Source organism: Triticum aestivum, chromosome 7D (genome assembly GCF_018294505.1).
Source record: "Triticum aestivum cultivar Chinese Spring chromosome 7D, IWGSC CS RefSeq v2.1, whole genome shotgun sequence".
NCBI classification, from domain to species: domain Eukaryota; kingdom Viridiplantae; phylum Streptophyta; class Magnoliopsida; order Poales; family Poaceae; genus Triticum; species Triticum aestivum.
Genome location: NC_057814.1, coordinates 101,749,202 through 101,821,290, shown reverse-complemented (window position 1 = coordinate 101,821,290; position 72,089 = coordinate 101,749,202).

Sequence of the window (72,089 nt, the reverse complement as noted above, 5' to 3'; positions counted from 1 at the left end):
AGTTGCTTGCCGTAACACGCTGCCACTTCCCGCGGCTCTATTGGCTCGAACTCGCCAGGGTGCACCGCCGTGACCACCGGTCTTCCGGTGCCGAGCTCATTTCGGCGTCGTATCCTCTTTTCCTTCTTTCCCTCACTGGCTTGGGAGGTCCCACCTTCCGTGCTGTAGTTAGGAACATCATCAGCGTCAGTCTCAGTGCCGGTGTCGTTGGTGGCATTAGTGTCGGCGCCGGCGCCACCACCGTCGTCATCTGTCATGACAAGGGGGTCCTGACACCCAGCTTGCTGTCTCTCCTGATCCGCCAGAAAGTTGAGGTAGCCGAGTGCTCGACCTAATTGGGGCTGAGAACCTCCGGCCTCATCGGTGTCGGTCATGTTTCCTAGGGTTCAATGTCGTAGTCGTTTAATTATCAAGCTTTATATAATAAAGTGAATAATGAAAAAAATTGACCTTTGTTTTGCCGGAAATGTCATTTCATTCCCGTCACGCCAAATCTCGAGCACTCGATATTTCCAACTTTCTAGCACAAGTCATGCCGAAATTCATGAAAAATTTCGGCATGACCTTTGCTAGAAAGTGCACATATAGAGCGCCTGAAATTTTCCGGAATGGAAATGAATCAACATTTCCAGCAAAACATAGGTCACTCGCAATCGGTTTCCATACAAATGACAATAAGCACTATGTGCTGAAGTAGCATTTCACTAACATACTCATCTGCATGTCAAGTGAGACATAACAACAGAGACCTTAAATGTTCAGGGTTATATATGAAGCATGTTGAGTACTGCTGTTGCTTATTCAGAGTAAAAAAGGTACCCCCCAGAAAACTTAAACAGATTGTGCTACATAGAAACATGAGCTGCCCATTTAACAAGAAGGGTACAGGAACAAACCATGAGCTTTCGGCTAGGTCTATCAGATTAATTGCCTTCTGGATAAGTGAACAGCATTGATAACCATTGATATTGGTGGCATATCACAAACACTACGTTTTTATGCAGTGAGGATGGCCTGATCTACTAGCTCTGCTTTGTGTAACACGAGACCACGGAATCAACACGAGAACATTCATAAAACTACTAAGTGACTGAGAGCAGAGCAAGCTGACTATACAAATTAAACATAAGCTAATTTTATGGTCTCTGCTAGTAGATCACCACACAACAAAGCTTATTTTCATTTTCAAAATGGACAACAACATAAGCTAATTTTCATTTTCATTTAAAAATTCTCATTTTCAAAATGGACATCAACTAAAAATAAAAAATCCTCAATTTCATTTTCATTTACTTTTTATTTTGCCACATGAACTACAAATGGAAATCAATTACAAATTTAAAAAACCTCAAATGGACATCAACTACAAATTTAAAAATCCTCAATTTCATTTTCATTTACTTTTTTTTTGCCACACGAACTACAGATGGACATAAACTACAAATTAAAAAAACTTCAAATGGACAGCAACATAAGCTAACAAATGCTACTGCTCATGAACACAATTTGGACACCCTACATAGAAAAAATTGGCCCAAACTAAAGAACGACAGGAAAGGAGGGGTGGCTCACCACGCGTCGGGGTCAGGGTCGCCGGGGCTGAGGAGGTGGCGTCCGGGTCAGGGATCGCCGGGGCTGAGGGTGTGGCGTCAGGGTTGAGACGTCGGCGTCGTGGTCGGGGTCGCCGGGGCTGAGGGCGTCCCGCTCCTCCTCGCTGAGCCCTGTCGATCTACAGAGACCAATCCTGGTTAGAGAGAGAGAGACCTGCCGTCAGAGAGAACATGGCGCTGGTGCTGGGGACTGCACGGGGGTATGACGAAACGGGGGGAGGGGCCGACACAGGGGGAGGGGCGGCCGATGGCACGGGGGAGGGGCGGCACGGGGGGAGGGATCGGCTGCGGCGCGCATCGACGGCTGCGTGGGCGGGTGCGGCGTCGGCGGTGGAGTGAGCTGAGAAAGGGGATCGGATCGAGTGAGAGTGAGAGAGAGGAAAGAGATGGGTGCAGTGGCTCTGTATAGGCAACTTAGCTATAGTGCGTCTTGGCAAAACGCGCTATAGCTAAGTTAGCTATAGCGCTTGCCAAGCCAAAACGCGCTACTGCTAACTTTTTCTTTTTCTTTTTTATTTTTCTTTTTATTTTTCTTTTTCTTAGCTATAGCCCTTCCCTAGCCAAAACGCGCTACTGCTAACTTTTTCTTTTTTCTTTTTCTTTTTCATATTCCACAAACTTCCTTCCTTTTTATTTTATTTTTATTTCCCTTTTTTACTTTTATTATTCTTTTTCTTTTTTTTCTTTTTCATATTCCACAAACTTACTTCCTTTTTATTTTATTTATATTTCTCTTTTTATTTTTATTATTCTTTTTCTTTTTCATATTCCACAAACTTCCTTCCTTTTTCTTTTTATTTTTCTTTCATTTCATTTTCCACAACTTATTAGTTCCTTTTTCTTTTTCTTTCATTTCATTTTGCAAAACTTCCTTTCTTTTTATTTTTCTTTTTCTTTTTCTTTCATTTGCACTTTTCTTTTTCTTATCTTTCTATTGCACTTTCCTTCCTTTAATTTGGTCCGTCGTTGGAGCAATACCACTGTTACCCTCCGGATAATAATTAGTATAATATATATTACATCATTTGACCACTAACGCCGGTATACAAAATAGACACACACAAAATTTGTGGATTAGTTTGTCAGCTTGGGCGACGACGACGCTTCAGAATGATCTTCTTCCCTCTTTTGTTTGTTGTCAAATAATTGAGCCCATGGTCGTGACTTTTCCTTCTCCAGGGATTACGATCTTTCGTAGGTAATGTAGTCTTCATTCTTATTTTGACGTATGTTTCATTGTCATCAGCATCATCTTCCCTCATCGAATCACCGTACTGGTTGTAGTCTTCCTCGTTGGCGACTCCATCTATTTCGGCGATGCTCCTTTTGCTTCTCCTCGCGACCACACGGATGGGATTGATCGGATCAGTTATGAAGAAACATTGTGTCACGTGTTTAGCGTGTACCCATGGCTCATTTTTGGCGATGGCGTTGATGGTACCACTATTGGAGTTGGGTATACACATGTTAGTGAAATGTCGGTTTTCGCTCTGTACATTCTTAGCCCATCTGACACGGAACATCGTCGCGCTATGCAATCCAGAGTAGTTAAGCTCCCACATCTCTTCGACCCTTCCGTAATATCTTTCAATTACATTCCCGGTCATGGCTTCCATCGTCACCCCTGAGTTTGTCATCACTGTTTATATCTTTCTCCTCCGTGTAGAACGTGTATCCATTGATATCGTATGCTTGATAAGTTACGAGGTTGGTCGAGGGGCCATGTACCAAGGCGTATCTGAGCATTCCGTTCGGACAACCCTCTTCCGGGGGATTAGCCAGAACTCGCTCTTTGAACCAACGCAAGAAAGTGGAGCTGTGCTCTCTAATAACTTCAACGTCTGTCCTGTGCACCCCATGGTCACGGTACTTCTTTGCGATGGTCTCTTTGTGCAGTGTCACGAAATCTCCTAGCACATCTAGGTGTTGTAGCACTACTAAGTTTGCCCTGTCAAGGTCGTTTTGTCGGCTTGAGCGTAACACATTCACATCCCTATGACCGTTGGTGTGACCTTCGCCTTCTAGCCTTCCACAGTGCTTGTTGACGGGCAAAGCAACAACAGGGTCTCCGGTGCCTACTAGATAACTCTCACAGAAAGAGATGCACTCTTTGGACAGATATACCTGGGCTATGCTTCCATCTGGACGGGACATGTTACGAACGAATCCTTTGATGACGCCATTCATCCTCTCGAATGTCATCATGCTGTGCAGGAATGTCGGCCCTAGGTCGATGGTGTCGTCGATGATGTGTACACATAGATGCACCACGACATCAAAGAATGCGGGCGGGAAGTTCATCTCTAGCTCATTCAGTATGACAATGATCTCTTCCTGTAGCCTATGCAGTTTCTTCACACTGATGGACTTTCGAGAGATAGCATAAAAAAAGTGGCATAGGTCAGTAAGCGTCTCACGCACATGTGCGTCCATAATCCCTCTAAGTGCAACCGGGAGTAACTGCGTCATCATCACATGATAGTCGTGAGACTTCATCCCACTGAACCTTTTTCTCTTAGTGTCCAGATATTTGCTTATCTTCCCACAGTATCCGGAACTAACTTTGATTCCGGCAAGGCACTTGAACAATTGATCGACCTCCTTCGGATCTAAGGTGAAGCAAGGGGGGAAATATTGTTCTTCCTTCTTGTTTACTTTTTTGCCCATATCTTCCGTCTCCGTCTCCGTCTCCGTCTCCTCTGACGACCTTTTACCGGGCAATTGGAGATCTTTCCTGATATTCCAAAATTCCAAGTCTTTTCTTGCCTTCGGCCCATCCGTAGTCCTCTCCGGCATGTTCATCAATGTTCCAAGCAAACTCTGAAGGATATTTTTTGTGATGTGCATTTGATCAAGGCTATGAGGTGTGTCGAGTATGGGCCAGTATTCCAAGTCCCAGAAAACAGATCTCGTCTTCCATACCTTCAGCAAGGGCTCCGGTGCCTTTTTCTTCGTCTTTCCTGGCGAGGGGCACTCTTCCCAGTTCTCCAATAACTTATATATTTCTGCACCGCTACGCTTACGTGGAGGACCTCGATGCTCAGCCTTACCATTGAATTGATCTGCACGCTTTCTCCACGGGTCATCCTTCTCAAGCCATCTTCGATGCCCCATGTACACGATTTTTGAAGACCCGCCATCTTTTGATAGCTGCAGAGAAGTTGTATCATCCAGGCACCTCGTGCATCCGCAATATCTGTGGCACACCTGGCCAGAGAGATGGCCGTAACCGAGATAGTCCTGCACCGTCGTGATCAACGCGGCTCTCATGTAGAAATACTCTCCTTTGCTTGCATCCCATGTCTTGGCCGGCGTTGTCCATAAGGTTTGTAGCTCCTCTTTCCGTAACCCGAGATACATATTTATATCATTTCCCAGTTGTCTCGGCCCTTGAATAAGCATAGCCATGTGTATGTATTTTTCCTTCATGCACAACCACGGGGGAGATTGTACATCCATACAAACACGGTCCATGTGCTATGATTGGTGTTCTGGTTGCCAAATGGATTCATGCCATCACTACTAGCGCTAAGCACGATGTTCCTTGGATCATTTGCGAAAAAAATCAAATTCAGCATTTAATGCTCTCCACTGGCTAGCATCTGCGAGGTGTCTTAGCTTTGGCTCATCTCCGTCATCTGGCTTCACCCTCTCCGCGTGCCAGTGCATAATCTTTGCTTCCTTAGGATCTACGAAATACCGCTGCAGACGCGGGGTAATCGGAAAGTACCATACAACTTTCTGTGGAGCTTTCTGTCCGGCCTTTTTATACCGTGAAGCATTGCACTTTGGACAGATGGTTTTTTCCGCGTGCTCGTTCCGATATATGATGCAATCATATATGCTTGTGTGATATCTAATGTGTGGCAGATCAAGTGGGCACACGATTTTCTTTGCCTCCTCGACACTAGTAGGACACAGGCTTCCCGCGGGAAGAACCTTCTTTAGATACTTCAGAAGCACATCCAGGCTTGTATCTGTCCATTTGTTTTTTGCATTCGTCTTTAGAAGTTCTAGTGTGAAACTCAAGCGGGTCACCTCGGGATTGCAACCATCATACAAAGGAGTCATCGAGTCTACCTCCGGTTGCGCCAGTTTGGCCTCATCTCTAGAAGCAGCTCTGTCGCTAGTCGTCTTCTTGCGAAGCAGGTCTCGAACATGCGGGTCCCGCATGGCTCAACCTAGTAGCGACGAAGACGGCGGCATGTCCGCGTCTTCTCCGCCTTGAACTGCCTCTTCGCCATCGACTTCCTCTTCGGGCACATAATCGGTCATCTCTTCGTCTGGTGGCCCCATGTCGTTATTTCCTGCCCCGTCGAGATCCTCATCATCATCATCTTCACTTATCCACCGAGTATGGCCATGCATGAAACCATGCATGAGCAGGTGCGCCTTGAATGTGCCACCCTCAAAGGGGTCGAGCCTGACTATTCCTTTGCATTTTCGACACAGACATAAAACATCCTTCAGTCTTTTTTCAAACATTTCGTCCACAGAGGATTGCCAGTATCTTTCCACCATCCTTCCATTGACCTTCATGATCACTTGCGCGCGGAGCAAATATTATAACCACGTATATATGCATGCATGGATCAAATTCATACAAAAATTTGGCATGACCTTCCCTAAACATAGGACATATTGAGTTTGCCCGAAATTCACTGAAACAGAATTGAATCGACATTTCGGCAAAACATAGGCAACTCATGTCACCCACATTATTTCATCAAATACACAATGTAGGCAACTCAAATTATGCCACAGACAATTCGGTATATATATTCTCATATCGCCCATATATATATAGTTTCGGTCCTATCCACACAAACACCTTTTTTTGCTCACCTATGTGTCGAGAGGGATATCGAGCACCTTTCTTCTTAATTACCTAGTAGCTCTCTATATATAGCTCTAACTAGCTAGCTAGCTACGGAGAGAGAGAGCTAGGGAGATAGTGGGAGAGGAGAGGGAGAGAAGAGGGAAGGCAATAATGGAAGGGGGAGGAGGGCAAAGAAGAGTGGGGAGGGAGGGTATTAATGGAGGGGGTGGTGGTGGAGGGCACAAAGAAAAGGGGGGTGGTGGAGGGCAAAGAAGAGTGGGACGGAGGGGGCTCTAATGGAGGGGTGGTGCAGGGGCAAAGAAGAGGGGGAGGGAGGGGCCTCTAATGGAGGGGTGGTGGAGGGGCAAAGAAGAGGGGGAGGGAGGGCTCTAATGGAGGGGTGGTGGAGGGGGAGCATTGAAAGGAACAAGCAAGGTGCAAGGAAAGGGGGAGAAAGGAAGGGGGAAGAAGAGAGGGGAGGAAGAAGGGGAAAGGTGGTAGGTGGCCGGTGGGCGGGTCACCTATACGCGCTACTGCTATGGCAGCTTGCAAAATATCTACGGCTAGTGTTGCACTAGCTATAGCGCGGGCCAGAAACACACGCTACTGGTAAAATGTTATACATAGAAAAATTAGCAGTAGCGCGTTTAGATAAACAGGTGCTATAGATCCTAAACTAGCAATAGCGCAGGTTGGACGACAGGCACTGCTGCTATTTTTTGACCAGGGGGTGTGGTGTGTTACACTTAGCAGTAGCGTGGGGCTAGGTAACAAGCGCTGCTGCTAATTGATACCAATAGCGCTTTTTATAGCCAGCGCTACTACTAACTACTAGTAGCGTGGGGTTATAAACAAACGTTGCTGGTAAACTTCTATCTATAAGCATTTTCCTAGTAGTGATCAGTACTGTTTGAAGTAATGTTCGGGAAAAATAATGATTTGAGGGGGAATATAACAGCATAGAAGGTCAGATGTGGGTCCCTGGTGTCAACGGTCAAACAAAATGTGTTGGTTTAAGCTGCCTCGTCAGCATGGTAGTGTGGGCCAACCCTGTCATAAACGGGTTTAAACGAGCCTAATCGCCACTAGGTAGTTGTTTTTGGCACGGATTAAGAAATTTGGGGTATGTTTTTGCTATTTTTTGTACAATAGTTTCTTCCAAGGGCTGGTTGAAAGTGGTAGTTTTTTGTTAAATACTCTACATATTGTAAGTAGGAGTGAAAGTTAAGCTTTGGAAGCCAATAAGCAAGGCTAGTTACATAGTGCATATGTGTACGTGATTGAAAGTAAATATCAACCATGAGTGACTAATATCTTGATGGAAAACTCAAAACTATGGAAATACTAGCATTTTTTGGAATGGTTGTAAATACTAGCAATGTTCACGTGCGTTGCAACGGATCATAATTAGAATAATACTTATTCACAAACTTGATACAAAACACTCTAATTTTGATATACATATATCACTAGAGATATATTATGTTTCCATCAGAAAATATTCCTTGGGCTGTTTTGGTGAGGTGAGGGAGGGTGTGGTTGGTTTTAAGATACTAATTACGGGTTTTTCTGCAAATTGGTAGATAAGTGGGATGTTGGTGAGAAAAGGCAACAACTTACCTCACAGTCGCTACATGTAGATCTAATGGTCAGAAATGACGGATGGCAGACACACCATCATCACCAACTTAGTCTTCTGTGGGAGTACTAGCAAGATGTCCGTGCATTGCACGGAACATCAAGATGCATTTTTTATAAAACACTTGTTGTGATTGACCCATGCAGGAGTAATCCCATGTGTACAAACTAATGATATCTTGAGAAACAGGAGATAAGGTGAAGAGGAGTGGGGCATGGTAGTGATTGGTGATCGGACTGAGCGGAGGCAAGGGGATGGACGACGCCGGCAGCGGCCACCAGACCAGTTTGTTCGAGAGGCTTCCTTTTTTAATTGCTCAACAATGAGGTTGTTGGAGATAAGGATGAACGAGGGAAGGCCTTGTCTACAAATGTGGAGAGAGGTGCGGGTATCTTTTAGTTTAGTTTCCATCCGTCAGATATAGATCGAACGGTCTATTGCAAGATGGCACACATACCATCATCACCAACTCGTTTTTTTATAAGAGAAGAAATATAAGTATGGAGATACAAACGTATTATCGATACTTGTTTCCGTAAACTTGGATCTTCATTCTATTCAACGGCTCAGCATGTGGGGCCTTAGCACAATGACTTCTCGACTGTGTAAAACAAAGGTTTTCCCGTCACCGATAAGGAGGGGCTGATGGCGGCGCGCTTTCGGCTTGCTCTAGTCCTAGTAGTCATACTAGGTGGTCTACGCACGTGTAGATTTATTCTTTTTCACATCTCGTGTTCGCTGTACTACCACGACTGCTGATGAATAGACGGTAAGTTATTCACGGGGAAACCCTTGTTGAGCATGTTTGCGAGACACACACACAGAGAGAGAGAGAGAGAGACTGTGCGCGTGTGTGATATGTCTAGAGACTGAGGCAATGATAAGAGATTCTTTGTTTCTATGTGTGTGGAGGATAGAGAGAGACATGTACATGGGGCTTTGTGTTGTGTAACATGGAGACACATAGACATAATCAAAGAGTGACTGTGTGAGATACACATGCGGACATGGGGAGAGATGTGTGAGTTAGAGAGATGGAAAATTTTGGTGTGCATCTGAGCTAGAGAGGCGGGATATATACATATCTAGAGCTGTAGAGAATATGCAAGCGTGTGTGTCTTAAAAGAAGGATCCAGATAGCTAGATGGGTGTTTGTGCGTGTCTGTGTGTGTTTATGCACGTGTTTGTGTGAGAGAGGGAGTGTGTCTATGTGGAGTAGAGAGACCACTAATGATGTAAACCTAGTATAAGGGAAGGGGGAATGGTGTGACATGTGTGTCAAAGAGAGACAAAGGCGGGTGTAGTAGCGGGATAGCATGGGTGCGGGCGGGGAGCAGACTATTTGGAAGAGACATCGAGTGTGTGTGGGAGAGGGGTGTGAGAGCGAGAGAGAGAGAGAGAGAGAGAGAGAGAGAGAGAGAGAGCTAGCGACTGAGAGAGAGGAAAAGAGGGGGAGAGAGGGGTCGTTTGTGTCCATAAGTGGCGTATAGATAGGGAGACAATGTTTATGTTGTTCAAAATTGGCCTATGTGCGGAGGCGCAAGGGAAGCGAGTCATCGTGTGTGTGATAGGGACTTCATGAGAGATCTAGAATAGATGGTGTAGAGAACAACGTGTGAAATTGAGAACAATGATACATTAGGGAGCTATGGAAAGAGTCACGACATATATCTATACAGGGAAGGAGCTGGGGCGGGTCCGCATGTGGGAGAGATAGAAAGAGGAGAGTGGTGCACAAGGAGACAAAGTGTGCTTGTTTGCAGTGGGGGTGGTGTGTGTGGTGAGTGTGCGAGAACCACATAACTAGGGAGATAGACGTCTGGGGCGACGTTTTGTGTGTATGGGAAAGATACACTCTACATAGTGCATGTGCTTGGGAAAGAGAGATGCCGGGAGACCTGGTGAGTGGGGGAAGAGATGTGTGCATGCCCGAGAGACAAAGTGATAAGAGACCTATATTGGGGTCCGGACTTTAGAAGACAGGGGGTGTTAATGTGCTCGTTTGTTAGTGTCTGGGGGAGAGAACGGCGTGTGTGTGTGGGGGCGGGGTGGTGGGTGGGGGGACAGAGGGGGGTTGGCTTCAGATAATGAGTTAGGTGTCTATATTTGAGGGACTTTAGCGTAATTGAGATATATATGGTCAATAGTGTGAGAACTCATGGTTGATCAATTTGTTTCACAGTTTGGACTATGAGATAACGATACTTTTGAACATGCGTGACATACCTTGATGTACCAGAATTACAAACCTAAGATTGGAATTTTGGAATTCGACTCCATCATTAGCTTTTGTAATTCATTTAAAGGGAGGTACATTTTTTAAGTCGGGATTTCATGATTTCAAATTCATATATCAAACCTAGATATATACACATATGGGCATGTTCAAACTTTATAATCATCCACTTTATTCATACACATACACATGTTTGCTTTTGTCATCATATTTAGGATAAACACATTTGGAATTTCATTTGAATTAGACCGTCTGATGGTATTTGCTTGTACTAGCTCAATGATCCATATTTGAATTGAATGGACAATCTAAGTTTCGAGTTGGAGACAATGATTTTCAAAACTTGCACTTTTTTGCATGCAAAACAAATAAATTCTCGGCCATGATATCATAGTCGGCCGTACAAGAGCAGAACACTTATAATTCCAGGCGCCAAAAGCTTTCAAACTTCCCGCTCACATCAAAATATCTCGCGCCCGAAAGTTTAGCCCTGCGATATTCCTGTTTTACCCCCGCCACATGAACGGAAAAGGGCTGATTTGGTAACTCCATTGTTTTCCCCTCTTTGCCCCCAACATTCTTCCCAGAGCCCCTCCCCTTCCCCTCCCCGACCCTACCCCCCAACCACGGCAAGCCGCCGAATCTAGTCCTCCGCCGCAGCGGTGGACCTCACACCCCGCCGGATCTACCTTCTGCACCTTAACCCCAACTGCCAACTCACCACTTCAGCGGAGCCGCTTCACCGACTGGCTTGTCCACCGCTCCAGATCTCCTTGACCGCCATCATGGTCCACCGCACCGGATCTGGTTAACCGGCGCCCTCGTCCACCACAGTGTAGGCCCTCCATTGACTCCCTCGTCTGCCCCATCGTTGGCCCTTCATACAAGCCCTCGTACGCAGCAACAGATCTGCCTCTCCGAAAGTACTGTAACCGCGCCCGCCGAAGCCTTCGTCCACTGCACCGGATCTGCTCCACGGACGCCATATTCAACTCCACCGACCCTGCTTTACTGACGCTGCAGCCTCATCAGGTTATTTTGATTTGTACTCCTTCGGTTTTTCTCTTCTTTATCATGCAACTGTTCACTTACCACAGATGAGCTTTCTTGTATGTCGACATGAGCCGCAACCGAAGCACCGGAGCCGCTTTAGCGACAGCGACATCCGGCCCAAACTCGAACGCAACACGAGCACCATCGACGATCCTTAGCTATCAAGTATGACAACGATACCCATACGCCGCCGAGAATCAGGTACTATTATCCAATGGCCGGCGCCTACGTTCACTTTCTTAGCATAAGCATCGCACCTTTGAATTTCTTCAGGGCATCATTCAATTTTTCATGAGACGCGCTTTTCTGCTTGCACCTGTAGGGCCATACTTCTGGCAGTGAACATGTTACATGTGCTAAATTACATACCAGTGCACATATAGTTAATATGCTTTAGTTTTGTCCTAAGTATTACTGTACTTCCTAGATATCGCTGCCTACTATTTTACTTCTTGCATGCTATATTTATGATAATGGTGTTGTTCTGATGCCACCTGTTGGTTCCATCAGACTGCTTCATGTTCTCTATGCTTAATTACACATCAGCAAACTAGCATGTGGTTCCGCTGCTTTTTGTTCGTTTTACCCTACATTTTCTGATGCTAGCTATTACATCACTGCTCCGAGCCTCTGTTCATTACTTTTTTGTGTGTTCTTGATCTTCCCAAGTTGCATGACTAATTTGATGCTTCTATTAATTATGGAGCTGCCAACCCCATCAAGCAAAATATTTGTTCTTTTGGGGCTGGCACCTCAAACAAGCATAAAAATAGAGGGAAGCAGATATATTGTCGTGTATGCACACACCCTTCTTTCATTAGTTTAGATGAACCATTGATGATCAATTCGAACCAGTGCATGCGATTAAAATTAATTTTACCTAATAGAGGGTCAAGAATAAACTACAACAACTAGATTTGCAACCACGGGATACTGATGATATCTTCAAAGAACATTGCAACAGCAGCGAGGCTTCACAGCAACATATGGTAAGCCAGTGTGTTTTAGTACATGTGAAATGTAATGTGTGTGGGCTGCTTTCTTGGCTTGTGCCCTCAACCTGTAATCCTACAGAATTACAAATAGTTATGTTGTCTGCTTTGATGTATTGCTTGATTCGAATGCTTGTTTGTTACTTGTTAGGCTATACCTGAGTTGGCCAATATGTCAGTAGTGTCTGCTGTACTATCGTAAAGAAATGCATGCCTAGTTCATTTGAGTCCTCAACTTTTCCTCCGAACTTCATCACAAGACTGTCTTCGTTGTTTATATGAGGCCACACTGTTAAGTGCTTTCTCAGATTATTTCAACTGCCTAGATACCTTGGCAACTTAAATATAGCGGTGGTACACTCCCTTTCAACTAGGAATGTCAACTGGGTCCCGTTTAATCCCGATTAAAGTCCACTAATGGTATGATAGTTCAAAAGAGTTTTTGTTTTTTGAGGAAAATGAACTAGGGAGCTAGCAAAAACTAACTAGATGGGACTGGCGGATGTCGTTTATTTGCCACTTACATCCCTAGTTTCATCTTACCATTTTAATTTCTTTTCGGCTGATGCTGCTTCGAACCATTTAAATATAGCTTGCCATGCTCGGCAATAATTCGTATGTCGTTTACCATGTAAGCTTACTGCGTGGATCATGCGATAACTACCTCTTACTTATGTCTAGTGGAAACCTTTCAGGATGTCGTTCACACTAGGACACAATGTACAACCCCAGAATCTATTTGTGGAAGCAGTGCACCATCCATGTTACTAGATGGTAGTAGTTTAGAGGCAACACCGCCGGAGAGCAGTCCGAGCACAGATATTATAGTTCTTGAGGCTCTACTAGAGGCAGAAAGAGATGGTGTGACTGCCATGAATGAGGTAATCTTGATCTTGAGGCTGGAAATTATGCAATTAGCTGCACACATTATGCAAGCAACCTAAGAATTGGAGGAAGTAAGAATGCTGCATTTGAAGACGGAGGAGGTCCTACAGTTTCTGCTATCTGAAGCCCAGGGTAATCCCAGTTCTTCTCTAGATACCAGTTGAAATTGTCAATAGATTATTGTACTTGCATGTTGTGTCATGTCTCTGAATGGATTATGTTGTAAGACCCCCTATGTTGTCCATGTGTTGTAATGATCCGAATTTTTTAGGCGAGGTAATCCTCAGTACTTGTATGATTGACATAAGGTGAACTGTTTTTCGTGTCAGCATATTGTATTGGATGAAATAACTATTTGACTCAAAGTGTATCCAACCTACTGAATTCGAAGATCACGACATTTCTAAATCATAATCATATATAAAGGTGGAATAAATCTTTGTTGTGGTTTTGAAGAAATAAATAACAAAATGTAGAATTATCGGTGGATATTCGTAATTGAATACAAATTGGATTTGAATTTAGTTGTCAGGGCCCAGGGCAAACGTGAATGCTAATTCTCCCAAGTTTTGAACGAAGCGGCTAAACACCCACTATCATTTGTGGGCTGCCCAAAGCAATTGTTTGCGAGATGCAAATTACAGTCTACCCCTGACACTTTGACATCCTTATCGACCGGATTTACACTGCTGTCGATAGGGGTAGACTAGTAACTTCAATCAGACGTGACACGACCGCCTCTGAGCCCATTCAGACACGGTGGGCGGCAAAACACATTTGATTCAAGCGTCCGAAAGACATCTGTCTCTCCCTCCATTTCCCCATTCATACACGGTGGGCGGCAAAACAAACTCTCCTCGCCAGAAATCGATGTAGGCAAATATTTTAAATAGGGCAGATGTCTAACTTCCCTCAGACGTGACACAACCGCCCTACCTGTCAGCCCCGTTCATACACCGTGGGAGCCAACCGTGGGCGGCAAAACACCCTCTCCTCACCCGAAATCTCTACCGGCAAATATTTGGGAGATCCGAGATTACCGTCCTATCCCCAATCGACGTGATTTCATCAAATTTTAAACGCGGGATAAGTTCGTAACTTTCTCACATTTCAGACAAGCGCGTCCCAAAGTTTGAGATCCCCCCTCCATTTCCCCATTCATACACCGTCGGCGCCACAACAACCTCCCCACTGCGGCCAGCCTCCTCCGTCTGCCACCCCATCCTCCACCTTGCCGGAGCTGCTACCCCATCGTCCACTGCAAGTGATGGATGTCTCTCATCTATGGCACCGGACCAGGATCCTTTCATCGCGTCCTCTCGCTTCATCTGCGAGTTGTCCACCTTGCCGTTGCCGCTCCTACGACCGCCTCGTCGACGGCAACAGGATTTATTCCCCGGCCCGGCCGTCTGCCGTCTAAAGTCTTGTTCCCCGACCCGGCCGTCTGCCGTCTAAAGTCTTCTTCCCCACCGCCGACAGCCATCGCACCTGCAGCACCCTCAACGTATCAGCAGGGGCCTACACGGCGTTGCAAGAGAGGTGGTACTCTTCCATATGTGCTTAAGAATTGATCTCACCCGGAAAATAGATCATAAATTGTTTACTGTACTTTTCTTGTCCGTACCAAATCGTAGTGGCTAGTTGAAAGCAAACATTGGTTGCGAAGTAGCTTTGTCCGGTTTGCACTTTCAGATCCACCATGGCACGGTCACTATACTCATAAAGCTTATGGGTTCCCCCCTTTATATTCACTACCATCATCGTAGGTGCTTCGTGTTGTGCTAGCACAGCTCCTCAAGACCTCAACCCATCAAGCGAAACAACATGCCACTCATAATTCCAAAGCTTAGGTGTTGAAATACGAATCTGATATGATGCTCATATTACTAAAACAAAGAACGTTTAATTGGTCACCTAATTTTCTTATATTCGTTTCGAAAAGCATGTGCGCCACACACTGGTCCAGCTAGTTCCACTTTCCTGATTTTACTCTTGATGCTTAGGGTTTCCCCCTTTTATCTACTCTACTATGATCTACGTTGGTGCTTTTTGTCGTACTAGCATTATTCCACCCTTCAAGCTAAACAACACAACACTCAAAATTCCAAAGCTTAGTTGTTCAAATATGATTGTGATATGATGCCGATATTAGTTAACAGACACATTTAATTGGTTAGCTAAAGGTCGCACTTGAGTTTTTCCAAATGCATGTCGCGACATATAGAGAGACAGCAGAATTGCATTTCTTTGTCACTTGTTGACTGTACTTTCTTGTCCATACCAAATCTTAGTTGTTATTTCAAAGCAAACAACGGTTGCTAACTACCCTTTGCGCGGTTTGCAGCTTCAGATCTGCCATCCCACTGCCTTGGTCAACACTATACTCATCACGCTTATGGTTTCCCCATTTTATGATGACCACGATCAGCCTACGTGGTCCCTGTCGTAATAGCACTTCTCCACCCATCGACCTAAACAAGCTTAGTTGTACAAATTCAAATATGATATTATGCTGATATTAGTAAAACTGAGAGATGTTTAATTGGTGAGCTAAATGTTCCTACTTTAGTTTCGAAATGCATGTGAGCCACATATGGAGAGACCGGAAGGAATACTATTTCTCTGTGCGCTCTGGTTCATCATGGGTGGGCAACCGACATTGTATAGAAAGACTTGTAATATCTTCAATCTGCTTGCCCTTCTGCTCTTCTTTAAGATGATCCTCTCCTCTTCTTTAATAAGTATGTTCCTTGTTGGGAGAAGTAGCAGAGACATTTGCGGTCGACTGGTCAGGTCGAGTTGTTCTCCCTTAGTATATTTTGAATCTGTAAGGTCAGGTCAACTTGTTCTTCTTTACTATATGTTGAAGCTGTCATCTGCGAAGTATCATCACTTCTGGAGCTCTCATATTTTCAGTAGTAGGCCACATTATATTAATGGACACACCAAATTACAGCATGCATGGCATCTCTCAGAAGAATTGCAGAGATAGCAAAAAGGGGTTTACAGGGAGGCAGTATTGGATTAGAATCACTTCTGCATTACAAAGATAATCTCACTTGTTTTCATGTTTTCATGCATGTCAGGTATTGAACATTATCAAAATGAATATGAGAATGGGCGCATCAGAGGAATATTGCGGAACAATCCACTGGCTAACAAACCTGGCATGGTGGAGGATGGCCTATCTTATTCACCCATCAAGGTGCTTGCTCTAACATGGCAAGGTTGTATTGGTCGCACATATTTTGCATCTGACCTCTTGCATTACTTCTACTTTGTTACACCATCTGCTTTGTTTAAGCATCATATATGAGAATATGCCATACCTATCCATTTTCTGTACCTATTCCATGTGTCTTCATACTATGTTTTTCAGTCAAATGTTGTTCTTTCGTAATAGATGTCCAAAAGGAAGAGGGTGAGTGTAGATCCTCAAGGAGTACAAACTAGGTATTTGGAAAACGTAGTGATACCTGATAAATCAGAAAGATCAGCAGCCATAGAAAACACAGGCCCAACTGTACCACACTTTACCCCTACTCCACTAGCCAAACCCCTATTAGAACTGCTGAGAGCCCAGCGTCAGCTACTGTCTATGATATCAATTCAAAATTTGAACTCCTAAATTTCTGCATGTGCCTTACCTTCTCTCTTGTATGAAAACTAATTTCAGATGAATCTCCTTGCTCGAAGGATCATAGGATCTCACAACAATACTGGGCTCGGCATTGCTCTTGTCAGTACCTCTTGCCCTTTGTCAGCATACTTACACTCATTGTTGTTTGATTATGTAGCATCACGTAAATGTTTGCTTCTTTATCCTCCCTTTGCTTGAAATTATAAGATCTATATTTACTCTTAGATAAATGTAGAATTAACACAATGGTTATGAAGTTTTGGATTGCTCATGTAAGGACCTGTTGTCATGTACTCCCTTTGTATCGAATTAATTGTTGATCAATTGGATGTATTTAGAACTTAATAGTGTTAGATACATCCATTTGAGCGACAAGTAATAACGGACGATGGTGGTATTATTGTACTTGCATCGCGAGATAGTTGATTGTCTAGCATTACTCTGCATCTTATCTGCCCTGCCCTCCACTTTCTCCAAATTATCATATCTACATTTACTTTTACCAAAATGTTGAATAAAGCCAATGCCACTGCACATGTTGATGTCTGCATTCCTCTTGTCTGTACCTTTTGCCTTGTAACCCTTGATTATGTATCATTAGTCTGCACCTGAGCTTAATTATCCTCTGTTTCTTCCAATATTATTTGATTTTTATATTTACTCTTTGCAAAATGTAAAATAATGGCAACGCTTATAAAGAATTTTCTTTGGGGAATTTATTGAATTATCCTTCCATCAACATGGAGAAGGGCTTTGTCCAGCCCGTGTTGACATGTAATGTAAGTTCATCCTTCTCAAGCCTTCAAACTTTGTTGTAGTATAGAGTTGGATAGGCATTATTTCCTCCACTGCTGTTTACTTTGCTGTTTACATCTGATTGGATGTTTGCAACAACTACCAGTTTTAAATTTTAGTTGTAAAAACATGTTCCTTATGCAGAACAGATCCATTTATTTGCTTATATAATTGTGAAACCTGTTACGTGTCTCCTTGTTTCTCTTTCAGAGTCGTATCTCTTATGCCAGGCAAAACTTTAGGGAAGATAGGGAGCCAAATCATATTCAGGATAGCGAGATGACCCCAAGGTCATGTCTTGATGAAGACAGTGAATTGAAGCTACTCACCAGCAGGTGTGAGACAACCTCTGTGCAGTCGCTGCCTCAATCAGTTCGACTTCTTCAGTCTCAACTTAAAGCGGAAAGGCTTGCTTCAGCTCAGCTCTGAGTAAATTGCATAGAAGTACCACAATTGGGGCATTGGAAGCAGATTGGTACCAAGATTGGTAATTTTTACGTGTCAGTACCAACTTTGGGGCGAGGCGTTGCAAAAGAGGCTAAAACAGCTGTTTATACGTATTGACACGGAAACTGACCGGTTGGGCCCGCCTGTCGGGTGCTGACATGGCATGTTTTTTGCAAAAAACTCCCTGGAATCTCCTCTCTCTCCCCCGAACGCTCTCCCCCTCCTCTGTCTCGATCTCCTCAGATCGGTTAAGGCAGAGGTGACGCCGAGGACGACGGCTTCTACGACGCCGCCGCCGGCTCCTCCTCCTCCCCGCTTCACCCAGAGCCGCCCCCGCCCCCCGCCGTCCACCCAAAACCCTAGCCCCCCGCCGCCGCAACCGCACGCGAACGAGCGCCACGACCGCAAGGTCAAGCTCGCCGGCCGCCGCCGCCTCTGCAAGCTCTCCTCCTCCCCCGACGCCAAGGACGAGGACAGCATCCGCGACATCCTCGACGACCTCACCACCCGCCTCGACTCCCTCTCCGTCGACAGGCCCAAGGCCCGCCCCCGGCCCACGCAGGCTCGGGCCCCGCTCCCCTGCGCCGTCAACGCCGAGGACGACGACGGCTTCTACGACGCCGCCGCCGGCTCCTCCTCCTCCCCGCTGCCTCACGAATTTGGTGAGGACGACGGCTTCTTCGACGCCGCCGACGGCTCCTCCTCCTCCCCGCCGCCTCCCAAGGGGCCGGAATCGGGTGAGGGCCGGGCCCCCTCCCCAGTCGATGTCTCCAGCTCCGACGAGTCTGAGGATGAGGCGCCGCTGGTGGTCCGGAGGCAAGTCAAGGTGGAGAAACCACCGCAACTCCCAGATCCATCATTCGCCTCCTCTGCCTCCACCGATCTGACTACTCCGCCGCTGGTGGTCCGCCGACAAGGGGAACAGCAAAGGCCGGAGTACACACCGTTCTGAGGAGATCGAGACAGAGGAGGGGGAGAGCGTTTGGGGGAGAGAGAGGAGATTCCAGGGAGTTTTTTGCAAAAAACATGCCATGTCAGCACCCGACAGGCGGGCCCAACCGGTCAGTTTCCGTGTCAATACGTATAAACAGCTGTTTTAGCCTCTTTTGCAACGCCTCGCCCCAAAGTTGGTACTGACACGTAAAAATTACCAATCTTGGTACCAATCTGCTTCCAATGCCCCAATTATGGTACTTCTATACAATTTACTCCTCAGCTCTAACTTGAAGTCAAAGATGCAAAGAAGATGTCAGAGGACTGCCTTGCGCATTATGGTGCCATACACCTAGGGATGTAGCATCTATCGTTGACACAACTAAGGTCTCATCAACTTGTGCAGCTGCTTCCGGGGTCCGTCCTGGCCAGGCCCGCCTTCTGAAGTGCTCTCAGTTTTGTATATTCTTTCGTCGGTGTTTAGATGCACTGGTGGCGACCTTTGATGCCCAGTGTATGTAATCCGCGGTCACGTTGCGCTTTATTATCACCGGTAGCAAACTATGATTCCCAGTGGATGTAATATGCCGTAATTTCTTTGTTGTATAGTCTAGGTTTATTCTTTGGTCGGTATGCTATAATTTGGGCCGGAAGGTTCAGTGGATCTCAGTGTTGTCAGTCTTCAGGCCGGCCCGTTACTCATATGGGCCAAAACGTGGGCCCATAATCATCTTGGACCATTAGCAGGTCTAAACCTATAGTAGTTTCCCACCTTTAACAGGACGAATAAAGTTCTAGCCAGCTGGGCCAGAGAATGCCATGGGCTTTTAACAGGCTAAAACCTAGATTGGGCCAACGTTGGACCGAAAAATTCACGGGCCAATACAGGCCGAAACTGCCTAAGGCCCATGTTTGGCCCAAATAGGATGAGCAGTTAACAGGCCAAAATATATCTCGGGCCTGTTTGGCCCAATAAAATTATGGGCTTTAAGCAGGCCGGTATCCACGCGGGCCATAGGCCCAAAAGTGTCACGGGCCATTATCAGATGGGTTGTAAGCAGGCCGGATTCAACGCGGGCTGTAATTAGGCCCAACTGTTCCATGGGCCATTAACAGGCCGATAGGCCTATTGGGCTGAAATTTATCCACTAAGACAACGGGCCGTTAAGAGGCCTAAAGTTACTTCGGACAAGAAATAGCCCAGTTTCTTCATGGGCCGTTAAAGGGCCTAAAGTTAAACCGGGCCGACAATGTCCCAGATGCACCACGGGCCGTTAACAGGCCGAAACTATTATCGGGCCGAACTGATTAACGGGCATTTAACAGGCTGAAATACAAACCTGTCTTAGAATGGGCCCAAAAGAACAGTGGCCTATTAACGGGCCTGATATGATATGGGCCGTAATTTAGCGCAAAACACGGCATGCTGTGAATTGGCCTGATCTGCTATGGGCCTCAATTTGGCCCAAAACATGGCAGGCTGTTAACGGGCCATCCCACTAGTGTTTGAAAAAACATGGTGGGCCTTTAGCTGGGCCGGCCTTTGCACCGGAATGGGCCTCTGTTGGGCCGTCCCACATGTTGACGTATCATAGGCGCCTCCTGTCCAATGAGTGGATGACATCTGTCCCAACGGTGAGCAAACACGTGTTTCCTCCGGCCAATGAGAATTTTACACGTGGAAAATCCCCATTGGTCCGGGCTGTTAACGGGTTATTGGATCCAAAACCGGACCCGATAGCTTAACAGCGACCCGTTACGGTCGATGCCATGTGTCAGTCACCCTTGATGAAAGCACTTCTATGACGCGGGATTTATCGTCATGGAAGTGGACACTTCCGTGATGATAATTTTGGTAATGTCATGGAACACTTCTACGACAGCACAGGTATGACTATCTTGATTCTGTCATAAAACTGTCATGAATGTACATGCATGACAGAAAACATGACCTACTGTGACAAACACGTATCATCACGGAAGTGTATTTTTTTGTAGTGCACGTATTTACCATAATGTGCAGGAGTTTGATAATTGATATTGTAATTCTCAACATCATTAATAAATAAGATAAGATGATCTTTCTGCTGATAAGTTAATTCTGCGCCATCAGTGTAGTAGGTTCTGTCTACCATCTTCCGTACATTTTTATAAGAATGAAAATAAGCTGTTAATGGAAATAATCTATCAACTATTTTGAAATAAACAGTATAAATTACTTAATAAATATGTTTGAGAAACTCACATAGAGGTAGAAGTGGAAGCGTATCAACAAGGACCCAAATGCCATCGTCATGATCACCAAGATCGAAGGTGACATACATACCCTCCTGAAAATCATATGCCTTGCATAGTTCTTCCCAATTCGAGCAACCAAAATGGGATACGCTCTCCGAATTGTATAGCTTTACAGCAAAATCATAACCATGATGGGTCCTGAGATGAACTATCTTTGTCTCCATATTTTCATGATCTTCAAAACCCAGATGCTCCAAGACACAGCGTCTTGCATGGCATGGGATAAGCTAGTCGAATTGTAAAAGATGAAAATTACACGTTGAATAAGCATAAGTCATGCTTAATTACGAAAAAAGACTTGTCATTGCATACCGTTTAAACATCAAAGGTCTCATCGAGCTTAAAACTGAAGCACCGACCGTCTACCAGGTGAGGCCTGTCGCACACACCCCGGTCGTCGCCGCAATAGTCGAACTCTGGGATCCTATCGTCGTCGTTAGACATTTCCTATGTCCATAATTCAAAGATTAAACTTGTAAAATTCAATATATGTATTACAAAAACTAAATTAGATCATTATTATTCATCACGGGTTGACTGTCGGTCTGTCGAGTCTTTTCTTGAAAACTGTCATCTCATCTCAGGTGTTGTATATGGTGGACACTCCCTGTTGGGGATATAACTATTGAGTATAAACCTCCCAGGAGGGGCCGGGTTATGCTCATGATGATCTACCAGTATTGAAGCCCATGAAGACATAGAAGATGGCGACTTACGAAGGAGACTTAGTAAGAAGGCCCAAAGCCCAAAGGCGGGTTAGGGCCCATAGATATAAACCGCCATAGGTGTATGACTTGTATTGTAAGATAGGAAAGAGTAGATACAGAGCCGGATCCGTTATGAGCCGGCCGGGATCCTGTGAACCGCCGGGCGTCAACCTATGTATATAAAGGGACGACCCGACGGTGGTTTAGGGACAAGAAACAAGAGATCGAGAGCCAGGCTAAGCGTATTCGCTCCCTGGTCATCGAAACCCTAGCAATACCACCTCAAACTGGATTAGGCCTTTACCTTCACCGCAAGGGGCCGAACCAGTATAAACTTCTCGTGTCCTTTGTCCTGATTAACCCCTTTAAGCTAATCTCGTTGCGATGGCTCCACGACCAAGTCCTCATGCTAGGACATCTGTCTTGACAACCCCACGACAGTTGGCACCCACCGTGGGGCTATCACACAATGGTTTCAAGTTCTTAGAGGCAACTTCGAAGGGATCAAGGGATACGCCATGGGCCGGATGACCAAGAGTCGTCGCGGCAAGCTCTGCATCAACGGCGCGGGCTGGGGCCCCGAGGCCGGCTCAATTGAGTACGGGTACCGGGTCCCCTTCGGCGGAATTGACGTCTTCATTGGCAAGATCGGCGAACCGGGCCCTGAGCTGGACATCTGCACCGACATCATCGAAATGGCTCGGCGTGCGAGACCTGCCCGAGTTCAGCCCGCCATGAAACGTGCCTTCGTGGGATTCATCCATGGAGCGGAATCTGAGGATAGATCGGCGTCTGGTGGCGAGACGGTTGTTTACTCTGATAGTGAGTCATCCACTGGCGAGACTGAGAGTCATTGTATCAACTGCAAGACGGCCGGCTTGGGGGCTATTCCGATGGCAACAGTATTGTGGACCCCTACGAGCCGCCGAACCGGGTCGCGATCTTCATGGCCGGTACGCAGCCGGTACATCATTCTTTAACTTCAGCGGCGTTGATTTCCGGGCCAGCAGCGGCGACGGCAGCCAGGGCAGGAGGCCCTGCGCGCCCACCGGTTCAAGTCTTGACCGGTTTACTTGACGCTTTGGCAATGCTGATGACAGCGGAGGTTAATCCGGCAAATCGAGATCAGCATAATGCGGAAGTTGCAAAGTTGAGAGATCAGATAGCGCAAGCCAAGGAAGACCTGGCAGCTGAGGACGTAAGGATGGCCGCGGTGCAGGCCGAGTTGGATGCTCAGGCACAGCGGATTCAGTCGGAGTCTTACCGACTCATGCTAGATCAGAACGCTTCAAACGACGTCATGAGAAGGAGGCATCAGACTCGTCTGCCCCCGGTTTACGAGGCAACAAATCTCTTTAACACGCCAGTAGCAGGAACCAGTAACCCGTCAGTGTTAAATCGGGTTGAAGCGCCTGGGACGGGTACGCCGGTTCAGCCGTGCATGACGGTCCCGCCGCAGCACGTACCGGCGCCACCGGATAATTATTCTAACCCTTGGATAACATGATCGCTGCAGCATCGCGATTGGCGGCTCTCCCAGTTGAGGGTGAGTCTCCAACGGCAATTGAAACGTGAAGGGCCAGAGAGCTGCTTCAGACAGCATTGGTGCATCAGCAGGCTTATTCTTACAGTCGTGACAGGATTCATTCAACTCCTCACCCAAGCCAGAGTTATAGCAGGCATATTGAGGAACCGGCCGTGTCCAGCAGTGGACGGAACCGTAACCCGCCCCGTGGACATAACCCGGCGGGTGGTGGGGTTAATGCCCAGAACATCTTGGATCAAGGAAGAGCGCGTCGGGAGGCCGAGCTGGCGGCTCAGTATACGGCTCATCAGCATTCCCCGGTTCGTCCGACAAACTCGGTGGAGACAGGTGTGACTTTCAAAACTTTGGGTGTGCCATGTTTGGCTCCAGCTATACGCAACGTACGGTTGCCCAAGGATTTCAAAGGTCCCTAAGGTGCCCAACTACACTACCGATTTACCCCCTGAAGCATGGGTTGAGAGGTATAAGATGGCGATGGAACTGCTGGATGTTGACAATGCTGCATGTGCTAAATACTTCACCATGATGTTGGAAGGGACGGCTCGTACTTGGTTGAAGGGGTTGCCAGCCAACTCCATTGGATCATGGGCCGAGTTAAAAGCCCGGTTTATCCAGAATTTTAAGGATATGTGCAAGCAGCCCATGTCAATTGTGGATTTAGCCTCCTGTGTCCAAGAAGAGGGTGAGTCGACAACCCATTGGGTGCGCCTGTTGGATCATGGGTTTTGGCAAAACCCTCAAGGTTCGAACAATGGGGTGCACACGAAGATCTCTCCTCTCCCAAGCTCTCGCACTCCACGATCTATCGGACTAACTCGCCGAACCCAAAGAACACAGAGACACAAGATTTATACTGGTTCGGGCCACCGGTGTGGTGTAATACCCTACTCCAGTGTGTGTGGCGGATTGCCTCTTGGGCTGGGGATGAACAATACAACGGGAAGAACAGCCTCCTGAGGTGAGGTGTTCTTGTGCTGGTGAGTGATAGGATGGAATGGATCCGATCCAAGATGAGATGCTTCCTACAGTGGTGGCTAGTTCTGTTTATAGAGGTCCGGGTCCTCTCCCCAAATATTGAGCGGGAAGGGATCCCACAATGGCCAAGTTTGAAGTGGGACAGCTAGTACAGCTTATCCTGACTAAAGGTGGTCTTCGCCTGCCAAAGGCTCTGGTGGCCACGCTGTCTTGGGCTCCACGGTGACCTCCTCCTGCCGTCCTGCTGGTCTTGGTCTCGTTGCACCAATATGGAAACCTTTGCCTGATGCCTCTGGACTCCACGCCTGCGCTTCCCCCCTTTAGCACCAAAGAGGAAACAAGGACATTGCGCGCGCGGGGCGCGCGCCTGGTGTGGTCATCATGGCTTGCGTCACTGGATCTCGCGAGGTTCACCTTGCCTTGATCTCTCCGCCCCTTGCGAGCCAGCCTGGTGAGGCCGCTCCTGAGGAGGTCTTGTGTAGTCCGCCTCGCGAGGCTTGGCCCCTCGCGAGGGTCTTGAGTGCTTGTTGGTGAAGACGGGCCGTACGGGCCCGCTGGTAGAGCGACGCCATGGGCCGCAGGCAGGCAAGTCTGGGGACCCCCGTTCCCAGAACGCCGACAGTAGCCCCTGGGCCCAAGACGCGCTCGGGCTTGGCTGCGAGGTGAAGCCAAAGGGAAAGCACGAAGCGCCACGGGCCCCAACAGCCTGCGGCCTTGGTCGACACGTGGCGATTGATTGGACGTGGGCGTCTCTGCTTCCCCACGCAGCCTTGATATCTGCCTGGCTAGGCGGCCACCGCGGTCTACACGGTTTCCCTCTCATTGTTGCGGCGCACTCCCCCAATTCTTCCGCTTCCTCGGAGCTCAGCCTCTTCTCCCAATCCGATCTGAACTCAGTCCTTCCCGTCTCCATGTTGCCACATCAAACGGAGAAAGGGAAAAGGCCCTTGTCCTCTGCCGAATCACCTTCGGCCATTGAGCCTGCCGTTGGCAGATCGCTCGTGCTCAACCAAGAAGCCATGGAAAAAGTGTGCCCCGTGCTCGCCACCAGCTTCAATGAGTGGGGAGGGACAGTGGCCTGGCCTATGTCTCGAGCTCGTGTCGACAGGATAGCCACCGAGGTTCCATTCTTCATCGTCGCCCTATGGGCTGGCCTGGTTCCTCCTTTCTCTGCCTTCTTCAATGTCGTGCTTTCCCATTATCAGATCCATATGCGGCACCTTGATCCCCAATCCGTGACCCTTCTCGCCGTCTTCGCCTTTGTTTGCGAGGCCATGGTGGGCATTTCTCCTTCCGTGACCCTTCTCCGTCATTTCTTCTCGTTGCACCTGACCGATCCCTGACAGAGCTCGGGATGCCTCAGCTTCCAGGCCGTGGCGGCGACAGCCGGTTCGGGAATTGACTTCGAGCTTCCGCCGTCCACGAGCGGGTTTCGTACACGATGGGTGTTTGTCGATGTTGGGGTGCTCAGCCCTCTGCTCTCATATCCGTCGGCGACCGCCATTCCTAATTCCGCTTGGCGCCACGAGAGGCTCGCTGACTCGTGCCTTGCCTTTATCTTGCTCCGGCTGAAGAGGCTGAAGGATATTGGCGTGACTGTGCCAATGGTGGTGAAGGAGTTCGTCCGCCGCCGAGTCGCTCCGCTCCAGCGCCATTCTCGACCGATGTGGGCCTTGCTCAATAGCAAGGACCGCATGAGGCTTCAGGAGTCTGGGCTCCCCCTTGAGGCGCGGCGAACGATGCTCAAGGTCCTGACGGGCGTCCCGGTGCCAGATGACAAGCCAGGGAAGAGCTGCCTTTTGTACCGCTGCCTTAACAAGGTGGAATTTGTGGAGCGGATGCCCCCTTTCGATGAGTAGGGGCTGCGTCCCGCTGGCCTTGAAGGGCCCCGTGAGAACCCCATCATCGTGGTTCCTCTCCTTGTCACCAGCGCCGATCTTGCCCCAAGAGTGGGCGCTGGGGAGAGAGCATCGCTGGAGGCCGGGGGCGCGGGTGCCGAGGTGTCGACGCTGCCTGAGACTCCCAAGGCGTCATCCTCGGGAACCCGTGATCCTTGCTCTGGGGCGGCAGCTGAGGAGGCGACGCAGTCCGCTGCTCCTGAGGCCTCGGCTGGTTATCGCGAAGCGGAGCCTGGTGGTTCTCTCCCGCCTGACGCTCCTGAAGTCGCCTCCTTGAGTGCTTCGCGCACCGCGCTGGTCCCCACGTGCAACGCTTGGGCCGGTTCCGTGTGGACTTCGCGGAACTCTGCAAGTGGAAGGGGTCTCCAACCTGCAGTAGCGGCACCGTCCGACCATTGAAGCATAGGGAATACATGGCCATAGATGAGTAAGTACCTTATATTTGCAATTCCTCGAGTGCCGCTTCCCTTCCTGGCTGTGGCTTTTTAGGATCCCTTCCGCCGAGGCTGTGGAGTCTCCTGAGGAGCAACCTCCTCTTGCCTCAACTCCTTCGCTAACCTTGAGCGCCACAAGCCTGCGCGACGCCCCCGGCGTGGGGGCGACTAGAGAAGCCAGCCCGCCTGCAGTGCGCCTCGAGCCCGCGCCTTTGCCATCTCTCCCTCGTGGCCTTGCTTGGAGTGCGGCTGGAGTACCAAGGGCTCCTCCTCTGGTCATGGACGGTGGCTGGATGACCTCGATCCTGGCCTCTTCTTCGAGCAGCGGGCCTTCACCCATCCAGGCCTTCGCCGGGGCCCGAATGGTAGTTGGGGAAGCGCCAGCCCCAGCCCCCTGCTGGGATGGCGCACACCGCTTCGTGCCCCTTCTGCAGCTTCTGCTGCGGAAGATGAGCCTGGTCGCGCATTCAAGCTTGAGCGCGAGCGAAGTGTCGTCCGCCACGAACTCTTCTAGGAGGCGATGGGCGCGATGAGATGGCTTGGCGGAGAGCTTACAGATGTTGAGGCGCGCCTTGAAGCCGAGGGTCTCCGGCTGAAGGAGGAGTGGCATCAACTGAAGGTAGCCATCAACTGCGGGCGCCTTCAGCGCGATCTTGCCAACACGGAGGCCGAGGCATCCCTGGCGACCTCGGGTGAGGCCAGCGCCCGAGCCTTGGAGCAGGCCAAGGAGGCCGATCGTCGCCGCGCGATCGCAGAGGAGCGCAGGTGGGAGCTTCTGGCCTTGAATGCCTCCTTGGTTCAGCAGGTGGAGGCGCATAGGGTCGCCCTGGCGTTGATGAAGGGAACGCCTGCCGAGGAAGATGAGATCCGGAAGCGTGAGGAAGCGCTGGCGCTGGAAGCCATGGAGCGCAACCTTGAGCTTGAGAGGTTGGAGACGAGGAAGCGCCAGGTTGCCCAAGCGGAGGATGCTGCTAACGCGCGCGAGGCGAGGATCCAGAAGGAGGTCGACGGCAGGGTGGAGGAGGCTCACGAACTTGTAGGAGTTGGAGCTGATGCCCGGAGCTCCGTCTTGAGGTTGAGGTTGGCGGAAATGGAACAGCGGGAGAAGGCCGCCGCTGCCGTCCTGGTTTTTGTGCAGGCCGAACGGGCCTCCGCTCGCGCTGAGCTGCTCCCCCTCCAGCAGCGGGTTACCACAGCTGAGGGAGTCCTGGATTAGGGGGTCCTCGGACAGTAGGACTATATCCTTTGGCCGGACTATTGGACTATGAAGATACAAGATTGAAGACTTCGTCCCGTGTCCGGATGGGACTCTCCTTGGCGTGGAAGGCAAGCTTGGCAATACGGATATGTAGATCTCCTCCCTTGTAACTGACTCCGTGTAACCCTAGCCCCCTCCGGCGTCTATATAAACCGGAGGGTTTAGTCCATAGGACAACAACAATCATACCATAGGCTAGCTTCTAGGGTTTAGCCTCTACGATCTCGTGGTAGATCAACTCTTGTAATACTCATATCATCAAGATCAATCAAGCAGGAAGTAGGGTATTACCTCCATCGAGTGGGCCCGAACCTGGGTAAACATTGTGTCCCCCGCCTCCTGTTACCATCCGCCTTAGACGCACAGTTCGGGACCCCCTACCCGAGATCCGCCGGTTTTGACACCGACATTGGTGCTTTCATTGAGAGTTCCACTGTGCCGTCACCATAAGGCTTGATGGCTCCTTCGATCATCGGCAACGATGCGATCCAGGGTGAGGTTTTCCTCCCCGGACAGATCTTCGTATTCGGCGGCTTCGTACTGCGGGCCAACTCGCTTGGCCATCTGGAGCAGATCAAAAGCTACGCCCCTGGCCATCAGGCCAGGTTCAGAAACTTGAGCTATACTGCCGACATCCGCGGAGACTTGATCTTCGACGGATTCGAGCCCATGTCAGGTGCGCCGGACAATCACGACAGGCATTATTTAGCTCTGCCATCGGACAGTGTTCGGGAGACCACACCTACAACTACTCCGGCCCTCCATCCAGAACAAACTGCGCCGTCCGAGGACGGGCGGATCGACCCCGCCACGGAGGCCGCACTCTCGGTGGCGATAGAGCCGAATACCGACTTCACCTCCTACGAGACCCGTGCTGCCGAACCATTCGATTCGTCCCCAGCCATGGGCTCCGAGCCGCCCGCGTCCGCGCCTATCGAATCTGATTGGGCGCTGATCATGGAGTTTACCTCCGCGGATATCTTTCAGCACTCGCCTTTTGGCGATGTGCTAGATTCATTAAGGTCTCTCTCCATGTCAGGAGAACCTTGGCTGACTATATCCGGCTAGAATGGGATGCGGACGATGAAGAAATTCGCTCCCCACACACCACCCACGTAGTAACCACTGTCGACGATTTAACTGACATGCTCGATTTTGACTCCGAAGACATCGACGGCATGGACGACGATGCAGGAGAGGAACAGGAACAATCGCCCACGGGGCGCTGGACAGCCACTTCATCACATGACATATACATGGTGGATACACCCAAAGAAAACAATGACGAGGAACGGAAGGATGCAGCGAAGGATAGCTCCCTCAAGAAGCAACCAAAGCGACGATGTAGGCGCCGCTCCAAATCCCACCTCGGCAAAAACAACGATAACAGCGCAAGAGAAAATAACACCCCAGTCTACTCCAGAGGAAACGACGACCACATTGACCCAGCAATAGAGCAAGATGAACCAGCAAACGGCGAAAATAGTATGGATCCGCTGTCCGAACACAGCAACGCCGAGGATAAAGCTCATCAACCTCCTTCTGGAGAGGAAAATAGTCCGGACGAGGATGCACACATCATCCCGGAAAGGCACTTCGAACAAGAGAACCTCCGCAGAAGGCTTATTGCCACCGCGAGGAGTCTGAAGAAGCAGAAGCAAAGTCTTAAGGCCACGCAGAATATGCTCAACAGTAGATGGAACAAAGTGCTTGACACTGAAGAAAAGTATGGTGGTAGTTACCAAACAAAGAGCTATCCAAAGCGCAAGTTGTTGCCTGAGTTTGATGGTGAGGCCTTAGAGCCCACACAGCCGAAAAACAAAACGGCCAACCGGTCGGATCGACCACCTCGTGGCCGCGATAGAGCGGCTAACAAGGCCGCACATAAGTCAGCACATGATTCGCGTGAGGACTCGCGTCAGAAAGCCGGCGTGACAAGATCCATCTACGGATCTAGGAAATGCGCTCCAGCGCACAACCAAAACCGAACGCTACAACCGTCAGAACGCCATGACACATTCAAATACAGGGGTGCCGCACACCCCTTATGTTTCACCGATGAGGTGTTGGACCATGAATTTCCAGAAGGATTCAAACCCGTGAACATAGAGGCGTATGACGGAATGACAGACCCTGGGGTCTGGATTGAGGACTTTATCCTCCATATCCATATGGCTCGCGGAGACGATCTCCACGCCATCAAGTACTTACCCCTCAAGCTGAATGGACCAGCTCGGCACTGGCTGAAGAGCCTCCCCGAAAAGTCAATTGGAAATTGGGAGGAGCTTGAGGATGCTTTTAGGGCTAATTTTCAAGGGACCTATGTCCGACCTCCGGATGCAGACGATTTAAGTCATATAATTCAAGAGCCCGGAGAGTCAGCCCGAAAGCTTTGGAACAGATTTCTCACTAAGAAGAACCAAATCGTCGAATGCCCGGACACCGAAGCCTTAGCAGCTTTCAAACACAGCGTCCGAGACGAATGGCTTGCCCGACACCTCGGCCAAGAAAAACCGAGAACAATGGCAGCCCTGACAAGCCTCATGACCCGCTTTTGCGCGGGCGAAGATAGCTGGCTAGCCCGTAGTAGCACCAGCGACCCAGGCACATCCGAAGTCAGGGATGGCAATGGAAAACCACGACGCAGTAAAAGCAAGCGTCGAAATAATGAAGACAGCCCAGACAACACGGCGGTAAACGCCGGATTCAGGGGCTCTCGACCGGGTCAGCGGAAAAAGCCTTTCAAAGGCAGCAGAGATGGACCGTCCAGCCTAAACAAGATTCTAGACAAATTATGTCAGATTCATGGCACCCCCGATAAACCTGCAAATCACACCCACAGAGAATGCTGGGTCTTCAAGCAGGCCGGTAAGCTAAACGCCGAACACAAGGGGAGGGAGACACCAAGTGAAGACGAGGACGAGCCTCGCCAGCAAAGCACTGGGGGACAGAAAAAATTCCCACCAGAGGTCAAAACAGTGAACATGATTCACGTGACGAAGAGGAGAAGCAAACATGCACTCCGAGACACACGCGCCGTAGAGCCCGTCACCCCTAAGTTCAACCCCTGGTCGGCCTGCCCGATCACTTTTGATCGCAGGGATCACCTGACAAGTATCCGGCACGGAGGATTGGCTGCCTTGATGTTAGACCCAATAATCAACGGATACCATCTCACACGAGTCCTTATGGACGGCGGCAGTAGTCTTAATCTGATATATCAGGACACAGTCCGCAAAATGGGGATAGACCCGACAAGAATCAGCCACAGTAATACTACCTTTAAGGGAGTAATACCAGGCCCAGAGGCCCGCTGCACGGGCTCTCTAGTACTAGAGGTTGTATTCGGTTCTCCCGACAACTTCCGAAGCGAAAAGTTAACCTTCGACATCGCTCCATTCCGAAGTGGCTATCAAGCACTACTCGGAAGAGCAGCTTTTGCTCGTTTTAATGCAGTACCGCATTACGCTTCTCTCAAGCTTAAGATGCCCGGTCCACGTGGCATCATCACAATTAGCGGAAATATCGAGCGTTCCTTATGCGCGGAAGAACGTGTGGCGGCTTTAGCAGCCGAACACTAAACGGCCTCTCCAACCAGAATAAATGATCGGTCGTCAAGACCGCAGACATGGCTAGACGAGTCCGGCGCATCACTAGCTGTAACAGCTTAGATATACCTAAGATTGGTTCGATGGATTTACCCTCATAGGCGGTACCAGGGGCTTCCCGCATGTAAAAGGACTACAGTTCGGCTCGACCTTACTTATCTTGATTTCTAATGGTTTATTGAGAATAACCAATTTTTTCGCACGACAACTTTCACCTAAGTTCTTCTCTTTTACAGATGGTAATCGTGCTACACCCTTCCAGGATACAGCACAACGGAGACACAGGCGCAGACGTGCAGCAGGGCCCCGCTCAAAGGTTTCTTTTTAGATTAAGACCCTGCGTAAACCTTTTTTACTGTCTCTTGTTGCTTCACATCCTCCAGATACTCAGCATAACCGAGAGCGATGCTGACGTTATTGGCATTTCGCCACATCAGAACGATGCACATACCTGGACACTCAGGGATCATTATCAAGGGCGTTATTCATCTCGGTATATGTTGTAAAGACCGAATACCTTAGGGAGTGTTCGGCGTCGCGAGTTTGGCCTTATATGCATCAGCTCCGAATCATGTCTTTGGTCAAATGTTGGGTTTGCCCGGCTCCAGCGTTTTGCTACCTTACGTTCCGCTCTATAGGCTAAGGTGGCACCGGGAGAACTACTGCAATTGTGCCCTGGTTCTCCGGACGAGCACCTCAGTAGAGAAAGCCGAAAACTGACTGTCATGATAAAGCACGAGACTAGTCAACCACTCGATGACTTAGCGGAATCTTCGGGATTCCTCCGCATTAACGAAGGGCCGTTTCCCGGTCATGTATGTACGCGCCCCGTATTCGGATGAGCGCGGAGGTACCAGGGGCTATATAGTAGTCCCACCGTCAAACTCCTATGGCTAAGTGAAAGTGTTAAAGCAATATAGTCCGATTGCCTCGTTCGCTGCGCTATCACCTCCTTAATGGACCAAGACGTTGGATCAAGTGTGAATACGCGTTTTTGCGAACACCCCCGCATTATATGCGTGGGGGCTGAAGCCGACGACTGCAAACTTTCAGGTTATATACATATATACATAAACGGCCGCACAGGAGGCATCATAATACTTTCAGGCAAAAGTATAAACACAGCCTTTATAATTTAATAAGCATTGTTCTTACAATTGAGATACATGTCACTAGAACATGATACGCTTCGAGCACTGAGCCTCTATTACACGAGCGCCTTCTAAGACTTCCTCAAAATAGTGCTCGGCCGATACCCGGCCTACCGCCGAACTCTGGGATGCAATAGTGGTGGCCTCCATCTCTGCCCAGTATGTCTTGACACGGGCAAGAGCCATCCGCGCACCCTCTATGCACGCCGACCTCTTCACAGCGTCGATATGCGGCACAGCACCAAGGAATTGTTGCACTAGACCAAAATAACTATTCGGCCTCGGTCCCTCCGGCCAAAGGTGATCCACGACGGACCTCATAGCAAGTCCGGACAACCTATGGAGCTCGGCCCACTCGGCCATTTGTTCATTTAACAGCAGCGGACGCGTTGGAGTGCGGAACTGTGACCAGAACAACCTTTCCACTACATGATCCTTCTGATCTTTGAAAAACTTGGTCGCATCAGCGGCACTCGCTGCTAAATCCAAGTACGCGTCTGCAGAACTCCATAATTTATCCAGAGGGGCATACTTCGGGTCTCCAAACCTCGTCCGCAACAAAAAGGGCTTCCCAGCCGCAATATCTCCGGCTTGACGGAGTTCCTCCTTCACCGCTCTGATTTGCGAGCGGGTTTCCTTGGCCGCTTCCATGGCCTCCTTCAGTTCCGCCGCCTTCGCTTGGCTTTCCTTTTCAAGAAGCTCATACCGGCCGGCGGCATCTTTCAGCTCATCAGCCATCTTGGCTATTTTCTCTTTGCTCTGGCAATGGGCAGCCTGTTCGGCTCTTAGCTCTTCGACCGCCTTTAGGGCGGCCGCATCACTCTTCCTGGCTTGTTCCTTGGCTCGGGCAAGTTCTGCCCGAAGGGTCTCCACGGCGACAGCTCCATCTGCAGTCACAGCATATTACAGATACTAGCATCATGCTCCTCTTAATATGTATTGATCCTAGGAGAATACATACCCTGTGCCTCGTCAAGCCGCTTGTTTACAAGCACGATGTCGGCATCTGCCGCATCAAGTTGCCGCTTCAGTTCGGCAAACTCACCAGTCCGGCTAGCCACCGGACCCGCAGCCACCTGCACATGAAAGCAGCACGGTTATTACCTGGGACTATGATCCTCTATTTGCCGTCTTTTTCGACAGCAACCAGAGTCTCAGGGGCTACTATCTGCATAGGCCACACCTAGCGTGTGCGGTATCGTCCAAAAAATATATATTACTTTGCGTACCTCAAAGCCTTTCAGCAGACTCATAAAAGCTTCATGCAACCCGCTTTCGGCGGATGAAATCCTCTCAACCACCGTGCCCATTAGCGCACGATGCGTTTCTGAGATAGCCGCTTGCTCCAGAAGATTCATCAGTGCGTCTGATCGCACACCGGACGGTTCCGGACTCTTTCTGTTGCTCTCCTTAGGAGCCGAATACCCCGGACTTCGGTTGGCCGAAGGTTTACCTTCTGGCCTTGGCGGATCAGGAGAAATCCTCCATGACGACACCTCAGGGTCGCCCGCTTCACGAGGCGGGTAGGCACGAGGAGGTGTTTCGCTCTCCATCATCGCCGGAAGAAGATCCCCGAAAGACGAACTCTGTCGAGAAGGGCTACGATCCGAACTACAAGACACACGCCTCGGTTATCGTTCTCGGAAATGAAGCAGGATATATTTACTATAAAGTACTTTCGTTTACTTACAGCTCGGTAGAGGGCTGGTCCCCTTGCGGGTACTGTGCGGTAAGGATGCCCTCCGGGGTAGGACCCTCCGACAAAGGATTCTTCCCTCGCTTGGAGACCATTACTTCCAAGTCTTCAGAGGCGGTCCTCTTCCTCCCCTGGGGAGAGGGAATTTTAGACTCTTCCCCCCGGTTATCCTCCTTCGCGGAGGCACTAATTCCCCCGGTTTGGATGAATAGTGAGTGAGGCTCGCTCTCGGCTTCTTTGTTCCTCCCTTTATCTTCCCCTGATGGCGCTTGATAAGGCGCAAGCTCAAGCATCCTGGCTAGTACAGGATCCGGTGAGCCCTCGGGAAGGGGGGCCGGACACCTGATCATCTTCGCCTTTTTTATCCAGTCCTGGTCAAAAGGCGACTTTTCAGAATGATGTTGTGATAAATTAAAAGACAACGTGTTCGGCCGCGGAATTACTTACTTGAGTGTCTGGACGATTGCAGTTCAGACCCGCATCCTCGGAGGTGTCCGGACACTCTATTTGTGATCCGAAGAACGATCTGTACATCTCTTCGAGCGTCACGCCGAAGAAGTGCTGAATAGTTCGCGGTCCTTCCGGGTTGAACTCCCACATACGGAGAGGTCGACGTTTGCAAGGCAGGGCTCGACGAACTAGCATGACTTGCATTACCTTAACAAGGCTGACATCTCTCTCGAGGAGATCTCGGATGCGACTCTGCAATGTCGGCACATCATTTACTGGCCCCCAGTCCAGCCCCTTGTTGACCCATGACGCCAGTTGTGGCGGGGGGCCGAGCGGAAGGCAGGGGCGGCTACCCACTTAGTACCCCGGGGAGCTGTGATATAAAACCACTCCCGTTGCCATAAACTGGACACCTCCGGGAAGGAACCCTTTGGCCATGGAACATCGGCGCCTTTGCTTATTACGGCACCTCCGCACTCTGCGTGTCGCCCCTCAATCATCTTCGGCTTCACATCGAAGGTCTTGAGCCATAAGCCGAAGTGTGGGGTAATGCGGAGGAAGGCTTCACACACGACGATGAACGACGAGATGTGAAGGATGGAATCCGGAGCCAGATCATGGAAATCGAGCCCGTAGTAGAACATGAGCCCTCTGACAAAGGGATCTAGACTGAAACCTAGCCCTCGGAGGAAGTGGGAGACGAATACGACACTCTCGCCAGGTTCGGGAGCGGGAATGACCTGCCCTCGAGCAGGCAGCCTGTGCGAGATTTCGCGGTCAAATACCTAGCTTCTCTTAGCTTCTTGATGTCCTCCTCTATGACAGAGGAGGGCATCCACCGACCTTGAAGGTTGGATCCGGACATGATTGTAGGTCCGAAGCACCTAGCCTGAGCCTTGGGTGTTGGAACTCGAGGTGGGGGAAGGATTCGATTGAGCGCGAGAAGAAGGGGACAGGCCTAGGCCCCTTTATAAAGAGGATGAATATCAAGCGTCCTCCGCGTGGCCGTTTGGGACTTGCCTAAAATTGAGGAGTCATACCAACATGCACGATTGGGTTACCCATACCCGTATTGATGAGAATCCCGTGAAAAAAGGGACACGGTCTCTGCTTCGACAGGACGTGCCAATAAAAACCGCCTCGCAACACGTGCAGTGGCAGGCTGGTTGTGAAAAACGGTTCGAATAATGACCAGGCCGTGGTGTGATGTCATGCTTTAAAATGCGTCAGCAGATTAGATTTGTGGAAATGTTATTCTCTCTACGGTGTTATCTGGAAATTGTTTTGCAGAGCCGGACACTATCCTTGTAGTCAAAATCTTCTATGGTGTATTCGGAGGAGGAACCCGCCTTGCAATGCCGAAGACAATCTGCGCGCCGGACTCATCGTCATTTAAGCCTGGTTCAGGGGCTACTGAGGGAGTCCTGGATTAGGGGGTCCTCGGACAGCCGGACTATATCCTTTGGCCGGACTATGGGACTATGAAGATACAAGATTGAAGACTTCGTCCCATGTCCGGATGGGACTCTCCTTGGCGTGGAAGGCAAGCTTGGCAATACAGATATGTAGATCTCCTCCCTTGTAACCGACTCCGTGTAACCCTAGCCCCCTCCGGTGTCTATATAAACCGGAGGGTTTAGTCCGTAGGACAACAACAATCATACCATAGGCTAGCTTCTAGGGTTTAGCCTCTACGATCTCGTGGTAGATCAACTCTTGTAATACTCATATCATCAAGATCAATCAAGCAGGAAGTAGGGTATTACCTCCATCGAGAGGGCCCGAACCTGGGTAAACATTGTGTCCCCCGCCTCCTGTTGCCATCCGCCTTAGACGCACAGTTAGGGACCCCCTACCCGAGATCCGCCGGTTTTGACACCGACAACAGCCGAGTTCCTTGCGCAGGGGAGCAGGGAGGAAGCGCTCTGCCAGTTGACGTTGGAGCGTGAGCATGCCCACATGCTCCAAGGCCTCAGGATTAGGGCCAACGTGGCGCTGGGCCACATCTGCGATGAAAATGCCCCTCATCCCCATGCAAACGACTACACCACCCACCTCTGCTTCTTCGCCGACGTGGTGACGCGCCTGGAGAACCGTTCCAAGAGAGCTCGCCAGCTTGTTGAAGAGAGGAGCCGCGGCCTGCTCGGGCGCGCGTTCTCCCGCGTCTTCAGCCATCTCCAAAACACCTATCCCAACTTTGATTTTGACGCCGCCATTGCCCCAGTACCCGAGGCCATCCGGGGCGACCTGGTGCGGTGGGTGGAAGACAATGTGGATGCACTGATTAGGGCCTTCGCTTCCGACGACGACGCGGTGGTGGTCGTGGCGGACGAAGGCGACGTGGTCGACGACGGTGATGGTGGCGCTGGCGACGTTGATGGTGACGCCAGCGAGGGCGACAGCGACGCCAGCGATGCGTCCAAAGGCGACCTGGGGGATGCAGCGAGCGACATGTCTGATTGACTCCGTGTTTCCCTGCTGTCTATCATGCATGCAAAAGCTTGGGCGCGGCCCTAGAAGTTGTAAGAGCATTTTGGGAGGGGAGCCCCTCATGTAAACAGATTACTATCTCTATTCCTTAGGCCAAGCTGAATATATGTCTTCATGAGCCCGTGAGTCCTGCGGCGAGTTCGTTGTTGCAATTTACCTTAGCCAGAATAGGTCCCAAACTGGCTCGTGAGGTCGCGAGCTTCTGTGGAACCTTTGAGGAGCCTGCCGATCCGTCTGAGGAGGCCTCGCAAGAAGCAAGCGCCAGTCATGGCAGGGCATGCAGGCAGCGCTTGTGTGCTATGCCCAGCCCCCGCTCATGAGTGGCCCGTAAGGAAGAGGCGAAAAGCACAAACTCCGAATTAAGGCAGGAACCAGATTGCAAGAAACAGCACGAACAAGAAAAGGCACCCCCCGCGCGCGTCAATGAAAATACAACTCCAACTTAAATCCAAAGCTAGAAAGCAGGGCTACAGAAAAGAGGTTCAAAGCAAATGGCCGCGTCCGGCGCCTAGTCTAGTCTTCTTGTCTTCGAGTCTTCTCACCAGCACGAAGCTAAGTGCTGCCACTAGGACATGGGAGGGAGCCCTTGAGGCCCCAGGGCGGCACTCCTGAGACTCCGGGGCGTGTGCAGCCCCACTCATTATTACGTGGGAGTGTCACGAGCGGAGACCTTCACAGGCGTGAGCCTTACTTCATATCGCCAGACGAGGGCCCCGCCTTGCACCACCTCTACCACCGTTGGGACGACCGGAAACCAGGACGATGCCAAAGGGGGCAAAGGGGACGCCAGCGGCACCCTCGGCGACCACGGGTCCTCTGCCAGGGGGAAGGCTCGCCAGCGCCTCCCCGGCAGAGGGCCTACCTCCGGGTGACACCTTGCTCCGCGCGACGCGGGGAAGGGCCTCGCTCCTGGCTCCTCCCACGCAACCCCAAGTGTGCTTCTCCTGGTGGAAGTGGTGCTGCCACGCTGGGACCGTCGCCTGGCGTCGTGACCTGATTCACTTGCGACCCGTGGTTAGCATAAGCTTGCTCCTGAGAGATTAGTGGTACACTGTAGCTATTGTCGACGGCGCGGTTGGCGGGGCTCTCGGGCGGCTCCTGAAAGGCCTCAGCTCCTAGCGCCTCCTCTTCCCAGCCTAGCTCGAGGAACGAGTTGGGGTCATCTTCCGGCGCGTACTACTGGTTCATCATGCAGGGCACGTAGGCCTCCGAGGCCGTCGCCCCGAAGACCTCGCCGAAGTGCCCCACGCTCCATGTCGCCCGGCCCATCATGATGTCCCTGAGGATGGTAGGGTAGCGCCCCGCTGGGGCCGCGTGTGCCAACGCTCCTGCCCACACCCATCGAAGGTGGTGCGGGCGTGATAGGGCGCCCGGGGCTGCTGGCCACGCTGATGTCGATGAAACCCCCCGGCGCGCCCAGGGGCACGCTGGCACGGCGAGGCCCGCCGTGAGATCCAGTTGTGGCCTGAGGCGTAAGCTGGTAGCAGAAGGCGGTGCTCCCATGGCTGCTGCGTCCAGCAGCTCGGCAACGCGTTCCAACAATGCGTCCCGGCCACTCTCCATCAGTCGACACCGCAGCAGCTCCTGTGCCACTGTGAGCGCGGCTCTCATGTTCGCCTGTTCCCCCCGGGTGTGCGGCGCCGTTGCCGCAGCGTGGCTTGAAGCTCTTGCAGTGGCCCGAACATGTCGTGGAGTAAGGGTGGATGACGCCTGGCCGCGCCGCCCACGCCCCGTGGCGTTTGGTGGCGCGCGTGCCACCTGGAGCGCGGGGTTGAGGTCTTCTTGGGTGGACGACGCCGCCCGGGCCGGCCAAGCTACCCAGCGGTCAGCGTTGGTCCTTGGGTCGCCGGACATCGGAATCTAGAGTGCTGGTGGATCAACTGGAGGAAGAGAAGCTCCGGCGCACCCCTACCTGGCGTGCCAAATGTCGGATCACGGGTTCCGGCAAAACCCTTAAGGTTCGAACACTGGGGTGCGCACAAAGATCTCTCCTCTCCCAAGCTCTCGCACTCCACGATCTAGCGGACTAACTCGTCGAACCCAAAGAACAGAGAGACACAAGATTTATACTGGTTCGGGCCACCGGTGTGGTGTAATACCCTACTCCAGTGTGTGTGGTGGATTGCCTCTTGGGCTGGGGATGAACAGTACAAGGGGAAGAACAGCCTCCTGAGGTGAGGTGTTCTTGTGCTGGTGAGTGATAGGATGGAATGGATCCGATCCAAGATGAGATGCTTCCTACGGTGGTGGCTAGTTCTATTTATAGAGGCCTGGGTCCTCTCCCCAAATGTTGAGCGGGAAGGGATCCCACAACGACCAAGTTTGAAGGGGGACAGCTAGTACAGCTTATCCTGACTAAAGGTGGTCTTCGCCTGCCAAAGGCTCTGGTGGTGACGCCGTCTTGGGCTCCACAGTGACCTCCGTCCTGCCGTCCTGCTGGTCTTGGTCTCGTTGCACCGATATGGAAACCTTTGCCTGATGCCTCGGGACTCCACGCCTGCGCTTCCCCCTTTAGCACCAAAGAGGAAACAAGGACACTGCGCGCGGGGGGCGACCGCCTGGTGTGGTCGTCATGGCTTGCGTCACTGGATCCTCGCGAGGTTCACCTTGCCTTGATCTCTCCGCCCCTCGCGAGCCAGCCTGGTGAGGCCGCTCCTGAGGAGGTCTTGTGTCGTCCGCCTCGCGAGGGTATTGAGTGCTTGTTGGTGAAGACGGGCCGTACGAGCCCGCTGGTAGAGCCACGCCGTGGGCCGCAGGTAGGCAAGTCTGGGAACCCCCGTTCCCAGAATGCCGACAGTGCCGGGTGTCAACAATCCTGCACTCGTCGGATCGCATCAATGTCGATTCAGCAGTCTTAATGTTGGAAAACAATTGTCGGTTCATACCCCTAAAGCAGAAGTTGGGACGGCTCAAACGTCACTGCAATGACATGGGGACGCTCATGGCGGCTTTGGTTAAGTATGCTGACTCTGATGGTACCAAGGACCCCGAGTCTGATGATGAAAAGCCGGGAAAGGGAAAGAAGAGCAGCAGCACCAGAGGACAGCAACATAACCCGGCGAATCATGGAGGCAACGGTAAACGCAAGGCTGATAATAGCTTGGATTTTGTGCCTAACACCAATACGCAGAATAATGGCCAGCGTCGTAAGGGTAAACCGCCCCCACGGACTGGAGGATCGGGCATTAATCTTGAGCAGCTGCTAAATCAGCCCTATCCAAGGCATGGTACGCGAGAAAGACCATCCGGCCACCTCTGGAAGGATTGCTTCATTATGGAGGAGTACAAAAATTACGAGCTTTTTCAAGACAATCATGGGCCGGGTGGCGGCTCAGGATCCGACTCTCATGGACCGGGTTATGGCGGCGGCGGCTCTAACTCTGGATTCCAAGGAAATCACGGCAATCACGGCAACCAGGGTGGTTACAATCAGCAGAGTAATCAGGGGAGTCAACAGCAGCAACAGTCTGGTTATCAGAGCAACCCGAAGCAGTTGAATAGTGGACAGTATCACGTCTTCACCACTAGCGTATGTAAGCGTGACCAGAAGCTTCATAAGAGGGCTGTCAATGCTGTTGAGCCGGCGGTTCCCCATTACTGACGCTGGTCTGAGCAGCCCATTGTGTGGAGTCGGGAAGATCACCCGCCCCGGGTTGATAATACGGGTCACTTGGCTTTGGTGGTCGCACCTCAGGTTGGAGGGTATAAGTTCACCAAGGTGCTCATGGACGGTGGGAGCAGCATCAATATCCTTTATAATGAAACTTTCCATCACATGGGGTTGACAGATAAAAATCTTAAACCGTCGAACACTGTTTTCCACGGTGTGGTGCCTCGTAAATTGGCGTACCCAGTTGGTAAGATAGCTTTGGAAGTTGCTTTTGGAGATGATCATGACTCTAGGTTGGAGACATTGACCTTTGAAGTGGTGAAGATCAAGAGCCCTTATCATGCCCTGTTTGGACGGCCGGCTTATGCTAAGTTCCTGGCCAGGCCTTGTTATGTTTACCTACAGCTCAAGATGCCGGGTTACAAGGGAACTATCACTGTGCACGGAGTCCGGAAGATCGCTTTGGAGTGCGAGGAAGGTGATGCAGCCTATGCGGAGTCGGTTTGTGCGATAGAGGAACTGAAATTTTACAAAGATAATGTTGACCCAGCTGACATGACATCTTTGAAAAAGCCAACAACAGAGCATGATCTAGTTTTGAAGTTCAAGTCGGCATATGATACTAAGATGGTTGATTCCGTTCCTGGCAATTCATCCAAGCAGTTCAGCATCAGTGCTAACCTGGATCCAAAATAGGAAAGTGCGCTCATCGAGTTCATCCGTGAGAACCGGGACATCTTTGCATGGAAACCTTCTGACATGCCGGTGTATCGAGGGAACTCGCTGAGCACACTCTCATTATTGATCCAAAGTTTAAACCGGTCAGGCAGTTTCTTCGTCGTTTTAATGAAGAAAGGCGTAAGGCCATTGGTGAAGAGGTAGCCCGGCTTTTGGCAGCTGGGTTTATTGTGGAAGTTTTTCATCCTGAGTGGTTGGCTAACCCGGTGCTAGTACTTAAGAAGAACGGCACTTGGCGTATGTGTGTGGACTATAGGATTTAAACGAGGCTTGTCCGGCTGATCCTTTTGCTCTCCCTCATATTGATCAGATTATTGATGCTACGGCGGGTTGTGAGCGTTTGAGTTTTTTGGATGCTTATCCTGGTTATCATCAGATCAAGATGGCAGTTAAGGACCAGGAGAAGACGGCTTTTATAACTCCCTTTGGAGCCTTCTGCTATGTGTCTATGCCTTTTGGGCTCAAGAGTGCCCAGGCGACTTACCTGCAATGTGTGCAGAATTGCCTTCACAATCAGATTGGGCGCAATGTTCATGCTTATGTAGATGACATTGTCGTGAAGTCAAGAAAGAAGGAGACCCTGATTGATGATTTCAAGGAGATGTTTGACAATCTCCGGCTCTACAAGATGATTCTTAACCCGGCCAAATGTGTCTTTGGTGTACGAGCAGGCAAGCTCTTGGGTTTCCTGGTCTCCAACAGAGGGATTGAAGCTAACCCGGAGAAGATCAAGGCCATCACTACTTTGGCTAAACCGGCATGTGCTAACGATGTTCAGCGTCTGGCGGGTCGTATTGTGGCTCTGAGCCGGTTCATAAGCCGGCTTGGTGAGAAGGCTATTCCTCTTTATCAAGCATTTGAGGATCTGAAGAAACAGTTGGCTGAGCCGCCCGTTCTTGCTGCTCCTATTGATAATGAGCCCTTATTGTTATATGTAGCTGCTAATGCCAGGGCTGTCAATGTAGCTGTCGGTGTCAAAACCGGCGGATCTCGGGTAGGGGGTCCTGAACTGTGCGTCTAGGTCGATGGTAGCAGGAGACAGGGGACACAATGTTTACCCAGGTTTGGGCCCTCTCTATGGAGGTAATACCCTACTTCCTGCTTGATTGATCTTGATGAATATGAGTATTACAAGAGTTGATCTACCACAAGATCGTAATGGCTAAAACCCTAGAAGTCTAGCCTGTATGACTATGATTGTATATGTCGCCTCTAAGGACTAAGCCCTCCGGTTTATATAGACACCGGAGGGGACTAGGGTTACACAAAGTCAGTTACAGAGAAAGGAATCTTCATATTTGGTCGCCAAGCTTGCCTTCCACGCCAAGGAGAGTCCCATCCGGACACGGGAGAAAGTCTTCGATCTTCATATCTTCACAGCCCATCAGTCCGGCCCATGTCTAACAGGTAGGACGCCCGAGGACCCCTTAGTCCAGGACTCCCTCAGTAGCCCCTGAACCAAGCTTCAATGACGAGGTGTCCGGCGCGCAGATTGTCTTCGGCATTGCAAGGCGGGTTCCCTTTCCCGAATACTCCAAGATAGTCTTTGGACGCAACGAGTGTGTCCGAATTTGCAACACAAGTACCACACACAACTGCAGAGAGTATAATATTCACGAGTCCAATCCGCTGACAACTTTTTGTAAGGTGACATCACGTTTGTCTGGTCATTATTTCGAACCGTTATCATCCACCGTTCCACATTTCGAGACGCGGTTTTCATTGGCACGTCTTGTCAAAGAAGAGATCATGTCCCCCTATTGTGGGATCCTCATCAATACGGGCGTGGGTAACCCAACCGTGTCGTTTGCACAGCCCTTGGGAATAAGCGAGTTTTAAGGCAAGTGGGGAGGCGCTTGATATTCACTGCCTTTATAAAGGGATAAGGATTCCCTTTCTTCACCCACGCCTTCTCTCCTTCTCTGCCATTCCATTCCCGAGCTCCAGCGCCCAAGTCCTCATCTTTTCCGCCTCAAGAAAGTGCTCAGCCATGTCCGGATTTGGAGGGCAAGGCAAGTGGATGGCCTCCTCCGTTAAGGAGGACATCACCAAGCTTCCGGAGGCCGGGTATCTGGCGAAAGGAATCACTCACCGGCTTCCGACCAAGCGGCAAATCGTCCCCACCCCGAAGCCCAATGAGAGGGTGGTGTTCATCCCCCACTTCGTCCGCGGGTTAGGGTTTCCTCTCCACCCTTTCGTCCGCAGACTTATGTTCTATTACGGGCTAGATTTCCATGATCTGGCCCCAAACTCCTTCCTCAACATCTCGGCACTTATTGTCGTGTGCGAGGCTTTCCTCCGCATTTTCCCCCCACTTCGGATTATGGCTCAAGATCTTCAATGTGAAGCCGAAGGTGGTGGATGGCCAACACGCGGAGTGCGGAGGTGCTATGGTGAGCAAGATGCCCAATGTCACATGGCCCAAAGGCACATTTGTGGAGACCGTCAAGGAGTGGCAGAAACAGTGGTTCTATATCCCAGAGCCTCGTGACGCCACTTGGGCCGCGACTCCCGAATTCAAGTCCGGAGCTCCAATGCGGCTCACCTCATGGATAGAGAAGGGCCCAAATTGGTGTTCATCGGACGAACTGATAGCGCTGCAAACGCGCGTCCAAAGCATGGTGGATAAAAACATAAAGCTCGTCAACGTGATCCTGGTGATGCTAGTTCGCCGGATCCTTTCATGCCAGAGCCGAACATGCCCTTTATGGGAATTTGATCCGGAGAAGCACCAGACCTTGGAGAGGCTCTTCGGAACCACTCATGAAGATGTCTGGAAGTTGCTCCTTAAAGGCAACGAGACGCCGCCGGCAATAGACTCGGACCGCGGGCATGATCTAGCCCATCATACCAGCGCGGTAAGCCCTTCACATCAAGGTGTATCCTATACTTGCTTACTCAAGGAAGATGTCTAAAACTTTACTATTTGTTGTTTTTCAGGCATGGACAGAGAAAGCGGAGTGGATTCAATGTCCGGCTCCGCTATCCGAGGAACCAGTCATCCCGCTCCTAGCGAAGATGCTGGTTTCGGCGCCCTACAAGGCGCCGGAGAAGAAGGCCAAGGGGGTCCGTAGTGGCCCCCGCCGCAAGGGAGCTTCGGACATGTCGTCCGAAGACAAGACGCACTCCTCTGCCGCCGAAGACGATGGCGAGGAGGAGGAGGAAAGCAACTCCCCCTGATGGGGGAAGGAAGAAGAGGGTGGCCTCCACAAGTCTGGAGGCGGAGGCGCCCAAGAGGGGGAAGGGCCCCCTTGCCGATAACTCCGCATGGGACGTCGACAGCAGCCGCAACCGACCCCCCCCCCCCCCGACACAAGCCCCTGGCCGCATCATAAGTACTAAAGACCCGTATATGTCCATGTACCCAGCCTCTCCTCTTCATGGTATTAACATGTTTAATTATGTAATGGCAGTCCGGCCCACGACAGCTCCCAGCGATCCTTGTCAGGGGGTTCGCTGGATTCGAAGGCGATGGCCAGCGAGTCACCACCGATGGCTCACTCTCCCCAGGCCAAGGGCGATGCCGAGGTGGTGTCCCGAAGGACCTTCCCCGGCTAGGGAGAGGTTCGAGAGGTCGTCAAGGAGGCGCCAGAGGATGACTCCTTGGCACCCAGCCGAATACAGTCCCGGAGACCTATATGGCTCCCGAATCCGGCGAGCAGCCTCCCTCGAGAGAAGGAGGTGTGCCTATCCCGCCGGTGACCTCTGTCCAACCAGAGGCACCGGATAATCTGCTGGAAGCGCTACGGGGCGCTTCCATTGTGGAAGAACACCGTATCCTTATGGGTACGGTGGTTGAGAGGGTTCAGTCTGTCAAGAGCGGACTAACCGAAGCCTGCAGCAACCTGCTGACAGGTTTTGAGGTAAGCGACGCAAAAGCGAAAGTCCCAATATAGACAGTAGCCCCTGAGACACTGTCCAGTGTTCGGAAAGAAAGGCCGGACAGAGGATCAATTCATGTTTGCAGGAAACTAGCTAAATATGTCTTATATGAATAAGCAGGCGTCGTTGCTGGCCGTGACCTCACACACTGCCGAAGTCTCCGGACTAAAGCAGAGACTGGAGCAGGCCGAGGAGGAGCTCGGCCAAGCGAGGAAGCAGCTAGAAGACAAGCAAGGTATGTAATGACTTTGCTGTATATTCGGAAAGAATAAATGATGTGTATTGACAGAAGTGCCATGATATTTGTAGAAGCAGCGACCGAGGTCGAGGTCCTCAAGAAGGCGCTGGCCGAGGCCAAGGATAAAGCTGCCAAGGAACAAGCCGCTCGTGAGAAGCACAAGGCTAGGCTTGATGAGGTCCAGCAGGAACTCCAGGATGCCGTGAAGAAGTGCGAGTCCTTGGAACGCGATGTGTCGGCTCAAGAGACCAAACTCGCCAAGGCTCGCCAGAGCGCACGAGAGGCCTGGGCCGAAGCCCAAAGCGCCCTCCAGGAGATCCAACAGGCGAAGAAGATCTCAGCGGGTAAGGCGTTTAGTATGCAAAGCAAGTATGTGGAGAAGAAGTATTTCTTACTAACCCGGATTTGGAGTTCTCCACGGGCGTTTGCGGATCTGCCGCGCAGTTTTTCTGATGCTGCGAATTCTTCTGAGCCGAAGAGGGGAGTTCAACGGAGAAGCTGTTCTGGTCGCAATACCTTGTGCCGGAACATCCGGTGCCCTTTAGTGACCAGCTAAAACAGCTGGTCGAGCTGCATAGGGTGGCCGAACTAGCCATGAAGGATTTAATAATCCGGCTGTGGCCTGCCGAAGCTATACCCAGCAGCTACTTCGGTCTCGTGAAGCGGCTGGTGAATGCCTGCCCTCGACTGGACGTCGTGAAGCGGTCGGTCTGCATCGAGGGCGCGTGCATGGCCATCGCCTGAGTCAAGGTGTGGTGGGCGAAGATGGACGCGGTCAAGCTTGTGACCGAGGGACCGCCTGGCAAGGAGCACCGCACACCCGAGCGGTATTTTGAAGACGTCCTGGAGGGGTCTCGTATTGTGGCAACGCAATGTGCGCAAGACATTATTTTCTAATGAATACATTCATGTTGTCTCTGCCTTGTATGGTGAAACAAAGTCGTTATATAATAAAATGTTTGTTAAAAAATTTCACCTCCTGTGCGGCCGTTTTGTGTGAAATCTGAGAGTTGGCCAGTTGTCGGCTTCTGTACCCACGTAGGTAGTACGGGGGTGTTCGGGATGTAATCTAAACACTCTTGATCCAATTGTTTGGTCCTTGAAGGAGGTGTTTAGCGCAAGGAACCAGGCAATCGGACTATGCGGCTTTAGCACCCTCATTTAGCCATGGGAGTTTGACCATAAAAAATATAGGTGCAGCCCCTAGTATCCGAACTAGGGTGTTGTAAACGCCTTATCGGGTCAGTACCGATCCCTCGCGTAATGCGGAAAAAATCTCTAACGATTTGAAACCTCCTAAGAGCTGACCGGCTCTCGCCACATCATGACAGTCAGTTTTCGGCTTTCTCTACTGAGGTGCTCATCCGGATAAACCAGGACACAATCGCAGTAGTTCTCCCTTTACTACCCTAGCCAATATAGCGGAATGCAAGGTAGTAAGCACAGGAGCCGGGCAACCCAACTATTGACCAAAGACATGATTCGGAGCCAACGCATATAGTGCTAAATTCGGGGTGCCGAACTATACTATAAAAAATGTTTGGACTTTGTTGTTGTATTGCAGGGCGCTATGAAGCCCCTGGCAAATTCAAACGTACCAAAGTGTACGGGTGCTATTTGATAAAGTTATCAAAAAGGAAAAATATAAAGGGTAGTAAGCTAGAGCCGCAGAATTTGGGCCGCAAACTGTTTCCATTATAATTTGGTGATATGTCAAAGCGCATTCATACAAATAGTGCAATAAGCAAAAGGCTATTTAACATGCCACAACCAAGGGAGAGCTATGTGTGGGTCCTGAAAACAGGTAGAGTGATCGTTAAAGAGATCACCTAGAAATTCCCCTATATGTCCATGCTTACTGCCGTCTTGGTGCATTTATCCTTCGAAAGGACCTGTGATCAGGCCATCAAGGAAGGCTTGTGAAAAAGAAACCTGAAAAGAGAAAAAGGAAACAGTGAAAAGTATGTGCGTCCGGGGATGGTTGAGACGTATTGTGGATCGCAAACTAGTTATGTCTCCGTCTATGCCCATGGTATTTTGAGTGCGTAGTTATGTACGCGCGGTACTAATGCCGCCACTTGGTCGGGACTAGGACGAAGACCGAAATGCTAGTCGAGCTCTTGTCGAGTCGAGCTGTCATGCTACATAATAGTCCAGACTCTCTTGACGGTGTCCGGGAGCTCGGCCGCCAAATTAAGGTTCTGCTTGAAGAGGCCGCTTTGTACTTCTGCTGCTAAGGCAGCGCTGTGCTCCTCTGTACGGAGGGACCGTTCCGTATTTCCATTGACTGTTATGACGCCGCGTGGTCCGGGCATCTTGAGCTTAAGATAAGCGTAGTGTGGCACCGCGTTGAAGCACGCAAATGCAGTAAGTCCCAGCAGTGCATGATAGCCGCTGCGGAAGGGGACGATGTCGAAGATCAACTCTTCGCTTCAGAAGTTGTCCGGAGATCCGAAGACAGCCTCTAGTGTGATTGAGCCTGTACAGCGAGCCTCTACACCTGGTATGACTCCTTTAAAGGTAGTTTTGGTGGGCTTGATCCTTGAGGGATTAATGCCCATTTTGCACGATGTGTCCTGATAAAGCAGGTTCAGGCTGCTACCTCCGTCCATTAGGACCCGCGTGAGGTGGAATCCATCGATTATTGGGTCGAGGACTAGTGCGGCTGACCCGCCATGACGGATACTGGTCGGATGATCTCTACGATCAAAGGTGATTGGACAGGAAGACCATGGATTGAATTTTGGGGCGACTGGCTCCATCGCATAGACTTCCCTGAGTGCGCGCTTGCGTTCCCTCTTGGGGATGTGGGTAGCGTATATCATGTTCACCGTTTTGACCTGAGGGGGAAACTTCTTCTGTCCCCCTGTGTTCGATGGCCGAGGCTCCTCGTCGTCGTCTTCGCTTTGCGACCCCTTCTCCTTGTTCTCGGTGTTTAACTTGCCGGCCTGTTTAAAAACCCAACAATCTCTGTTGGTGTGGTTGGCTGGTTTCTCTGGGGTGCCATGTATCTAGCACAGATGATCGAGTATGCGGTCCAGGCTGGATGAGCCCGAATTGTTCTTATTGTATGGCTTCTTCCGCTGACCGGACTTGGAGCCACTGAATCCGGTGTTGACCGCCGTGTCATCGGTGTTGTTGCCATTGTTTCGACGCTTATGTCTGTTGCGTCGGAGCTTGCCGTTGCCATCCTTTGCTTCAGAAGTGCCAGGTTCGCTTGCATTATTGTTGCAATGAGCTAACCAACTATCTTCGCCCATGCAGAAGCGGGTCATAAGTGCCGTAAGGGCTGCCATGGAATTCAGGTTTTCCTGCCCGAGATGTCAGGCGAGCCATTCATCGCGGATGCTATGTTTAAAGGCCGCTAGGGCTTCGGCATCCGGACAATCGACGATCTGGTTCTTTTTAGTTAAGAACCTAGTCCAAAATTTCCTGGCTGACTCTCCGGGCTGTTGGACTATATGACTTAAGTCATCTGCATCCGGAGGTCGGACATATGTTCCTTGGAAGTTGTCAAGGAAGGCTTCTTCCAAGTCCTCCCAGCTGCCAGTGGAGTTTTCGGGCAGACTGTTCAACTAGTACCGAGCTAGTCCTTTGAGTTTTAGTGGGAGATATTTGATGGCGTGGACATCATCACCACGGGCCATATGAATATGGAGAAGAAAATCCTCAATCCATACCGCGGGGTCTGTTGTCCCATCATATGATTCAATGTTTACGGGTTTAAAACCTTCTGCGAATTCATGGTCCATTACTTCATCAGTGAAGCAAAGAGGGTGTGCGTTGCCTCTATATCGGGCCACATCGCGACGTTGCTCCGATGGAGTCCGTCTACGGTTTTTGGCCCGGGCGTGACTAGGCTTGTCACGTCCGAATAGGTAGCCGTCGTCACGTGTCGGGGCACGTCCTCGCGATCCATAGATCGATCTAGTATGTCCTGCTCTATTGTCCAGCTTCTGCCGAAGGTCATATGTATGATCACGAGCTGTTTTATCTCTACCTTTATGATGAGGCGGGGCGGGCTGCTGTTCGGCTTGAGTTGTCGCTTTATCCCGACCGCGTGGTGGTCAGTCAGCCGCATTGCGCGATGATGGTACGGGATCCGGTGCCTCATCATCGAATTGAGGTAGTAATTTGCACTTCGGGTAACTTTTGGCTGGCCCTTGAGGCCGTATTCCTCGGCTGCATCGTTTAGCAGATCTTGATCAGCTTAAAGCTGCTGTTGTTGCTTTTTCAGGCTCCTTGCAGTGGCTATTAGCTGGCTCTTAAAGCACTCCTGCTCGAGAGGTTCCTCAGGCACGATGAAATCCTCGTTGCCGAGGGTCACCTCCTCCTCGGAGAGTGGAACATAATTACTGTCCTCCGAGTCTTCGTTTATAGCCTGTTCATCAGGGCTAACTTGCCCATCTTCCCGATCGTCCTATTCGGCAGTTTGTTTGTCGGGATCTTCTCTATCTTCGGCACTGTCCGGAGTGTCATCGTCTCCTGTGCCGGTGTTGCTGTCTTTGTTGCGGCGTGATTTAGAGCGCCGCCGCTGACGGTGGCGCTTTGGTTGTGTCTTTGGGGGGTCATCCTCAACTGGATTTTCCTTGTCATTGCCGCTATTATCTTTTGGTGCGTCCACCATGTATACGTCATATGAGGAAGTGGCCGTCCATCGTCTGGTGAATGGCGGGTTTTGGGCCTCCTCTTCTCCGACATCGTCGTCCATACCGTCGGTGTCTTCGGATCCGTAATCGAGCGTGTCGGTTAGGTCATCGACAGTGGCTATGAAGTGGGTGGTGGGTGGGAAGCGAAATTCCTCGTCATCAGCCTCCAGTTCGAACCGGATATAATTCGGCAGTGAGTCCCCTGCTAAGGATAGATTTTTTAATGAGTTTAGCACGTCGCCTAAAGGCGACTGCCGGAAGATGTCCGCGGCGCTGAATTCGACGATCGAAGAATGATCCAGCTCGACAAGTGCGGACGCACGTGGTTCGGAACCTGTAGCCGGAATCGAGTCCGAGGTTCCGGTAACACAGATGTCACCCCGGGGTTAAGTCTGTGTGAGGCTCCAAAGCCGCTGAGTCTGCGGCTTCCGTGGCGGGGTTGAGCTTCCCGTCCTCGGATGGCGCGATCTGCTCCGGATCTAAGGCCCGAGCAGTTATAGGTGCTATCTCCTGGATATGATCTGATGACAGATTTACGTCATGTTCATCATGGTGGCAGGGAGCGGCTGTCGTGGTCTCGAATCCGACAAAGATCAAGTCTCTGCGGATATCCGTGACGTAGTTCAAGCTTCCAAATCTGACCCGATGGCCAGGGGCGTAGCTTTCGATCTGCTCTAGATGGCCAAGCGAGTTGGCCCGCGGTGCGAAGCCGCCGAATACGAAGATCTATCCGGGGAGGAAGGTTTCCCCTTGGACAGCATCGTTGTAGACGATCGAAGGAGCCATCGAAACCTTTTGACGACGGCACAGTCGAGCTCTCAATGAAAGCACCAATGTCGGTGTCAAAACCGGCGGATCTCGGGTAGGGGGTCCCGAACTATGCGTCTAGGTCAATGGTAATAGGAGACAGGGGACACAATGTTTACCCAGGTTCGGGCCGTCTCTATGGAGGTAATACCCTACTTCCTGCTTGATTGATCTTGATGAATATGAGTATTACAAGAGTTGATCGACCACGAGATCGTAATGGCTAAAACCCTAGAAGTCTAGCCTATATGACTATGATTGTATATGTCGCCTCTAAGGACTAAGCCCTCCAGTTTATATAGACATCGGAGGGGACTAGGGTTACACAAAGTCGGTTACAGAGAAAGGAATCTTCATATTTGGTCGCCAAGCTTGCCTTCCTCACCAAGGAGAGTTCCATCCGGACACGGGAGAAAGTCTACGATCTTCATATCTTCACAGCCCATCAGTCCGGCCCATGTCTAATAGGTCGAACGCCCAAGGACCCCTTAGTCCAGGACTCCCTCAGTAGCCATTGTGGTGGAACGGAAGGAGGCAGGCAAAGAGTACCCGGTTCAGAGGCCGGTTTACTACATCAGTAAGGTGTTGATCGAGTCCAAACAGAGGTATCCGCATTGGCAGAAGCTTGTGTATGGGGTGTTTATGGCTAGTCGGAAGCTTAAGCAATATTTTTTGGGTCATCCTATCACTGTGGTTAGTTCTGCTCCCTTAGGGGATATTATTCAAAACAGAGAAGCTACAGGTCGGATAGCCAAGTGGGCCATTGAGCTTGGACCTCATGGTTTGAAATATGTGCCCCGCATGGCCATCAAGTCTCAAGCACTGGTGGATTTCATCAATGATTGGACAGAGCTGCAGATGCCTGAGGAAAAGCCAGATAACATGTATTGGACTATTCACTTTGATGGGTCCAGGCAATTGGAGGGCTCGGGGCTGGAGTTGTGCTTACTTCCCCTCGAGGTGATAAATTTTGTTATGTTCTCCGTTTGATGTTCCCTTGCACTAACAATGCAGCTGAATATGAGGCCTTGCTCCACCGTCTTCAGATGGCTAAGGAGATGAACTTAAGCCGGGTAAGGTGCTTTGGTGACTCAGATTTGGTGGCTCAACAAGTCTCTGGTACTTGGGATTCTAAGGATCCACTCATGGTGGCTTATCGACGGGAGGTGGACGTTATTGCTGGTCTCTTCAAGGGTTATCAAGTCGAGCATGTTGATCGGAGAAAGAATGAAGCGGCTGATGCCTTAAGCCGGTTGGGTTCTCAACGTAAACCGGTGCCGCCTAACGTCTTTCTTGACGTTTTACATAACCCGTCGGTCAAGTTACCTACAGAGGAGGATTTGGCTATTCCTGACCCGGAAGCTCAGTTGGTGGCGGCAATTCATGCTATTCCTGATTGGACAGTCCCTTATTTGGCTTATATGACCCAGGGCGAGTTACCTGAGGATGAAACCTTAGCCAGGCGGATAACTCGGCGGTCTAAGTCAATGACAATTGTCAACGGAGAGCTGCGTCACTGCAGTGTCACAGGGGCCTTTCAACGTTGTGTTTCCCCAGAAGAGGGCCGTGAAATCCTGCGTGAGATTCATGAAGGAGACTGTGGTCATCATGCCGGTTCAAAGTCTCTCGTAGCTAAGGCTTTTCGTCATGGATTTTATTGGCTGACAGCTCATGCTGATGCTGAGGATCTGGTCAGTAAATGTGATGGTTGTCAAAAGTTCTCACGACGCGCCCATGTGCCAGCTCAAGAATTGAGGATGATTCCAATTACTTGGCCGTTTGCAGTTTGGGGGTTGGATATGGTTGGACCTTTCAAAAGGTCCAAGGACAAAAAGACACACCTCCTGGTGGCGGTTGACAAATTTACAAAGTGGGTTGAGGCGGAGCCGGTCAGTAAATGTGACGCGGTGACGGCGGTTCAGTTCATGAAAAAAGATGATTTTCCGTTTTGGCTTTCCCCACAGTATCATAACTGATAATGGCACTAATCTGTCCAAGGGTGCTATGAAATAATTTTGTCAACCTGAGCACATCCGGCTTGACATATCATCAGTGGCTCACCCCCAATCTAATGGTCTAGCTGAGAGAGCCAATCAAGAGATTTTGCGAGGAACCAAGCCCCGGCTTATGGTTCCCCTGCAGAGGACGTCGGGTTGTTGGGTGGAGGAGTTACCTTCCGTGTTATGGAGCATTAATACCACCCCCAACAGGTCTACGGGTGATACGTCCATTTTGCATCATGCTTTTATATCGATATTTATTGCATTATGGGCAGTTATTACACATTATGTCACAATACTTATGCCTATTCTCTCTTATTTTACAAGGTTTACATAAAGAGGGAGAATGCCGGCAGCTGGAATTTTGGGCTGGAAAAGGAGCAAATATTAGAGACCTATTCTGCACAACTCCAAAAGTCCTGAAACTCCACGGAAGTTATTTTTTGGAAATAATAAAAAAAATTGAGCGGAAGAAATACCAGAGGGGGCCCACACCCTGGCCACGAGGGTGGGGGGCGCGCCCTACCCCCCTGGGCGCGCCCCCTGCCTCGTGGGCCCCCAGGTGGCCCTTCGGTGCCCATCTTCTCCTATATGAAGTCTTTCGTCCGAAGAAAAATCATAAGCAAGCTTTCGGGACGAGACTCCGCCGCCACGAGGTGGAACCTTGGCAGAACCAATCTAGGGCTCTGGCGGAGCTGTTCTGCCGGGGACACTTCCCTCCGGGAGGGGGAAATCATCGCCATCGTCATCACCAATGCTCCTCTCATCGGGAGGGGGCCAATCTCCATCAACATCTTCACCAGCACCATCTCCTCTCAAACCCTAGTTCATCTCTTGTATCCAATTCTTGTCTCTATGTCCGGGATTGGTACCTGTAGGTTGCTAGTAGTGTTGATTACTCCTTGTAGTTGATGCTAGTTGGTTTATTTGGTGGAAGATCATATGTTCAGATCCTATATGCATATTAATACTCCTCTGATTATGAACATGAATATGCTTCGTGAGTAGTTACTGTTGTTCCTGAGGACATGGGAGAAGTCTTGCTATTAGTAGTCATGTGAATTTGGTATTCGTTCGATATTTTGATGAGATGTATGTTGTCTCTCCTCTAGTGGTGTTATGTGAACATCGACTACATGACACTTCACCATTATTTGGGCCTAGAGGAAGGCATTGGGAAGTAATAAGTAGATGATGGGTTGCTAGAGTGACAGAAGCTTAAACCCTAGTCTATGCGTTGCTTCGTAAGGGGCTGATTTGGATCCATATGTTTCATGCTATGGTTAGGTTTACCTTAATACTTATTTTGTAGTTGCGGATGCTTGCAATAGGAGTTAATCATAAGTGGGATGCTTGTCCAAGTAAGGACAGCACCCAAACACCGGTCCACCCACATATCAAATTATCAAAGTACCGAACGCGAATCATATGAACGTGATGAAAACTAGCTTGACGATAATTCCCATGTGTCCTCGGGAGCGCTTTTCTCTATATAAGAGTTTGTCCAGGCTTGTCCTTTGCTACAAAAAGGATTGGGCCACCTTGCTGCACTTTATTTACATTTGTTACTTGTTGCTCGTTACAAATTATCCTATCACAAAACTATCTGTTACCTATAATTTCAGTGCTTGCAGAGAATACCTTGCTGAAAACCGCTTATCATTTCCTTCTGCTCCTCGTTGGGTTCGACACTCTTACTTATCGAAAGGACTACGATAGATCCCCTATACTTGTGGGTCATCAAGACTCTTTTCTGGCACCGTTTCCGGGGAGTGAAGCGCCTTTGGTAGGTGGAATTTGGTAAGGAAAAATTTATATAGTGTGCTGAAATTTACTATCACTTGTTACTATGGAAAGTAATCCTCTGAGGGGCTTGTTCGGGGTATCTTCACCCCGACCAGTAGAGCGAAGAGTTGCTCCTCAACCTACTGAACCTACTGAAAATGAAAATGTCTACTTTGAAATTCCTTCGGGTATGATAGAGAAACTGCTAGCTAATCCTTTTGCAGGAGATGGAACATTACATCCTAATGAGCACCTAATATATGTGGATGAAGTTTGTAGATTATTTAAGCTTGCAGGTATGCCCGATGATGTTATCAAGAAGAAGGTCTTCCCTTTATCTTTGAAGGGAGATGCATTGACATGGTATAGGCTATGTGATGATATGGGATCATGGAACTACAAGCGATTGAAATTGGAATTTCATCAGAAGTTTTATCCTATGCATCTTGTTCATCGGGATCATAATTATATGTATAATTTCTGGCCTCGCGAAGGAGAAAGCATCGCTCAAGCTTGGGGGAGGCTTAAGTCAATGTTATATTCATTCCCCAATCATGAGCTCTCAAGAGAAATGATTATTCAAAAATTTATGCTCGGCTTTCTGACAACAATCGCACCATGCTCGATACTTCTTGTACTGGTTCTTTTATGATGAAGACTATTGAATTCAAATGGGATTTATTGGAAATAATTAAACGCAACTCTGAAGATTGGGACCTCGATGAAGGTAAGGAGTGAGGTATAACACCTAAGTTTGATTGTGGTAAATCTTTTATGGATACCGATGTTTTCCGTAAATTTAGCACTAAATATGGACTTGACTCTGAGATAGTAGCTTCTTTTTGTGAATCTTTTGCTGCTCACGTTGATCTCCCTAAGGAGAAGTGGTTTAAATATCATCCTCCCATAGAAGTAAAAGTAGTTGCACCTATTAAAGTTGAAGAAAAGACTATCACTTATAATGATCCTATTGTTCCTATTGCTTATGTTGAGAAACCACCTTCCCCAGTTAGAATACAGGATCATGCTGAAGCTTCAACTGTGGTTCGTAAGAGCAATATTAGAACTTATACACCTCCTGAGCAAGTTAAAGTTGAACCTAATATTGCAATTGTTAAAGATCTCTTGGCTGATAATATTGATGGGCATGTTATTTACTTCTGCAATGAGACTGCTAGAATTGCTAAACCTTGTGCTAAAGATAAACATAGACCTGTGGTAGGCATGCCTGTTATTTCTGTTAAAATAGGAGATCATTGTTATCATGGCTTATGTGACATGGGTGCTAGTACTAGTGCAATACCTATTGATTTATACAAAGAAATTATGCATGATATTGCACCCGCTGAGTTAGAGGAAATTGATGTTACCATTAAGTTTGCCAATAGAGATACTATATCACCAATTGGAATTGTTAGAGATGTTGAAGTCTTGTGTGGGAAAACTAAATACCCTGCTGATTTTCTTGTTCTTGGTTCCCCACAAGATAGCTTTTGTCCCATTATGTTTGGTAGACCCTTTAAACACTGTTAATGCCAAGATAGACTGCGAAAAGGATGTTGTTACCATTGGTCTAGGTGATATGTCTCATGAGTTTAACTTTTCTAAATTTCGTAGACAACACCGTGAAGAGGAATTACCTAGTAAAGATGAAATTATTGGTCTTGCTTCTATTGCCGTGCCTCCTAGTGATCCTTTAGAACAATATTTGCTAGACCATGAAAATGATATGTTTATGAATGAAAGAAGGGAAATAGATGAAGTGTTCTTTAAATAGGGACCTATTCTGAAACACAATTTGCCTGTTGAAATCTTAGGGGATCCTCCTCCACCCAAGGGTGATCCCGTGTTTGAGCTTAAACCATTGCCTGATACTCTTAAATATGCTTATCTTGATGAAAAGAAGATATATCATGTTATTATTAGTGCTAACCTTTCAGAGAAGGAGGAAGAAAAATTATTGAAAACTCTGAAGAAGCACCATGCTGCTATTGGATATACTCTTGATGATCTTAAGGGCATTAGTCCCACTCTATGCCAACACAAAATAAATTTGGAGAAAGATGCCAAACCTGATCACTAACGACGGCTGAATCCTAAGATGAAAGAAGTGGTAAGAAAGGAAATATTAAAGCTCCTTGAGGCAGGTATAATCTATCCCGTTGCTGATAGTCAGTGGGTAAGCCCTGTCCATTGTGTCCCTAAGAAGGGAGGTATTACTGTCATTCCTAATGATAAAGATGAATTGATTCTGCAAAGAATTATTACAGGTTATAGGATGGTAATTGATTTCCGCAAATTAAATAAAGCTACTAAAAAGATCATTACCCCTTACCTTTTATTGATCAAATGCTAGAACGGCTATCCAAACATACACATTTTTGCTTTCTAGATGGTTATTCTGGTTTCCATCAAATACCTGTGTCAGCTGATGATCAAGCAAAGACCACTTTTACTTGCCCTTTCGGTACTTTTTCTTATAGACGTATGCCTTTTGGTTTATGTAATGCACCTGCTACCTTTCAAAGATGCATGATGGCTATATTCTCTGATTTTTGTGAAAAGATTTGTGAGGTTTTCATGGATGATTTCTCTGTCTATGGATCCTCTTTTGATGATTGCTTGAGCAACCTTGATCGAGTTTTGCAGAGATGTGAAGAAACTAATCTTGTCTTGAATTGGGAGAAGTGCCACTTTATGGTTAATGAAGGTATTGTCTTGGGGCATAAAATTTCTGAAAGAGGTATTGAAGTTGATAAAGCCAAGGTTGATGCTATTGAAAAGATGCCATGTCCCAAGGACATCAAAGGTATAAGAAGTTTCCTCGCTCATGCCGGTTTTTATAGGAGGTTCATTAAGGACTTCTCAAAAATTTCTCGGCCTCTGACTAATCTATTACAAAAAGATATACCATTTGTCTTTGATGATGATTGTGTAGAAGCATTTGAAATACTGAAGAAAGCATTGATTTCTGCACCTATTGTTCAGCCACCTGATTGGAATTTACCCTTTGAAATTATGTGTGATGCTAGTGATTATGTTGTAGGTGTTGTTCTAGGGCAAAGAGTTGATAAGAAATTAGATGTTATTCAATATGCTAGTAAAACTCTAGACAATGCCCAGAGAAATTATGCTACTACTGAAAAGAATTCTTAGCAGTTGTATTTGCTTGTGATAAGTTCAGACCTTATATTGTTGATTTTAAAGTAACTATTCACACTGATCATGCTACTATTAAATATCTTATGGAAAAGAAAGATGCTAAATCTAGACTTATTATATGGGTTCTCTTGCTACAAGAATTTGATTTGCATATTATTGATAGAAAGGGAGCTGAGAACCCCGTTGCAGACAACTTGTCTAGGTTAGAAAATGTTCTTGATGACCCACTACCTATTGATGATAGCTTTCCTGATGAACAATTAAATGTCATAAATGCTTCTCGTACTGCTCCATGGTATGCTGATTATGCTAATTACATTGTTGCTAAATTTATACCACCTAGTTTCACATACCAGCAAAAGAAAAAGTTTTTCTATGATTTGAGACATTACTTTTGGGATGACCCACATCTTTATAAAGAAGGAGTAGATGGTGTCATTAGACGTTGTGTACCTGAGCATGAACAGGAACAGATCCTACGCAAGTGTCACTCCGAGGCTTATGGAGGACACCACGCTGGAGATAGAACTGCACATAAGGTATTGCAATCCGGTTTTTATTGGCCTACTCTCTTCAAGGATGCCCGTAAGTTTGTCTTATCTTGTGATGAATGTCAAAGAATTGGTAATATTAGTAGACGTCAGGAAATGCCTATGAATTATTCACTTGTTGTTGAACCATTTGATGTTTGGGGCTTTGATTATATGGGACCGTTTCCTGCCTCTAATGGATATACACATATTTTAGTTGTTGTTGATTACGTTACTAAGTGGGTAGAAGCTATTCCAACTAGTAGTGCTGATCATAACACCTCTATTAAGATGCTTAAAGAAGTTATTTTTCCGAGGTTTGGAGTCCCTAGATATTTAATGACTGATGGTGGTTCACATTTTATTCATGGTGCCTTCCGTAAAATGCTTGCCAAGTATGATGTTAATCATAGAATTGCTTCTCCTTATCACCCACAGTCTAGTGGTCAAGTAGAATTGAGTAATAGAGAACTCAAATTAATTTTGCAAAAGACGGTTAATAGATCTAGAAAGAATTGGTCCAAGAAACTTGATGATGCATTATGGGCTTATAGAACTGCATATAAAAATCCTATGGGTATGTCTCCGTATAAAATGGTTTATGGAAAAGCATGTCACTTACCTCTCGAACTAGAACATAAGGCATATTGGGCCATTAAAGAGCTCAATTATGATTTCAAACTTGCCGGTGAGAAGAGGTTATTTGACATTAGCTCACTTGATGAATGGAGAACCCAAGCCTATGAGAATGCCAAACTGTTTAAAGAAAAAGTTAAAAGATGGCATGATAAAAGAATACAAAAGCGTGAGTTTAATGTAGGTGATTATGTATTATTGTACAACTCTCATTAAGATTTTTTGCAGGAAAACTTCTCTATAATTGGGAAGGTCCTTACGTTACCGAGGAGGTCTATCAATCCGGTGCCATAAAAATCAACAACTTCGAAGGCACAAATCCGAAGGTGGTGAACGGTCAAAGAATCAAACATTATATCTTAGGTAATCCTATAAATGTTGAAACCAATGTTATTGAAACCGTAACCCTGGAGGAATACATAAAGGACACCTTCCAGAACGTTCCAGACTTCGAAAAGGAATAGGTATCTGGTACGGTAAGTAAACCAACTCCAAAACAGTTCTAATGGCAATTTTTCTCCGCTTTGGAATATTTAGAAAATATAAAAATAAGAAGCAGTCCGGGAAGGACACGAGGCCTCCACGAGGGTGGAGGGCGCGCCCTACCCCCCTGGGCGCGCCCCCCTGCCTCGTGGGCACCTCGTGTGCTCTCCAGACTCCGTTTTCTTGCACGATATGTATTTTGGTCGGTAAAAATTCATTATATAATCTCCCGAAGGTTTTGACCATCATATCACGCAATTATCCTCTGTTTTTGTTTCGAGCTGTTTCTGTAGCAGATTTGGAGCAAGATGTCATCTCAGGATTCCGACGGAGAGAGCTATGTCTCACACCTCATTGCTGACCCAAAGACCTATGGGGATCTATCTCCTTGTGGTCGAACTACGGATGAGGAGGAGGGTGCTCATTTGATGAGGATCAATGATTCAAGTTCGAAGGAGGAGGATGTCCCTCTACCTCAACCTGGGGATATGCACGTGAAGTTCAAGAAATCTAGTCTCCCTAAGAGGGCTAAACTATCTAACAACCGATCTATTCCTTCTCGTTTTCGGCAGAAAAGCAAAGGAGATTTATGTGACAAGATCTTGAAGCTGGAATCGGAGGTCGATGATTTAAAGGAGGAAATTTCCCTTCTCAATTACAGTATGAAGAAGCTAAAGACACAACTGTCATCATCAACAACTCCATCATCACCTCCTCCGAAAAAGGAAACTAAGTATCATGGGTATGGGCACTCCCCTTGGCAACTGCCAAGCTTGGGGGAGGTGCCCCGGTATCGTATCACCATCACATCTCTATCTTTACCGTTTTTCTTAGTTCGATCCTTTTAGTAATATCTTGATCTAGTAGAATAAAGTTTTTGGTATGATTTAGTTTTGAGTTTTGCTTTATGATCCCTTTATGTAATCGAGTCCGTGAGCTATATAATAAAGATTAGTGTTGAGTCAAGGGCTTGATTATTTTGCTATGATCTTGAGGGAATAAAAGAAAAAGAAAGAATAAAAAGAAATAAAGAGATCATATTGATCTTATGGAGAGTAATGACTTCACATAGAAAGAGTATGATGATTAAAAGTTGTTGAGAGTTGACAAACATAGCTTTGGTCATCGTTGCAATTAATAGGAAGTAATAAAGAAAGAGAGGTTTCACATATAAATATACTATCTTGGACATCTTTTATGATTGTGAGCACTCATTAAAATATGACATGCTAAAGAGTTGATGTTGGACAAGGAAGACAACGTAATGGGTTATGTTTTCTTATATCTGAGATAAAGTATATTGTCATGGATCATCCAACATGTTGAGCTTGCCTTTCTCCCTCATGCTAGCCAAATTCTTTGCACCAAGTAGAGATACTACTTGTGCTTCCAAATACCCTTAAACCCAGTTTTGCCATGAGAGTCCACCATATCTACCTATGGATTGAGTAAGATCCTTCAAGTAAGTTGTCATCGGTGCAAGCAATAAAAATTGCTCTCTAAATATGTATGACTTATTAGTGTGGAGGAAATAAGCTTTATACGATCTTGTGATGTGGAAGAAATAAAAGCGACGGACTGCATAATAAAGGTCCATATCACAAGTGGCAATATAAAGTGACGTTCTTTCGCATTAAGATTTTGTGCATCCAACCTGAAAGCGCATGGCAACCTCTGCTTCCCTCTGCGAAGGGCCTATCTTTTACTTTTATCTCTACCCTTATGCAAGAGTCATGGTGATCTTCACCTTTCCTTTTTACATTTTATCCTTTGGCAAGCACAGTGTGTTGGAAAGATCCTGATATATATATATATATATATATATATATATATATATATATATATATATATATATCCAATTGGATGTAAGTTATCATGAACTATTATTGTTGACATTACCCTTGAGGTAAAAGATTGGGAGGCGAAACAATAAGCCCCTATCTTTCTCTGTGTCCGATTAAAACTCCGTAACCACAAGTATTGCGTGAGTGTTAGCAATTGTGAAGGACTAAATGATAGTTGAGTATGTGGACTTGCTGAAAAGCTCTTACATAGACTCTTTCCGATGTTATGATAAATTGCAATTGCCTCAGTGACTGAGACTATAGTTTGTTGGTTCTCAATGAAGTTTCTGATTCATACTTGACATTGTGAATAGATTATTACTTGAGCATAAGAAATCATATGACAATATCTATATATGTTGCTGTTATAAGAATAATCATGATGCCCTCATGTCCGTATTTTATTTTATCGACACCTCTACCTCTAAACATGTGGTCATATTTATCGTTATCGGCTTCCGCTTGAGGACAAGCGAGGTCTAAGCTTGGGGGAGTTGATACGTCCATTTTGCATCATGCTTTTATATCGATATTTATTGCATTATGGGTTGTTATTACACATTATGTCACAATACTTATGCCTATTCTCTCTTATTTTACAAGGTTTACATAAAGAGGGAGAATGACAGCAGCTGGAATTCTCGGCTGGAAAAGGAGCAAATATTAGAGACCTATTCTGCACAACTCCAAAAGTCATGAAACTCCACGGAAGTTATTTTTGGAAATAATAAAAAATATTGAGCGGAAGAATACCAGAGGGGGCCCACACCCTGGCCACGAGGGTGGGGGCGCGCCCTACCCCCCCTGGGCGCGCCCCCTGCCTCGTGGGCCCCTTGGTGGCCCTCCGGTGCCCATCTTCTCCTATATGAAGTCTTCCGTCCGAAGAAAAATCATAAGCAAGATTTTGGGACGAGACTTCGCCGCCACGAGGCGGAACCTTGGCGGAACCAATCTAGGGCTCTGGCGGAGCTGTTCTGCCGGGGACACTTCCCTCCGGGAGGGGGAAATCATCGCCATCGTCATCACCAACGCTCCTCTCATCGGGAGGGGCCCAATATCCATCAACATCTTCACCAGCACCATCTCCTCTCAAACCCTAGTTCATCTCTTGTATCCAATTCTTGTCTCTAAGTCTGGGATTGGTACCTGTAGGTTGCTAGTAGTGTTGATTACTCCTTGTAGTTGATGCTAGTTGGTTTATTTGGTGGAAGATCATATGTTCAGATCCTATATGCATATTAATACTCCTCTGATTATGAACATGAATATGCTTTGTGAGTAGTTACGTTTGTTCCTGAGGACATGGGAGAAGTCTTGCTATTAGTAGTCATGTGAATTTGGTATTCGTTCGATATTTTGATGAGATGTATGTTGTCTCTCCTCTAGTGGTGTTATGTGAACGTCGACTACATGACACTTCACCATTATTTGGGCCTAGAGGAAGGCATTGGGAAGTAATAAGTAGATGATGGGTTGCTAGAGTGACAGAAGCTTAAACCCTAGTTTATGCGTTGCTTCGTAAGGGGCTGATTTGGATCCATATGTTTCATGCTATGGTTAGGTTTACCTTAATACTTCTTTTGTAGTTGCGGATGCTTGCAATAGGAGTTAATCATAAGTGGGATGCTTGTCCAAGTAAGGACAGCACCCAAACACCGGTCCACCCACATATCAAATTATCAAAGTACCGAACGCGAATCATATGAACGTGATGAAAACTAGCTTGACGATAATTCCCATGTGTCCTCGGGAGCGCTTTTCTCTATATAAGAGTTTGTCCAGGCTTGTCCTTTGCTACAAAAAGGATTGGGCCACCTTGCTGCACTTTATTTACATTTGTTACTTGTTGCTCGTTACAAATTATCCTATCACAAAACTATCTGTTACCTATAATTTCAGTGCTTGCAGAGAATACCTTGCTGAAAACCGCTTATCATTTCCTTCTGCTCCTCGTTGGGTTCGACACTCTTACTTATCGAAAGGACTACGATAGATCCCCTATACTTGTGGGTCATCAACGGGTTACACGCCTTTCTTCATGGTTTACGGAGGAGAGGCGGTTCTCCCTAGTGACATCCGTCATGACTCGCCTCGTGTGGCGGCTTATGTTGAAGTTGACAATGAAAAAGCACGTCAGGACGCACTTGACCTGTTAGATGAGGAGCGTGAAATCGCAGCGGCTCGTTCGGCGATTTACCAGCAAGATCTGCGCCGTTACCACAGCCGCCGGGTTAAAACCAGAACTTTCCAAGAAGGCGATCTAGTGCTCCGGCTCATCCAGGATTAGACTGATATGCACAAGTTATCCCCACCTTGGGAAGGACCCTTTGTGGTCAGCAAGAATCTGAACAACGGGTCATACTACCTTATCGATGTTCGAGAGCACAAAGACTCACGCAAGTCGGAGGAGGAGACCCACCGGCCCTGGAATATTGCTCATCTTCGGCCTTACTACACTTGAGCCACCGGCTCTTCTGATGTACATATTTTGACAATGTATATATTATGATCAATATGATAAAGTCAGCATCCCTGCTAAAGCAGGGCCCCTGTCGTTTTCTCTTTAAACAACGAGTTTTTGGTCACTTGGGGGCTTCTGCTTTATAGAGCAAAGTTATGATTACCCTTTTATCTGGCTTATAGGCCACATAAAAAAACTTGGGGGTTTGCTACCCAGGTTAAAGGGACCAAAGAGAGTCTGTTGCAACAGCACAACTCAAACATAGGTGCCCATTGAGCATAGCTCAGAAATATTGCTTGGGGGCTCTTTTCTTCTAAAGAACAAGAGTTGTTATAACCCCTGTGATAGGCTTAAAAGCCAGGCTTGGAAGCCAGGTGTATTCACCTAAAACCCCGGGTTATCCTGCCTTTTAAGTAAGCCACTCCGCCCAGGTATTCCAGGAACGACCCGCCGAACGTTTGACAAGTCAATCTTATGCAGACCCTGAACTTGTCAAAGTTAAAACGACGATTGGTTATGTGAGGTCCATCTTATAAGGTTTGTAAAACGGTTTACCTCAGTGGCATGTGCAGCCCGTGAAAGCACTCGATTTTCGGCCTGGCAGCCAATGAAAAGCCTCGTTTTCGTGTGTTTTTATTTGACAGATCTTTTGAGGTTTATTTGATAAATAAAGTTTTATTATCAAAATTCGCCGGTGTTTATTAACCCGGCTTGGCTTTCGACTATAAGTCGACAGTACATGATAAGTTAATCTCCGGTGTTCATTGACCCGGCCTGGCTTTTGACTATAAGTCACCAGTATGAGACAAAATAATATCCGGTGTTTATTAACCCGGCCTGATTTTGTTCATAAACCAGCAATCTATGATAAGTTGCCAGTGCTCGAATTTTGGGTTATCACCATTATTACACTGGATTGGTAAGCTAACAGTGTGATCAAATATCACAGGACACTTTTAATCTGTTGTATGCAGGAACAGATTCAAAATTGCTAAATATCATGCGCATACATAGCATATCTTAACATGGCGGATTTGCAATGTCATTCAAAGCAAAATATGCGCGATGGCATAGCAGATCAAGAGTTTAAACTAGCCTATTACAAGATGTTCGGTGCCCAAAAGAATAATTGTTTTCAACAAGTCTTGCAGAAAGCAGATGCTAAACCGGCCCCCGGTTTATGAATCTTGGCCGGGCTGACTTGAAGGTTGCGGTTCATCCAGTGCCAGTTCATCTTCCTCTTCTCTACCTAGTGGCTGGAAGTCAATGGTTGTCCAATCAATCCCAGTTAAGGCTTTGAATACAGCTTCATCACTTATAAGTGTGGAGGGATCAATGTCAGGGGCATAGGTATGCTTACGGATTGGAGGAATAAGATTTGGAGCATCATAAGTTGCCGCATTAACTCTCTTGTTGTTGGCATCACAAATCGACTGATAATGTGAAAGATCGGTCTCTTCAGCCAATTTGCTAGCCAATGGGCGCAGTTCCCTCGTCAAGGCTCTGAGGTCATCATTATGAAAGTCTGACCCGTCCTCTTTTATGCTCGGATAGCCGTTTCCCACATCAGCCGGATCAAGATCAGATATCCATGCTTTGGCCCGAGTTAGTGCAGTAAGAGCACCCGCCCTGGTGGCTGATTTCTTCAGTTCTTCAAACCGGGCAGGCATCATCGCCAGCCTTTCCAACGTTTCCTTGATCAAGATCGGGGTGGTTTGTTATGGGAAGCTATGCAGATAACCCGTTGTACGCCGGTATATAACTGCTCTATAAGTGTATAGGCGGCTTTTAGTTTTTGCCGCATATCTGAGCCAAGATGAGCAACGTGTGTCCCTGCATCATAAAAAACATCTATAAACCGACAGTTTCCTCGATAATACATGTTTAAAGCTTATGAAGAAGCTATTTACCAAAAACAGCAGTAGGCATGGCATTTATTTGCCGTTTCAAGCCAGTCAGCTCCTCTGCTACCGGATTAAGGGCTGCTTCAGCGTCCTCAGCCCTGTTCAGTAGAGTGGACTTTTCTGTATCCCAACCTGCCCGCTCGTTCTTGAAGCTCTCCTTCAGTTTTTCCATTGCTGATAAGGCACTGGTCAGTTCCTCCTTGGCCTTGGAAGTCTCTGCTTGTTGAGATTTGATATTTTCTTGAAGGTCAATGATTTGGGATTCCTTCTTGGTAAGCTCAGCCTGCAAGAGACATGCAATTTATGAGTTGGTTGTGCATATTCGAAGTCCCAAGCACATAACAAGTAATATACTTGGCACTTGGGGGCTAATGTCTATTGCTTCTTCTCAAAAAAAATACAAGTCCCAAGCTCAATACAAGTATTATTCTTGGCAGTTGGGGGCTAATGCATATTTGCTCCAGTTAAAACTATGGATTTTTTCTTCCATTGATCAGCTTGGTGACCAACCGGTTTATAAAGGTCCTAAAATAAGCATTTTGAGCCTTACAGCATAATTAGTCCCAACTTAACATATTTGTTAAGTCAACCCTTGGGGGCAACACAGGCAAAATTGAAGGGTCGTTATTCTAAAACCCCGGTTCATCTTGAAAGTACAAACCGGCCCTTAGGGGTTGCACAGGCAAAATTGAAGAGTTGTTGTTTTGCAAGTCCCGGTTCATATTGATATTATAAACCGGCCCTTGGCGGCTACTGGAGTTGATCTATACGGTTCTTGGAAGTTTGCATAACATTCTATTCTTTTATGACCAGCAAACTTGGCGGCTAAGGGAAGAATATTCATGCAGAGTGAACAACATTTACCTCATATCGCTCCTTCATCATGTTCAGTAAACCGGCTTCATAATCACGGTTTGTGTACAAATGGTTTAAGAACCCAGAGTGAATATCTTGAGCGCTAACATGGGCATAGCTTTCCAAGTCTACCTTACACTTGCCTTTGTCAACAGCAGAAAATTCTTCTTTGGCGCTATGTTTTGACAGAACAGTGGGGTTTCCTGGGGCTGTATAGCTGACACCAGTGACTACAACATCGTCAGTTTTATCATCGGCAGCTTTAGTTGGGCTCGGCGGATTATCAGCATGAATCATCGGATCAATTTCCATATGTTCAACTAAGGTTTCATGATCTTGCGGTGGCGAATCATCAATAATAGCTTCGGCGTTTGGATTAGATTGTTCTGGGGTTTGTTCCGGATCAGTTGGAATGATGTCATCAGCCGGTTTATTCAGTTTGGCCTTTTTACTGGCTTTGGCTAGGGCCCTGAAAATAATAAGTATAGATCAGGTTTGTATAAAGATCAAGTATAAGACATAAGGAGTCAAAACAATAGGTTTACCCAGGAACAGTTTTGAGGGTTGGAATTTGTGTTCCTGTTGACTCGCCAGAGGAGGAATGAGAGGTCCGCTGATAATTGGGAACAGATGGGTTAAGAGGTTGTCGAAAATAACCCGCCTTGGGGTAAAGTACGTCAGAAATATGTAAGACCTCTAGATGGCGTTTGCGAAGTGGAGTGTTTGGTAAACCGGCAGAAGTGATCACGTTGCCGCTATGCCGGGTTGTGCGGCGAGCTTCATGTTGTTGTTTCTTCAAAAGAAAGTTTGGATCCGAGTAAGCTAGAGGGTGAGAAAATCTTACTTTCCGGTTTGCTTGACGAGTTTTCGGAGTTGGCACAGGTTCTGAGCCGGAGGAAAGAATAATTACCTCTGCATCACCAGCATGGCTAGCCTCTGCGTCATCAAGATAAAAGTCATTGTCAAGGAGATGTATGAAAAAGGAGCCAAGAGAATCAAGCTCTACCTCTGACTCGTGAATATCATCGTCATCATCAATGTTTAACTCGGTGGACTCGGCGGTTTTCTTCTTGGCAGGCTTCTTGGTGACCTTGGTCTTGGGGCTAGTTGTTTTGGCCGGTTTATCCTGCGGTTTCCTCTTCGATCATCACCCTGTTAAAAGTTGAAAAGATCATAAGGGAGTGTTAAAAAGATATATGGATTAAGCAGGAGTTAGGAAATTCTTACAGATGGCGGTTTATTCGAAGCGCAGAAAGGGCTAAGCCATGTTTTGCTGCACTCGGCCACCGGTATATCCAACATTTTCTTGACGGCTTCAGTAACTTCAGCGTCGGTCAGCTGCATATCAATATGGCGTTGAGGATCTTTCACATCCCCTGTGTATTCACACATTAAACCGGGGCGACGGCTTAAGGGTAAAATACTCCAAGACACCCAGCAACGGACGAAATCGACGCCTGTTAAATCGTTTGCCACAAAGGCTCTGAGCTTTGAAAGTTGTGGTGCATATTTAGCCCGTTCTTTTGCGCTGAGTCTTTGGGGGAGTGGATGTATACTGCTAAGCCGGTGAGCACGGTAACCCGGCAGAGGATTCTCATCAGCTGGAGATGTATCTTGGCAATAGAACCAAGTTTGATTCCAGTCTTTGGGATGGCTATGATGGTTAGCATGCGAGAAGCTAACATCTTTTCTCTTTTGGATTGACACCCCACCAAGTTCAGTATTGGGCCCGTCCACAAATTCTGTGTGGCGGTTTAAATAGTAGAAGTCTCTGAACAGTTCAACCGTGGGCTCCTCTTGCAGATAAGCTTCACAGAACACTTGAAAGTTGCAAATATTGGATATGGAGTTAGGTCCAATATCTTGAGGGTGCAGTTGGAGGAAATGGAGCACATCACGGAAAAAATTTGATCCGGGAGGGCTGAATCCTTGACTCAGCTGGTCAACAAAAACGATCACTTCCCCTTCCTTGGGTTCAGGAGGACATTCAGGACCAGGGACTCTCCAGTGGATGACTTCCTTTTTGGCTAAAGCGCCAGTAGCAACACACCCATTCAGTTTTTCTTCTGTAACCCGGGATGGAACCTAGTTGCAGGAATAAAAGGACTTGGCCATTTATTTGATAACCTAGAAGAAGGTTTGTGTCGGTCTAAGATTCATGTTTAATCCGTTAAAGGTTAAAGGGCAGAAAGTATTGAAAGCATGCAAAAGTGTTAAACCGGAGATTGGCGTTATCAAGTTGCATAGATGAGCAATTGGCGGTTTAAGAGGGGACTAATGGTACCTGGTGGGTTATTGTTTTTCTGAGTTAAACCACCTACACAGGTATTGAAAGTATAGATCTGAAGTTGGAAAATGACTAAGTGATGGAAAAACAGTTTTCACATATTGATATTACAATTTCGGATCTACCACGTGTCATAAAAAGAAAATATATTCAGACCTAAAATTTGGTACCTGAACAGTTTATGAAGTTCCAGATTAGGTTTTCTACATAAAAGAGATGATTTGATGGAAAAAGAAGGACTATGGCTACTACCGCACAAGAAAATATCAAGTTTGAATCTGCCATTTATGCTACGGTGAAGAACAGGTGAAGAATAGCACCGAACCTCCATAAGCTTGTGTGAACCCTAATCAGATCTACGGAGGGGAGGAGGAAGAACTTACTGATATTGAATGGCGGAGGCACGCGAGTGGAATTTGGTCCGAACAGGTTGATGCAGCGGCCTACGTTGAAGCAGAGGTGAAGCTTGACGGCGGCGGCTGAGCTCGGGCGCTAGGGCGTCGCAAGGAAGACAACGAGAGGAAGAGGCACGGGGGGAAGTGAAAGGGACCCCCGGTCCTATTTATAAGGCGAATGGATAAGTGGTAAGCGCGGGAATCGAGGAGGTCAAAAAACGAATTTGTAAACGTGCAGACGCCTCGATTTTTGGAGATTCATTAAAGATGAGGAGATACATTAAAAGATTTTGGCTTTGTATAAAATTAATGACAGGTTAGGTCATGGCGAGTTATCAGGATCTCAGAAGATGACGTCGCCGTGAGTTACAAGTCTTCGCGAAGGTAATGAAGAAGGAATTTTTCTAAGTATTGAAGATTGACATGAACAAGTTCGAATCAACCTGGAGCCTAATGTTAGGGATATAACTATTGAGTATAAACCGCCCAGGAGGGGCCGGGTTATGCTCATGATGATCTACCAGTATTGAAGCCCATGAAGACATAGAAGATGGCGACTTACGAAGGAGACTTAGTAAGAAGGCCCAAAGCCCAAAGGCGGGTTAGGGCCCATAGATATAAACCGCCATAGGTGTATGACTTGTATTGTAAGATAGGAAAGAGTAGATACCGAGCCGGATCCGTAATGAGCCGGCCGGGATCCTGTGAACCGCCGGGCGTCAACCTGTGTATATAAATGGACGACCCGACGGCGGTTTAGGGACAAGAAATAAGAGACCGAGAGCCAGGCTAAGCGTATTCGCTCCCTGGTCATCGAAACCCTAGCAATACCACCTCAAACTAGATTAGGCCTTTACCTTCACCGCAAGGGGCCGAACCAGTATAAACTTCTCGTGTCCTTTGTCCTGATTAACCCCTTTAAGCTAATCTCGTTGCGATGGCTCCACGACTAAGTCCTCACGCTAGGACATCTGCCATGACAACCCCACGACACTCCCTCCATGATTTTTCGACCGTCAGTGATGGTCGTTACTCCTCCTTCCCCTAGTGCATAACAAAGGTCTAGCACAAGGAGAAGAAGGAGAAACGACCCCAATGACAACAGTCGGGATTCTTCGTCCTTTCTCATATATGGTGGACACTCCCTTACTGATTTTTCGACCGTCGGTGATGGTCGTTACTCCTCCATCCCCTAGTGCATAACAAAGGTCTAGCACCCGGAGAAGAAGGAGGAATGACCCCCACGAAACAGTCGGGATTCTACGTCCTCTCTCATATATGTTGGACACTTCCTCACTGATTTTTCGACCGTCGGTGATGGTCGTTACTCCTCCTTCCCCTAGTGCATAACAAAGGTCTAGCACCCGGAGAAGAAGGAGAAACAACCCCCACGACAACAGTCAAGATTCTTCCTCACTCATTTTTTGACTGCCATGTATGGAGCCTCAACTGACTTAAAGTCAACCCAAAATATCGTTTAACTATCTTTCTAGAAAATCTGGGTGACTCGATATTTCCTACATATTCTAGCACAAGTCATGCAAAAATTCACGGAATAATCCGGCATCACCTTTGCTAGAAAGGACATATCGAGCGCTTGAAATTTGCCGGAATGGAAATTAATCGACACTCCGGCAAAACATGTGCCACTTGGAGGTGTTTGGCTGGTCATCACATTGTCACAGCTATCCATCCATCCATCCATCTATGTATACGGGGATTTGGCTGGTCCCACCTCGAGGTCGGAGGGGGTCGGTGACGGGGACGACGACGGCGGGGATGATGCACGGGCTCCTTGATTTCTATAAAAACAAAATATAAACAAAAACATTATTGAAAACATATGTCTAAAACAAAAACATAATTTGTAAAACCAAGTTCTAACCCTAAAAATTTGTAAAACCTAGTTCTAATCATCGACATGGGTATTTTCATATTTTATTTGATACCTACAATACTTAAAGATAATGGGTTCAAAAGACCGACATCAAACGAATAAAAAATCAATTGTAACAAGACCTACATTTACTGAAATTTTTCTAGTTTTCTGTTCTATTCTACATTTACTAATTTTCTATTCTATTCAAAAGAAGAAAATTTACTAAAAATTTCCTATTCTATTCAAATGACCTACATTTGCTGATTTTTTTCTATTCTATTCAAAAAACCTACATTTACTAAAAAAATCTCATATAGCATTCTAATACATTTCCGTACCTAAAAATTTCTATTACTAAATTCTTTTACTAAAAATTTCTATACC